The sequence below is a fragment of the Macadamia integrifolia genome, chromosome 12, assembly GCF_013358625.1.
Source record: "Macadamia integrifolia cultivar HAES 741 chromosome 12, SCU_Mint_v3, whole genome shotgun sequence".
NCBI classification, from domain to species: domain Eukaryota; kingdom Viridiplantae; phylum Streptophyta; class Magnoliopsida; order Proteales; family Proteaceae; genus Macadamia; species Macadamia integrifolia.
Window position 1 is genome coordinate 8,034,757 of NC_056568.1, and position 72,089 is coordinate 8,106,845.

The 72,089-nt window shown below is 38.8% G+C and overlaps 3 protein-coding genes across 3 annotated transcripts; 1 reads left to right on the forward strand and 2 right to left on the reverse strand.

The window, feature by feature from the left end:
- The first annotated feature begins 14,274 nt into the window (after nucleotides 1-14,274).
- LOC122057743 (probable UDP-N-acetylglucosamine--peptide N-acetylglucosaminyltransferase SEC) lies at nucleotides 14,275-42,344 on the forward strand. Its single transcript, XM_042619972.1, has 28 exons — nucleotides 14,275-14,679; nucleotides 22,349-22,494; nucleotides 22,762-22,860; nucleotides 22,968-23,018; nucleotides 23,426-23,542; nucleotides 23,638-23,694; nucleotides 24,353-24,472; nucleotides 25,131-25,193; nucleotides 25,295-25,373; nucleotides 35,694-35,803; nucleotides 35,915-35,968; nucleotides 37,418-37,485; nucleotides 37,594-37,696; nucleotides 38,085-38,287; nucleotides 38,393-38,489; nucleotides 38,898-38,969; nucleotides 39,094-39,170; nucleotides 39,254-39,370; nucleotides 39,466-39,550; nucleotides 39,664-39,831; nucleotides 40,067-40,177; nucleotides 40,271-40,357; nucleotides 40,452-40,579; nucleotides 40,673-40,755; nucleotides 41,018-41,123; nucleotides 41,215-41,361; nucleotides 41,453-41,573; nucleotides 41,965-42,344. Exons 1-28 carry the CDS (start codon nucleotides 14,514-14,516, stop codon nucleotides 42,076-42,078), a joined length of 2,949 nt encoding a protein of 982 aa, XP_042475906.1. The 5' UTR covers nucleotides 14,275-14,513; the 3' UTR covers nucleotides 42,079-42,344.
- Nucleotides 42,345-43,393: 1,049 nt separating this feature from the next.
- LOC122057615 (cysteine proteinase inhibitor 4-like) lies at nucleotides 43,394-44,262 on the reverse strand. Its single transcript, XM_042619775.1, has one exon. The coding sequence runs from the start codon at nucleotides 44,042-44,044 to the stop codon at nucleotides 43,619-43,621; it is 426 nt and encodes a 141-aa protein (XP_042475709.1). The 5' UTR covers nucleotides 44,045-44,262; the 3' UTR covers nucleotides 43,394-43,618.
- A 21,546-nt stretch (nucleotides 44,263-65,808) lies between these two features.
- Nucleotides 65,809-69,465, reverse strand: LOC122057995 (probable CCR4-associated factor 1 homolog 11). Its single transcript, XM_042620369.1, has 2 exons — nucleotides 68,989-69,465; nucleotides 65,809-65,934 (listed from the first exon to the last, which is right to left on the reverse strand). Exons 1-2 carry the CDS (start codon nucleotides 69,463-69,465, stop codon nucleotides 65,809-65,811), a joined length of 603 nt encoding a protein of 200 aa, XP_042476303.1.
- Nucleotides 69,466-72,089: the final 2,624 nt, after the last annotated feature.

The window sequence follows — 72,089 nt, forward strand, 5'->3', positions numbered from 1 at the left end:
CTAGGGGAAAAATGGAACAAACTTTCAAACTGCTGCTGGTACTCAAGGATAGTCTTATTCCCTTGAGTCAAGGCCATGAATTCTGTCTCTTTACGGTCTCTGAAGCTACGAGGGTAATGGTTTACCAAAAACAACTCCTTGAACTACTCCCATGTGGGTTCACGATGTGCGGCAAACAATATAGGCTTAGAGGCTTACCACCAAGAGTTGGCTTCATTCTTGAGTTGCAGCCCTGCACAAATAAGCTTCTGTGCCCCAGTGCACTCAACTACCTCAAATATATTTTTCAGCTCTTGGATCTACTAGTCCCGCTCTAGAAGATCACTCCCCACCTTAGAGAATACATATGGGAATTCCTCTTGAAAGATTCCACTACCCTTGTCGTATTATTCGTCGACGAGTAATTGGGTGCATATGCTGGATAGTAAGGGTATGGAGGGGCACCATATATGAAGGAGTGTTGAGCGGCAGGATTGGAGGTGTACCTCCAACTTGCTCATGTGGTGTCGTATCAAGTGGTGCTCCTCCAGTTTGTGGTCTCATACCAGACCCTACAAGTGGGCCTTGTGGAGTAATTATCCGAGGATGCTGACCGGGTTGAGGAAGGTCTAACTGTTGCTGTATAGCAGTCATAAATGTCTGCTGCTGCTAGAGCATTTATTGCTGGAAGGCTTACTGTGACTACTGGACTATGGTTGCAACATCACTCGGAGTGATGACAGGTGGAGGATCCGGAAGTGTGGTCAAAGGTGGGTCCGTTTGTCCCACACCCTGGTCAAGGCTTTCTTGAGATTGTGGAAGTGGGGTTTGCCCCACAGAGCGGGGCCTTCGAGGATTTGGTGGTCGACCAATAGGATGAGGACCAAGTGAGGTACTTCAAGCATTGCTACCGGATCTAGTGTGTACCATCGTGTCCTTGCACCTAGATCATACCTTACACAAAAACATTGGTTAAGTACCTTAGAATTTACATAAGCACATAATTATTTCTCATTCTATGATATAGTCCGTGAAATCAGTTTCACTCTATGGTTCACACACTCTTAAATTGACCTTAAACTTTCAACCTGGCCACATAATCATATGCCAAACCACGGGGTATTATGCTGTATGATGTCTGGCATCCAGCCACAGCTTAGCCCCGAGAGTACTGTGCTAGCACTTCGACAAGTAGGACGGTGGTCCCACTCGATTTTTTTTAAATAATGTGTTATTATTATTATTATCATTATTTTTTTTCTCCCAACCGGCGGGCGGCCACCGAAGGTCGGCCACCAGCAGGCGGCCATCGGCGGGCAGCTCGGGTCGAGGCCCGCCGGTCCAACCCGAGGCGGAACTTAAAGGGGCATTAAGCCTCTTTCGATCCTCATTTCTCCCATCTTCCACTTTAGGCTCAACTCAAGGCGATTTTGGAGGGTTACTTGGCACATCCACTCACGATTTCACTTAACGATTCCACGGATTTTGGAAGATTCAAGTATTTTTCACTCTCAAGTAAGTCTCTTCTCCATTTCTCTTCTTGGAACATATATTTTGGGTCTTGAATCCATCCATACTTCCTAAAACTTGATTATTTTTCATGTTTCTTTTCATAGAATAGTCATTCCATGAGAATATGATGCTTCCTTTATGATTCATCCATAGTTTTGGGCTTTACTATCCAATCTATGAAAGAAAATCCCAAACCGTGCCCTAATTTCTCCAATTTGGGATTTTCTTCTATTTCTTCTCTTTTCTCCCCAACTAACAACTCAAATGGGATTTCTTATCCTTGATTTGCACTTAAATTGTTGGAAAGATCATGAAAACTTGTATATGCTTGCAATTCCATCTCATTTCTATGAAAATCCATCTCTTTTGTGTTAGGTTTCTTGAAAAAAAAAAAATTTGGGGTTTCTATGATTCTCTTCACTTCGTTCCATACTTGTGAACAACTTTGAATCACTTACCATTAATTGTTGGTGCAATGATATTTGATTTACACTTTGAATCCATACTTGTGAACAACTTTGAATCTCTCTCATTCCTTGTACCTCAATGTCATAATAGAATTTTTTGCATATTCTTGGTTGTATAATGATAGGTATTACTATCATTAATATGTAAACTTCAAGTTCTACACTTTTATGGGACTTTCATTCTCTTGGATTGAACTTGCACATTGAAATTGGGGGCTTTCTACCATTTGACACCAATTACCCCACTTGAGGAAATTCTTATGAGGCTTTCCATCACTTCTCACTTGCCATGCTTTATACTCCTTTATTACTCTTCTATTTTGCAACATGCTAGTGGATGTCATGTTTGGGGATTTTCTCCTATTCATTTTTCCATGGGTTAACCACCCCTCTTTTTATAATGATCCACATTATGTATTTAGGTGCATTTACATGTGCCTGCTCACCATCCTATTTACTTCCTTTGTCATGCCGCAATTTTACTTATCACTATTTATTCTCTTTTCTTACTAAGATGTCTTCTCGTAAAGGCAAGGAACCCGCATCATCTTCTAATAGACGTAGAGCCACATCTTCAAAAAGGAAAGGTGTGGGGATTAGTTCCTCAGCCATTCGTACAAGGCAACAAGGACATGCCCCCATAGATCCTCTAGACTATGATGAGGAACTCTTCCGGAGTTTGAGGGCAGAAACGAATTGGCAGACCTTTCTAAAGAAGTCTATGATGATGGAGAAAACCGTGGTAACTTGTGATTTCAATAGGATTCAACTACAAGAGAGGTTTACTGCACTAGGTTGGCAGTCCATCCTTAATATTGACCGCCCATACTATGAACGCCCGGTTCGAAGATTTTATTATAATTTGAAGGTCTCTTACCAATATGGGGAGTACTCAATCACCAGCATGGTGAAGGGGGTGAACATTCGTTTGACTGTGGACAGCCTTGCTAGTATTTTAGATATGTCATCAGTTGGGCATCAATTCTATAGGCCCACACAGAGTAAACCCGTGGGCCCATCCTTAAGTTCGGAGATGCAGGACCACATTTACGAGACCATTAGTGGCAGCAAGGTGCATCCGGATTTCGAGACGACATTCGAAATCCCCAATATACTTGATACCCAAATTGTAAATATCCCCAATATACTTGATACCCAAATTGTAGTATATAGCTAAGTACATGTGGACCCGCAGGCATGATATTTACACAAAAAGAATAATAATTTACATATCAAGTACACAAAAGGGGAGGTCATCAAAATCAAAACACAAAATCCTGTACAGTGTCATTACTGTGGTCCCGCAGCACAACCCTCGCACATGCAATCAGCACAGTGCTCATACTCCTCAGGGACCCACCAATCCTCAATAGGAAACTTGACTGTGGGGCTCGACTCCTGAACATCAGGCGGGCGACCTGTAAAATCATCTAAAAGATGTGTGCACGTGGGATGAGTTCACTAGCTCAGTAAGTGAAAAGAAAGACCACACAAACATTCACATCTATATGCACTATATGCTATGCAATTCATTTTAAATCTTATCTACATAAATAACATTACTAAGTCTTAGGTTATGTGCTACTCACAACCACAGTGCACGTATGCCCCAGGTACGAGTCTCGAACTCCATACCGTAATACGCCCATAGAGTTGTTGGAGAAGGCCCACCGTGAGTACTCAGAAAAGCAAAGCATGCCGACTATCGGCTCTCAACATAAAAGTAAATGACAGAAATGTAAAGGTGCCAACCCCGATAATTTAAAAGCAGTATGGTTGGCCCTCTTGAATACACCACTGAGGTTACCGATTATCCTAATGACCCACCAGGCGTATGTCTAACCGTCATAGTGACCCGACAACTGCGACCACTGCTTCCCCCAAGTGATAACCCAACACCTCAACCCTTGTTGGGAAGGATCGTAGCACAGGGAATGATAATCCTAAACCGCATGCTCCTACATGATAAAGTACGATTGTATAGTGCCACCGTGTCCCATACCACGGGCCACCAATGCACTCGTTTTCAAACCGACTACAGCGTTTAGATTAATAATGCATTATGCACAGTAATCCAACCATTTATCACATAAGCACATCAATCATTTGGCATTTAGAATATAAAGCACAACATACATATCATAATCATTTGTTTAGAATGCACAAGCAATGCGTGTGAATGGCATACGAGGATGACTAATAACACATAATTTACATGATGACATGGCTAGTCTAGATACAATTTAATGATGTAAAAACAAGCTTAAAATAAAGTCAAATGTCCTCTCCCCACTTACTTGTTGGGTACAAAAGCTCACGTTCAGTACAAGTGAGATCGGACGTGAGAAATGTAAATTCTAGTGGAACCTATCATAATTGAATGAGGTTAGCATTTCACCACCTTGGGGTCAAACTAACGATGTTTGATGTTTAAATCATGTTTAAAATCATAAAAGAAGGTTGTCCACCCATTTTGGGCCCATTCGGGTTCAAAAATCCAACTGGTGGGCCAACAGGTGGGCCAGACAGCCCACCTGTCATCGCCCGCCAGTCCAACAGGTTGGCCAAATAGCCCGTTGGTTCAACCAGTGGGCCCCCTCAGGCAGGCGGGTTTGCCAGTCGATCTTCGCCCGCCTGTTGGAACTAAGGTGCTGCCCCAACATGCGAGCCCCTACAGGCGGGCGGCTTCCCCCGCCAGTCTTCGCCCACCTATGGGGGCAAAAATCAGTTTTCACCTTTAAAACATTCTTCAACCTTGGGAAAACCAAATGGGGATGTTCCGATCACATTTTTCACATATCTAAGGTCTTATAAGATGATTCTAACCTAGATCTAAGTTAGATTTAAGGATTGAAAAACAATCTTACCTTCTTTGCTCAAGAATTCTTCCAAAACCCCAAAATCACTTCTAAACTCAAGAAATCACCAATGCTTCTCAAATCTTGTAAACACTTCTTTAAACCTTCAAAATCAACACATAGACCATCTATTAAACCTTAGATTCATCATTTCAAGTGGGATTAACAAGATCTCAAGGAACTCTACCCAAATCAAGGGTTTCACTTGGAGTTTTGTGAAAGTTTAAGAAGTATAGCTTTCGCTCACCTCAAATCGTAGGTCTCGTGTTGGGGATCACTTTTCTGGTGCCGGAATGAGAAGATCAAACCTCGGCGTCGCTTAAAATCGTTTCTTCCTCTTTTTCTTTTCCTTTCTTCTTCTTCATTCTCTTTTCTTCCTTTCTTTTCTCTCTCTTCTTTACTCTTCTCATCAACTCTTTAATGCATTAAATGAGAAAAAGGAAAAAACATAATAAGTACTATTTATACTAGAGAATATCTAGTAGCCACATGGGTGGGTCACACAGGTGGGTGGGTTCGCCACCTATTGGTCAAAACTTAGCCAAACAATTGAGATTTCGATGGAATTCGACTCTGGAATGTATCTCACTCTCGGCACAAGATATATAATACGTATACACTTTAGGATACGGTTACATACCAGCATTACCAGTACATGGCCTTATGATACGTGTATGTACACGACTTGGATACACCCGCCTCCTTTGGCACTAACTTGGACTTGTCTGGCCAACCTATGTTCAAAGTCACCCTTACCATCATGGTCTATAGGGAACCCGCCTTAACCCTCTCTGGTTCAGGTCTTGCATGGTTAAATCGGGTCAACCGTGCAAGAAAACCAGGTTTAAAAAGTAGGGTATGATAGTATTGGTATTAGTGTGGGCCACCCTTTGGTGTTAACCGTACATTTATTTGTCTTATCCCCAAGAAAGAAAAAGGCTACTCTAGTTGAGGATTTTAGATCATTTAGTCTGTGCAATGCGTCTTATAAAGTCATCACTAAATTATCGACCTGTAGACTCAAGTGTGTTCTCCATAAAGTTATTTCCCCTCTTCAATCAGCCTTTGTCCTTGGCAGGAAAATCTCAAATAACATCATCATTGCCCAGGAAATCTTCCACTACCTAAGACATACTAATGGTAAGACTAGGTATGTTGCTATTAAACTTGACATGGACAAAGCTTATAATAAATTGGAATGGGGTTTCTTAAGATGGACTTCTTATTTTCTTGGTTTTGGTGATAAATGGGGGTTCTCATAAGTAACTTATCAGCTCCTCATCATTCTCCATTAAATAAAGGGGTACTGCTTTTGAAAAATTTTTAACCCTCCAGAGGTATCAGACAAGGATGTCCTCTTAGCCCCTTCCTTTTCATTTTGATTACGGAGTGTCTCTCCCATCTCTTGAATGCATACAAAATCCTGAATATGTTCAAAACGTACCAAGGTGGCTTGTAGATCACCTGAAATTTTTCATCTTCTCTTTGCAAATGATACTTCTATTTTCTGTCAAGCCAATGTCGAGAACATCTCTACTATTAAAAGTATCATTGATATCTTTTTTTGACTTTCTATTCAGTTCATTTCAGCAAAAGCGGAATGACATTTAGCTCTAATGTAAATAGACATTGTAAGAATTTTTTTAATCTGGCAGTCATTGAGAGAGGGTGAACCAGTGAGTTCAATTATTTTCCCAGAACTAACGTGCATGTTAACTTAGCAATCTCTGTAGACACTTTACCTGCAAGCACACAGCCATATGCACACTCAACCTCTCATAGGCATTTCCAAATGTGTACAAACATTCTCCATTCCACGCACTTCTTAATAGTACAATACAAAAGAAAATCCAAAAGCACAACACAAGGATTTTTACGAGGTTCGGAAAGACACCTATGTCCTGGAGTAGTGCCTATAAAGACTTTGTACATACTCAATACACTACTTTAACTGTACCTAAAATTATAAGTACTACACCCAGTTTTCCCAACATACAGCTGAGAAGGCATACACAATACTGTTACAATTCATAGCACCCACTGTAAGGAAGCGTGCACCTGCAATGTTTAGTACCTACTAAACACCTTGTACAGAAATAAATCAATGAAGATGGACTTATACATATTGTCCTATAATCAAACTTAGGCTGGCATGCATTCTCAACATCAACAACTATAGCTAGCACTAAGGGTGTTAATGGGTTCGGTTTCATTGTCGACGGTTCAATTCAATTCATTGCAATATTTTTTAGGTAAAAACAAAATTGAATCATTTAATAAATGGTTTCCTATATTAAAACCAAAACCATTTATAAACAGTTTTGCTTTAAACAATTTTTTTATGTTTTTTTCTAACCAAACAACTTCTTTACCTTTAAAATTTTTAGTGAAATAGATGTAAATTGTAACATTGCATTGAATATATTATTGTTATATGCTTTTTTTTAATAGTTGTTTAATGTAAACTTAAATTTTTTTCATTGAAATATATGTAAACTTAACATTGAATAACTTAAACTTACACACACATATATATATATATATATATATATGTGTGTGTGTGTGTGTGTGTGTGTGTGTGTTAATCAGTTTAACGGTTTATTTAAATGGTTACCAACAGTTTAAACTTTAAAACTAAAATCGAATCACGACTTCAATTTTAAAACCAAAACCGAACCATTTAATAAGCAATTTTACGGTTTTGGTTTCAAATTCACATCCTTAGCTAGCATACATACATCATCACAAATAAATTTACAATGTAAATTTAGGGTTAGAGAGTTTCACAACCCTTGTTTGATGTTCTCAGAGTTATCTCAGAGCAAGTCTATGCACACTGAAGTCTTTAACTCCCCTTTTGTGTAGAAAACTTGAATCTTCAAGTTGACACTATAAGCATGACACCTCACACCTTCTCTCCTTTGTCTCATTAAGCTTTAATGCACAAGGAAAACCCTCACTTTCTCTTCTCTCTTTTCTTGGTTTTGGAATGAATAGATTATCAAAGCATCCCATCCCAACTTCTAAAACCACTCTCAATGGAGTGAATGCAACCTCCATTAACCACCCAAACACATTCAATAGCACACACTCAAGGGGAGAAGCTTCCTTTAGCAAAACCGGGGGTTTTGTTTTTTCTTCCAAAACACTATTCTAAGCCTTCTAATGGATAGAGCATGAAAATCTGAAGAAATAGAAACTTGGATGGACCGTTTTGGCCCTGTAGATAAAAAGATATGACAGTTTGAAGTTGGGCCAGTGAAAACACTCCATTTGGAATCTTTTGGGTCGGTGTAGGGCATCTCGTGGCGTGGGGTAGTGACAGCACGGCTCTCAACCATTGGATATGATCTTAAAGAGTACCCTTTTCAAGTCGATTCTTTAGTCACACACAAGCTATAATCAAGACCAAAAGTTAGGCTTATGATTAGGGCCAATCAAGGTCAATCCGGCTTAACATTGACTAAGGGCTAGGATTGAATTTTGTAGTCTTTGACTCAGGGCAGGGCTGGGCTGGGTTGGGTTGGGCCTGAGCCCATTTAAGGGAACTTAGTGTTGGACTAGGGTTTTAAAAATCTCAGCTCAATCCGACACTGTTTCATCCCTAGTTATATGAGATAACGATTACAACATGCCCGCAAGCCTTTGGTGCTATCCGCCCTAATGTATTGGCATACAAAAACGCTTACAAACAAATTGGGCAATTTTTCCCTTTCATATTGTTCCACCAATACTCACTTCGTAGATTTTGATACATATTAGTTTTACCCTGGATGGATGGTGTATCGAAATCGGTGAGCCTCATTCAAAATTTATTGTTCAAATCTGCATGCGTCATTTAGAACACAAAGTCTCCCTCTAAACTAAGTGTCATCATTATGAATTTTAGAATATGGATTCAATCCTTTTGCCACATCCTTGATAACGGTTACGAGTTGAGGATCACTAGGTTGTGGTTCCTTAATTTTCTAAATAAGAGTTGACTGCGTAGCCAAAATAGTCACAATGATATAGGGAGATCCTTCATTTCAAATTTTGGACTCCAATCTTTAATTTCCTCCAATAGCCATCATTCTTTAATCATCAATTGGGTCAAAACTGCAACAGATTTTCTACTCAAAGCATCTCCCACAACATTTTCTTTACCCGGATGATAGAGGAGTGTATAATTATAATCCTTTGACAATTCCATCCATCTCCTTAGCTAGATATTCAATTCTTTCTAAGAGAATAGATATTTCGTACTCCTATAATTTGAATATATTTCAAATTGTTCACCATATAGATAATGTCTCCAAATTTTCAAGGCAAAACTATTGCATCAAACTCAACGTCTTGGGTAGTTTCCACTTTGATTGTTTTGTTTTAGAAAAGACAGAATATAAAAAAGATGTCATGTAATTCCTGATTGCTTAAAGGGAAAAGACTGGGTATGCTTCTAGTTTACCCCGTAAGCTAGCACCCACTCTCTCTCTCTCTCTCTCTCTCTCTCTTACCCCTTTTGATATGACCCCTTAACCCTCATCTGATGCCCCCATTTGTGTTGTCCGCTAGTTTTTTTATATAGTGGTGGCATACCTATCCCTCTCTCTATCTTAAATTATTCAAGATTGATTTGATCTTTAAGAACATGAAATTAGAGCGGAATCTTGACAAAATTCCACTCTATTTATTCCACGGGAATAGAATCAAGTTAATCAAGGATCAGAAGTGTTACCTATTTACCAAATAGGTCCTAAGAATCTTTTCTGTTTTAAGAGCATTAAACCTGAAAGCTTGCAATCCCTATCTTGTTGTTGGTTCCACTTCTTGGTCCCCAAAAGCCTAGCGAGAATTTTCCTATAGCATGCACGGAGTCTCGATGGCATGCACCTATAAATATTTTGATAAAACGTGGGCGATTTTCTAGATCGTCCAAACAACCATTAGGAGACCACAACACACTGTGGTTTCCAAACCTAATTAAAAAAAAAAAAAAAAAAGCAACTATTTATTTATATAATTATTAATTAAAAAATTTATATAAGTATAAAAAACCCTAAAAGGCAGCATGGTCCCTAGGGGTGCATATGGCCGAGTTGGGTTGGGTTTTTTAAACCCTAACCCAACCCGACATAGCCTTGCTAGGGCTTAAAATAATCAATCCTAACCAGCCCTCAAGCAAGTCGGGTTCTTACATTTATGCCAAACGAGACCAACAAGACCTACTTTACTCCAATATATAATATGCATGTGGGGTAGTCTCCTTCAAGCTTCCTTCTCTCTGCTAGTAAGCGCATACATTTTACTATGCTATTGTCAATCATCTGGGTACTTCTTTTAGTCCCATCTCACCATCCCAAGAGAGAGAGAGAGTAAACATAGTAGGTAATTCTTGTTGTAATATTATTTCATTCTGTTCTGTAGAACTTTGGGTCTAATGAAGATTATTTTCATTTTTCACTGTGTGGGAAATACAATTCCTACCTATAGTTTACTAATGGAAGGGTCCCATATATGTGAACAAGACAAAATGCTTCAGGTTCAAAAAATAAAAATCCTCAGAGGCACAACAATTCTCCTTCATATTCCTCACCAAGTTTTAATTAGTAAGCACATTTGACAATGACATAAGGGATCATGTAACTCCAATCCTTTGTTTGGTCATTAGTGTGGTTGTGCCTAGCTTCTTATTCCTACCTAGTAGAAATATATGGAAAATAAGAAATGCACTAGTTACACTGATCAATTGATGCATTCCAGAGGTGTATAGTATACATCATATGAAAATTAATTTTTAAAAAAAATAAAAACTAAGAGAATGAATTCAGAGCTACAACTTGGTTGGACCCAAGGAGTAATCCGTATTTTGAGGTACCATAATTCATCTTCCCCTACAACCCCTTTATTTATTTATTTATTTATTTTTAGGCCTGGGGGTGGGGGGGGAAGGGGTTGGTAATTTAATTGCATTTTCTTCACTCAGGCCGGACTCTCTAAGGTGGGCGTCCTTGAAACAGTTACAAAGAATATTTTATCCTTGAATATACCTGTAACAAACAAAGTATAGGAAAATTGAAATGTTGTAAGTCAGAAATGACAAAGAACGGAGTTTGCACCAAGTTAGTAGGAAATGTTGTCCTTCCTTTGTCAGGATAGCACCCAAGATGATTCTGTCTATCATTTTCTGTTTTCCTCTGTTTTGTAGACTCCTCCCTCTCACCATCCTCCACAATTCTCTCTCTCTCTCTCTCTCTCTCTCTCTCTCCATTCATATTTATTTTGTAAATCTCTCCATAATTATTTTGTAAAGGGGGGCTTTAAAAAAAAACCTTTAATAATTAGGAATCAAATCGTGGGATCATTATTTGGGGATTTTATTATTATGCCATTACAAAAAATAATAATAATCAAACGTGGAGCACAAAGGTGGGAGAGAAAAAATAGGAAGATTTAAGGAGGTAATTATGGAGAGATTTACAAAATTAAATATGGGTGGAGAGAGAGAGAGAGATTTAAGGAGGAGCAAACGATTTGATTCCTAATTATTATTATTATTATTTTTAAACCACCTTCTATTGTGTGTTATTATGTGCCCATGATTTGATTCCTAGTTATTAGGGTTTATTTCCTTTAAAACCTCCCTATCCCCAAATAAATTTTTTCTCCAACGTTTAGGGCTTTTTAGAAATGTTAACATTGAATTTAAATATTTAGTTATAAGGGGTAACCATGGGGTGAGGTGGCAAGTTGAATTAAGGCTTTCATAATAACAATTTTGTTTCCAACATTTGGGGGTTTCTAGGAATGTTAACATAGAATTTAAATATTTAGTTAATATTTAGAGAGAGAGAGAGAGAGAGAGAGAGAGAGAGAGAGAGAGAGAGATAATTATTATTTTTTTACATCTTCCATTTTGAGGGGTTTTTTGGTCATTTGAAAATATTTTTTGGTAGATGTCAATGGTTTTTTGTCTTTTTGAAAAAGTATACCAAAGACAGGAGTACGTACTTTTTAATTGTAATATGATAGTATGATAGTATATTATATATGGGAAAAGGTTGGGTATACCGCCGATATCAAGTATGCTAGCACCCATTGTGTCTATCTCTCTCTTCCCTTTCCTGAAATGACCCTCATATCCTTCCTGAATGATACTCCATCATGTGTTCCTATTGGTGCTATCCGCTAGATTAAACATATTATGTACATCAATGATCATATTATATAACTAGTGTTGGGTTGGGCTCAGCTCAGCCCTCAACTAGGGCCCGACCCAGACCTGATCCAAGGTTAATGTTTTTCAACCCTAACCCATCCTCAGGGTTAGAAATCTTAGCCCAAGCCCTGTGTTGGCTCAGGGCGAGCCAGGGTAAGTTTGGCCATCAACGCAAAATGTGCACCCCTAGTGGCCCCTATGCCAAGACAGAAGGGAGGGCAAAGTGACTCCCTTACCCCAAATAAAAGGTGGAAATCCCACGTTGTTGATACTTTCACTTACTTTTCCATTGATCCCTAAGTTGGTGCAGAAGTTACGCTGCCTTTTGGAGAACCCTCTCCCTTAAAATTTAAGGAAAACTATATGAGTCCACTTTTGGGTTTTCCTTTACAAAACTACCCACCCTATGTTTAAGTTAACAAAAATACACATCACGTTTGGGTTTACAAAACTACCCAATACAATGTTCGTCCTACCTTTCTCCAGTTTTACCGTTACTTCCACCTACACTTCTTCGAGATCACTGTTTCTACAAGCAAGCCATGCACGGAAACCCACTTCCAAATCTGAATGATATAAAGAAGAAGAAGACGACATGCAACCAACTAACTTGCCTCATCCCCTCCCTTTCATATCACTCTCCCACCCCCTCTCTTTTTGCAGTCCTGCCCCCACCCCTCTATGTTCTCAAGCCCCAGCCTATAAGGACTTAGAATCCTGCAATGTTCCTAGCTTCACAACTGTTCCAATTTTAGGTTTCAAGTTTGTGAGGGTTATTGATCAACGACATATCTTGCAATTGTGAGTCAATTGACATGGTGCGACTGAGAAGGTGGATTGAGAAGTGATTGGCAGAGAGATGGGATGTGAGATGTTTTTTGGGTCCAGCAGTTTCCACCCAAAGATGAAGTAAAAAAGAATTATTGATGGATACAAGATCAGAAGATGACAACGCAACTTGCCATCCCACCCCCTTTCCTCCATCCTCATCCCCTTCTACAAACCATGCACCACCCTTCTTCTTCTTTAAGGACCACCAAACTCACCCCACCCTTTTGTGCAAACTCTAGCCCTCCGCTACCCCTGTCTTCCCTCTATCGGTGATCTACGAAAAGCTCCTCCACCTGGGTAGTCATGATCATCAACGTCGATAACCAATGACATTCTTGGACATGGATAAAAATCTCCAGGCCGCACAGAGGTCTGATGATGTTCTTGTTAGGTTTTATGGGCTTAATTGATTCAAGATGATCTATTGGGCCCAAGATTGTTTGGGCCCACTCTAAGTGGGATATTCCTGGCTTAATCTATTATGGGAATTGATCAGGGGTTTAGGGACTTTATTAGAAATAGAAGCTAATGGTCCCCACATTCGTCACTTTTATACACTTTTATTAATTGGAAACATTAACTCCCCTCACAAGAGTTAGTGCATATGAGAGATAATTCCAACGGAAGGGATTCCACAGTTTAGTTCATCATTGTTATTCATGAGGGACTCTTCATCTATCATTTAAGGGACTGTTCTACGCTCAACATGTATGTTTATTGTCTCTTTACTATCTTAATCGTGCTCTACTACTGTGAGAGTTTCATATTCGAGTTCTAGATCCTAAAACTTTTTAACAGTTGTGTGACCAAGGGTAAACCTGTTAAAGATCATTTTCCACGAGAGAAAAAGCTTGTTTGTTGATGACAAAGACTAAGAAGGGCAGAGAGTAGGTTCTACTGCTCAACTGTGATAGGAGAAGGTAGGGGGTGGGGTGGACAAGGTTATCGGAGAAGGTGAATGGTGAGATTCAAGAATAAAATGATCAAGAATGTTTCATGTTGAGAGAGAAACACTATAGTGGATAGTTTTGTAAGCCTAAACAAGAAATGGTAGTTTTGTAATGAGAAACACAATAATCAATAATGTACTAATATTTTAATTTTGCTTAAAATTTATTTGTTACCCTTTTCGGTAGTGGAAGATTCGGGGGAAGTCTCCAAAGATAAAGACGAACGTCTCAGATACGCTTTTTGTCTTCATTGGACGGCTTAGAGTCCTCCTCGCACACGATCCTCTCTCTCTTGATATATAGCAAATCCACCTCCACCTAACTGACGATCACATCACTGATACGGTTACCACGTGTTAAACAAGTTGCCTTTTGCCAGATGTCAAATTATTACACGACCAGTCTTTAAGATGAACGGATGAGATAGATCTCGTGGATCGAAGCTGTTCGACTTAACACTGCTTTGGCCTTTTACCTGCTGACGCCTGACGGAATTGACTAATCACCCTGGACGAGGAGGAATCTGAAAGGAATTGGAAATTTGGAATTGTTATCGGAATCGGAGAGGGAGAAGAAAGATATGAGTTTTCATAGGGAAGTTAGGGTTTTTTGACGATCATCATCAGCTTCTCCAGCCTTCTTCTTAGTGACGGATTGTGTTTGAATCTTTGAATTTCAGTTTCTGCTTGGAATTTCTAATAGATTGGTGTCTGCAAAGATGATGCTTTCGTTGCAGAGCGATCTTCGGTCGCATCAGCATCAGTATCAACAACTGTCAGGGTCCACTGGGATTTCATTCGATGCGGATCGTGATGGTTCGTTTGCTTTGCAGTCGGAACGTTCGTCTAATAAACCTTTGCTGGCGCCGCCGGAGTCTAATGAAGGTGCTTCGTTTTGTTCCTCTGACCTAATACGATTCTGATATGGTTTTTGGTTGTTTCAGAATCTTGTGATTTTAGGGTATTTGATTTCTATTTTGGAGGACGATATGTTGTTTAGATCTTCCATTTTGTTGTTTTGTTGACGGTATTGGAAATCAATGATTGTATTATATTGTATTATGGATGGCATCTTTCTGAGTAAAGAGGTCTTTTTTTTCCGTGTACATTGCAGCTTCACCTTTGGGAATTGATTGGTTTAGTTTTTTCTCGTGTAAGTGCTCATTTGCACTTCTATTTGCTTAATGAAAAAATGTTGGTTATTTTTCTCAACTTGTTGGATACTTTGTCCTAATCATTTCGATGGGTAGAAGTATACATAAAAAGGACAGTTATTTTCTTTTGTTTTAGTATTAGTTAGTGATCCCAGCTTTGTGAGTCCTTCTTCCTTTCGTGATGTACTGTTGGCACTGGTTCTACATATTCTCTGTGGACCGAGGAGAGAGAGGGGGCTCTGCGAGAAGACGATTGTACTATTAGAGAAGCAGAGAGGTCAATCTATTTCCCCCACCGCAGAGTAGGTAGATGGGGAAGTAAAATTAATCCTTATTCATTCATTTTAAATTTTAAGATTGAGATATAAAAACTAAAAGACTGAGAAATAATCTGTCTCTGTCTCTGTCTCTCTCTTGGGTTGCCTGTTAACCTCATACTTGGATGAACTTTTGCTACCTTATGTTTATGCTTCATGGCTTGGAGTTTGTATTGAAGCATGAGGTGGTTAGCTTGCACTACCTGTTGTTCATCTATCAAACCACTTTATTGTCTTGTTACCAAATTTTTTGTTTCACTGCTGTTTGGTTCACGAAGAGTTCATGTCCCCATTGGGTGTAAGCACAAGTGCTTCCTGGAAGAGGTCTTTTGTTTCTGATTCATCGTGTTCAACATACTAGTATTAGGACCATTGCTAGTTTCTTTCATCATGTCTGCATTAGCTAGTGCCATGGGTCTCGGGAATGGGTCTTCTATATTGTGCTTCTTTGAGGTGCACGGGCACATGGTTAGTTTCTTTCGCCATTTTCACATTAGCAAGTGCAGCTTGAGAAGAGGTCCTCTTTGTGTTGGGGTTATGTGGCTTCAACAAAGCCCATCTACAAGATCCCTGTGTTCTTTTATTTGTGTATTTGTTACCAGAATTCTTGGAGTGATGTGACAGTGGTATGCAGCCAGTTTTACCTGATTTTACGTGTACTTGTGGCAGTACTGGCTCTTTTTGACTGCAGAATGCTTCTCGCATTTCCTGCATGCCAACAGCTTGCATGTTGAAATCACCAGAAAATGGTTTTCTGATAGATAAATCATCAGTACAACAACTTTCAAGAAGTTATTAGGGTATTGGTTGTAATTGCTTATTTGAGTGGTATTGATTCTTAATAAGCAGAACTTTTGATGTTCTAGACTTGTTGCAGTTTCAACAAAGCCCATCTACAAGATCCCTGTGTTCTTTTATTTGTGTATTTTTACCCGAATTCTTGGTGTGACATGACAGTGGCAGCCAGGTTTACCTGATTTTACGTATACTTGTGGCGGAGCTGGCTCTTCATGACTGTAGATTGTTTCTCGTGTTTCCTGCATGTCAACAGCTTGAATGTTGAAATCACCAGAAAATGGTTTTCTGATAGATAAATCATCAGTACAACTTTCAAGTAGTTATCAGGGTATTGGTTGTAATTGCTTATTTGAGTGGTATTGATTCTTAATAAGCAGAACTTTTGATGTTTTAGACGTGTTGCTGTTTCAACAGAAAACCGCACACACATTCTGAGGGTGGATAAGAGTCATTCACTAGAACAATGTTGAAACCTGTTAATTTCTTGTACATGGAATAGATGGGCGCTGAAATTTTTATTCATTGGGCCCCTTCAAAAAATATCTGACCTACCATTAAGCAGAAATATTCTGTTAAATAGCAGCAGTCCCAAACACAACCCAAGTAACTAAAACGGAAGTTGCACAGAGAAAAGACAGAAAAATAAGGAAAGTATCAGATAGTAGTACACCTTGGCACAGGATCTGACATTGCAAGCACCAAGTGTTTTTTGTCATGTGACAAGAATTTCTATTATTTAGTCAATTTCCTTAGTATGTGAAGAATACTTAGAAGCAGAAGAACTAATTCGAATTTTAAATGAGTGAATGCAGAATGCTTTTATCTTGGTTCATCCATTAAATAGATATATGGAGATTTAGATCCTATGGAAATGATGTAGATTCCCATCATGGGTCACATTACCACAAGAAGAAGAAGCGGCCATTGAACCAGAATAGGCTGCCATCGAACCAGCCTTTGGGCTGAGATATAGCCACTCCTATAGGTAGCCCTTTATTTTCCCTGTTTTATTAGCTTACACCTTCTAGAAAGTCCCTAATAGCTGCCGTTCTATTTCTTTAAATTATAAGTTAGAGTTAGTCTCTATTTTGAAACAAATCCACTATCTGTTTTACGTCAAGCAATACATGGAGTAACTCTCGATATAGCAGTAAAAGCAAGACGTGTAGGCGGATCGACTCATCAAGTTCCCATTGAAATAGGATCTACACAAGGAAAAGTACTTTCTATTCGTTGGTTATTAGGGGCATCCCCAAAACAAAATCTTTTCTTCTTTGTGCAGTAGAATATTCAGAATGAAATGCAGTAGATACACTTCCTGCTTAAGCCGTTGATCCTCAGCCACTAGCATTCGAGCAAGTTGTTGATCTCGTTGCTTGAGTTGCTTGGGATTTTTGTTTATGAGCGAGCGACTTGTCCGTCCATCCAATGCCAAGGCTTTCTTCAAAAGATCTGTGAACCGTCAGTATCTAGTGATGAACCGACGGTATTAGTTCACAAGGCCAATAAATGATCGTAGCTCGGTCATGGCCCCACTCTTCTATTGCCTTCACCTTCTGCTTGTCCATCCTAATTTGCACGGTTCCCTCCCCCTATCCCAATGCCTTAGGAACATTACTTCTCGCATGGGCGAAATCTCATGCTACTACTTTCTGGTTTTGTGTACTTTCTATCTTTGCATTAGTTTCTAATTTGAGTTAAGCTTCTACTTTGTATTTTCAGACCTCTATAAAGAGAGACTGCTGTAGACACAAGACACTATTGAATTAATGTAATTTGCTGCAACTATTGCTTGCTCCCTCTCCCCTACTGAGATAGCTGTGGGTGAGATGACCAGGCTGAGATATCTAATCCCACCCTTCTTTTTTGTTCTTCTAATTTCTGCTATTGCTTACTGTTAAAGGAGCGTTTGTGAGACAATAATAATCCTATTTGAAGACATAAACAAGGATCGAAGCCTGTGGAAGACCAGCTTAAAATCTCAAGCATTGCAGCTTGTTAGTGTTTTGAGTCAAATCGGCAGGGTCCTTCTCTCTTATTTTGTCAACAACTTTGAAGGCCCTTTGGAGGGTTCAAGGTCACCTCAAGGGGACCTCTCGACCAGGGTTTGAGCCCCTGCTGCCAGTCAAAACTCAATCGCAAGTTCTTTCTGTTTCTGGCCGAAATCCAGTTCTGCCTGGGATTGTTAGTTTCTGTTGGGATTTTGTTGTTGAGTTGTGACCTGCTGTTGTAAGGAGTTTTCTGGGTTATTTCTGGTGCTTTTTGGACAGGTTAGGTGATCCCAACTTCCCTGCTGAGATTATATTTTTTTGGTCCTATTTTTTGGTTCCTGTTAAGACTGATTTCTGCCCAATCTAATGCTCAACCTACGGTGAATGATAATCCTAATGCACTAAGAAGGTTTCCATTCCCCGCTCGAAGGAACGTACCAGCCTGTACGTATGGGGGAGGTGAAGAGTTTGATAAATATGATGGATCCCAATTTCCTCGTGAGGACACACATAAGGTGAAATTGGACTTTAAATAGTATATGGAAAACTTGATCCCCTCTACTTGCATGACTGGCTGAATGCATTAGATGATTATTTTTTATGGTTCCGCATGTCTGAGGAGAGGAAGGCCCCAACTTGCTATCACCAAACTTACAAGTGGTGCTAAGGATTGGTGAAAATCTGAAGAAAGTAGACTTATCCGGAGATGGAGAGAGCCTCGCAATTGGGGGGAACTTAAATTGATATTTAGTGAGACATATCTTCCCCCAACATACCGACGCCGTCTCTATGACATGCTCAACACTCTTTGACAAGGACTATGATTGTCGAGGAATACATTGATAAGTTTAATGATTTTCTCTCACGTACATGTGCTTCTCACGAGGATGAGGAACTGCTTATGTCTCGATTCAAGTTGGGACTACGGCATGATATCTGTGGTGTGGTGGAACTTTCATCTTTGAGTGCATGTAGTGAGAAGTCTTTAGAGGTAGAAGATTTTATCAAATCAGTCCCTAGAAGGTATATAACCAGCACACTGAAACTAAGAGGCCGTTTGCACCAAATAGACCTAGTGGATTCCCTACTCGAGGTCCACAAGTCACATAGGATAAGGGTAAGAGTCTGGTTACGGGAGAGACAACAACTTTGAAGTGCTTCCATTGTGGTGATATCGGACACCATGCCAAAACTTGTCTCACATAGGATAAGGGTAAGAGTCTGGTTACAGGAGAGACAATAGCTTTGAAGTGCTTCCATTGTGGTGGTATCGGACACTATGCCAAAACTTGTCTCAAACGTGGAAGAGCCAATTCCATCATCATCACAATCGAATCCAACCCGGACATGCAAGTAGGTGATGATTGGGCTATGAATGTCGCTATTGAAGGAATAGAAGATGATTATGAGGCTGAATATGCATAAGAAGATGATGATCCATATGCTACTATTAATGTGGTCGAAAAAATTCTGGTGGCTGAAGCAAAGGGAGAGGTTTGGAGGAGATACACCATCTTTTATACGTTGATGCCTAGTGGGCCTCACAAGGCTCAAGTGATTGTGGACAGCGGGAATTGCGTGAATGTGGTGTCTCAAGCTTTTGTGATTGAGGGACAACTCAAGATCGAACCCCACCCACAACCGTACAAGGTATCACTTGTTGACAATAACACCATGGCTATAAATCGGTGATGTTCTGTGCCATTGAAGATCTCAGGGTATGAAGAGAATGTGTGGCGTGATGTCATCCCTATGGTGCTAACTGATGCGTTGCTTGGGAGACCGTAGATATATGACAATAATATCTTGGTTGGTGTTACCAAGAACCAGTGCTTCTTTGATCATAAAGGCAAGCCCCTTATTAAACCCACTCAACATACCTCAAGTGAAAACTAAGTTGAGGGCTGCCCAAGTACGAAGACAACATGTTTCGTGAGCTATTACAAGATTGTTTGAAGACTTGAAGGCCTCCAAGATTGCTGATCAGCGAGACACATACAACCTCTTAATTTTGAGTTACATCATATAGGACCTTCATCTACTCCAAGTTTCAGTTGCATCTAAGCTACGGTTTGTGAGATCTCATATTTCTCCCTATTCAGCCAGATTTTTCAGATCCTGCCTGGATTAGGATCATTTGTGATTCTAGTCTTACATTAAGAACATTTGTACATCAGGCTGCTCTGGATAAGGGATTCAAAACTTCTGTGTCTCTCATCAATTTTCCAATAAATTCTTATCAATATTTTTTAATATGTAGGTGCTTACTATTCAAGTAATATTGCTCCTTTGCCATCAAAGATCCACTGTTTCTATGGATTTCTAATATTGATGATGCAGTACAAGGCTATTGTAGGAGGAAGAGTAACCAGCCTAGCTAGCTACCATGGTTTAGCTAAAACCAGTCCATTTGGGGCCCATATTTTGGTTCACTTAAAACCCATATTCTGTCAAAAATATGAAGATCTAATGAAGATTGTGGGCCCTATGTGACTTGCTTATAGAGGAGATCTCCTAGAAGTTTGTCGCTGGAGTATCATGTTAGATTTGGTGCTATTTTTGTAGTAGGTTTAGTTTCTAAGACATTAGCAATGTAGTAGTTTCTATTTTGGTGTTACTGCTTTCCTTTTTTTGTTTTAGTCATTAGATATCTTAGGAAGGTTCTGTTGTATTTAATTGTAGACTACTTGGGAGCCAATGGTTCTGTTATTTTTTTTGGTAGAAAGCCAATAATTCTACTCTTGAACTACATCCAGGGTTTAAAGTATCCAGACCATATCGTATTGGCCGATATGTATCGGTATTGGTTGGAATCGTATCGATACCTATTTTTCCAAAAAGTGTTTGTATCGACTGATATGGTTAGATATGATCTGACATGGGACCAATGCAATCCGATACATGTTAGATACGCCTTACTTAAACCTGCAAAAACAGAAACCATGAGTGAGATACGAAACTGAGAGCAACCAAAGGACTTGGAAACTTATTTTTCTCTTAGATATGACTTAAATGAAACCATCCAACATGAAAAACGACTGTGATCTTCATCATTTCATCAAGTTTTGGGGACATACAATGTTCAATTCATGGATTGAAATAGATTTGTGTGAAAAAATGGGTAAAGTTGCATATCTCTTTCTTTCTTTCTTTCTTCCTTTTTTTTTTTTTTTTTTTTGAGGGGTGCTCTAGTTTGTTTTTTCTTGGTTTATGCATCACTAGATTAGGTAAAAACGACTCAAATCCTTGCATCAAACTGATATGTTACATACTGCTTAATAAAGTGTTTTATGCTTCAAAATTGTATTTTATATGTATCATAAGCACATCCATGCATTACTTGACCAATTCCATGCATATATTTAGTGTATCTTTCATCTCTCCAATACAACACATATCTTAAAATCACCCCTCTGGTACACCCGATACCAATACATAAATCCTTGACTACATCTACTCAAATTAATACATAAAAGAGAAGGGAGACCTCTCTCACAAATTGGCTAACAGTTTTCAGTCTACTTCAATGAGGCTACAGCTCCTATGGTGAAGTAGTAGCAACTAAGGTGGTAAATCCTTGGGAGGTGGGTGGTAAAGCCTGCCATAGGCCAGTGGAAGGAAGCCTTGGTCATATCTTCTATCCCCTTTCCTTCTGATTTCTTCTTCTATCCTCTCTGTTTTTCTTTCAAATTCAGCAACCATATTTTCTTCCATGTGGTCATTAGTAGGCAATCTCTACCCCTGCTTGTGTCTTCTTATATATATATATATATATATATATTTTCTAGTCACCTTTCTGCAGGATTCTACTATGTCCGCCCACCCCCCGGCGATATCTGTTGCTTTTTCTTATTGTTTCTCCCAATCCAACCATCAGATATGGCTCTAATTTTGACCAATTATTCTCCCCTATAGGCTCTTCCTTTGACCAGAACTGGAGGTCCATCTGACCTCTGGTTTGTGAGTTCTTGTTTCTGTTCAGTTTCTAAATCTTTTCCTCCTTTGGTTTCTAATTTCTGTTGCCTACTGTTCCAGGAGATCCGACCAGTGGTTCAGTTTTATCTTATGAGGATTTAAACAACCTATCTAGAGGACTATTCGATTCTAATCATTGCCCCATCTGAGCGTTAGATCCCGAGTTATTACAACACCATATATTCTGCCCCACTGTGATTCTGTCCTGATGTTTGTTGTCTAGTAATCTGTCCTGCAGTTTATTTGTCTTGATTAGTTGAGTTATTAAATATCTTAAGCAGCCTTACTGACAGATGCAGTTTTTTTTCCTTCATTGTAGTTGATGAAGACATGCTCTTGGCTCTTGCTCATCAGAAATACAAGGCTGGAAACTACAAGCAGGCATTGGAGCACAGCAATGCTGTATATGAGAGAAGCCCACGGCGTACAGATAATCTTCTGCTTCTGGGTGCAATTCACTACCAGGTAATTTCTTCTTTTTTTTTTTTTCTGTTTTATTTTGTTTTAAGGGGTGTTTTTTTTCCTGCGCCATGCTAAATTTTTTGCACTGATATCGCTGCAAAGCTACAATTTTGCAATGCTCTATAGAATTTTGATTTTTCGCTGCTCTATAGATTTTAATTAAGGAACTCCAGTTGTAAATCTTCATTCTATTGCTAAAGTTTAATCAATGGTGTTTAGATAGATTTTGAATGATTTAATAAAGGAACTATGTGTTCTGCTCTTTTCCAGTTGCACGATTTCGATATGTGTATTGCGAAGAACGAAGAAGCTCTTCGAATTGACCCACATTTTGCTGAGTGCTTTGGAAACATGGCAAATGCTTGGAAGGTAAGTACTGGTACAACTATTCGGAGTATCACAGTGTGGGCTTAAATTGTAGCTGTTTGCTTCTGGGCTCTGACAGAGTTTGATGCTCCTCCCTTTGCCCCAAACAGGAGAAAGGAAATATTGATCTTGCAATCCGGTATTATTTGATTGCTATTGAGGTTTGTGTTATTTTCTGGACTTCTTTCGTTAGTATTACTTTTTGAACTTAATAGCTAAAATATGTAAAGTCTAGGCCATGCGGGAGCTGTGAAATTGTTTCAGTTAATTATTATCGAGTAAACTTGGTTCATGAACTACTGTAGGTGCTTTTCAGCCAATGGAGTAGAGAGGAGATTTAGAGCTACCGTGAAATTTAAGCTATTGGTTTCTTAGTCATAATAGTTTGCATACTCTGCTTTAAAACTTGAGACTGATTCATCTGAAGTCATTGCATTTTATTTTAAGCAACTTTTTCTAACTTTTTCTCACTGCAAAATTTTTTGTGTTCATCTTATCATGTTCACGCTTTGTCTATGCTAAGGTATATCTATTTTGATCCTTCGATATCTTTCTTTTTTATACGCAGCTTCGTCCAAATTTTTGTGATGCTTGGTCAAATTTAGCAAGTGCATACATGCGGAAAGGGAGACTCAATGAGGCAGCACAATGTTGTCGCCAGGCTTTGGTCTTAAATCCCAGCTTGGTAGGTTCTAATTCTTCCTTATTCTCCTTGTGTATATTTTGATCCTGTGTGATGGCAAGAGTTAATGCTGATATAGTATTCGCTGATTGGCTTAGGTTGATGCTCATAGCAACCTGGGGAATCTCATGAAGGCAAAAGGTTTAGTGCAGGAAGTAAGTTCCTAGATGTCCCCTGCCCTTTCTTTTTTCCTTTGTCCTCGTTTCCAACATTAAGCGTCAAGTAACCCTTGGAAGAATTTTAGAAACATGGGCTCTGCAACAGGGCTGATTGTTTGTTGTATATACTTTGCAGTTATGGCTCCATTCATGCCTTGGTCATGTAGTGGTTTTTTGGTACAAATCAGTCCTGTTTCTGTGGGACTAATTTCTCTTCCATTAGTACCTGCATTTCCAAATTTTAGTTTCAGAACTTGGAAGGAGATCAGTATTTGTCCCAAACCAACCCCACCACCCCCCCCCACCCCCAAAAAAAAAAAAAAAAAAAAAGGGAAAAAATTTGAAAGAAGGTTCTTCGCTTCTGTAGTTTGCTTTCCTTTGTATCCATTGGTGTAAGTGGTGGCCCTGACAATGACATACTGTGCTTCAAAATTAATTCATATTACCATTTAATCATGTAGTTGGGAAATGATTAGTAGGAAAGCACAAGATAGGGAATAAAGCAAATTTGAATGGCTTGTTGGATCATTTATTTCTTTATTTATTTTTGTTTTGGGGGGGGGGGGGGTGGAGGCAGTGGTATGTGCTAGATTTGTTGGATTAATTTGTTTCGTGGTAACCTTCTTAACAGTTTGAGAGCTTATGTATTTTGCAGGCGTACAATTGCTATCTTGAAGCGCTGCGCATACAACCAAATTTTGCTATTGCATGGTCAAACCTTGCTGGTCTCTTCATGGAGGCTGGTGATCTTAGCAGAGCCGTTCAATATTATAAGGTGCATATTCCTGCTACTTATGTCATCTTTCTTTTACTGTCATGTTGAACTTGGATCACTAGTATAGTAATTTTTATTTAAATGTGGCAGTGAAAGTGCACCATTTTGTTTTCATGTCTACGGTTGGATATGTTGGATATGGATCACATTCTTGTTGATCAAAATCCAGATACTCACTCCCTTCCCCTTTGGGTCATAAAATGTTTATCGGGTGATCAAGATCCTGCCTGAATCCTCCTTGGATCTGGTATTGAGGATCTGTATTCATTATAAGATCCCAATGGATCATAAATATGGGTCAGGTTGTTTGCATTCAGTGCAAGGACTCAACATGTGATGTTATTTATGACTTACAGCTATCTAAACATATTGAAGTTCCAATTTCCACTAAGTTAATGCCAAGGATACTCAACCCAAACCTGACCTGAATTCCATAGTGGATCTTACTTTGAGAGTTTGAACTTGTTAATGTAGATATGATTCAGATCTATGATTTGATTTCGGACTTACCCAATTGCTCTAATCTTCTAGCTGGTGCTTAGGTATGTGATGAATGTGCGCACCTAACCTTGCCATTAACTTGAGTTACATTTTGTTCATTATGGGCTCCCTTTTATCCTTTATTAGATATCTTCATTGATTGATTGTATTCTTTTAGGAAGCTGTTAGGCTGAAGCCAACATTTGCTGATGCCTACTTGAACCTAGGAAATGTTTATAAGGTAAGTTTAGCTTTATCTATTGTGCAATAAGGTTGGGTAGCAGAAAAATTCCAGGACTGGTATCTGGAGAAAAAACAAGCTCTTTCTTTTGCCTTTTCCAGGCTTTGAGAATGCCTCAAGAGGCTATAGTGTGTTATCAGCGGGCTCTTCAGGCACAGCCAGACTATGCGATGGCTTATGGTAAGCATTGCATTCTTTTCATATTCATTTGTTGTGGCTATTTCTTACTTATTATTATTATTTTTTAAATGTGAATTTGATGTTAACAAGCAACAATCCATCAAAAGAATAAGGAAAATTATCTTGTATCACCCCTAATTTGACACCTTATGTCTTATAGCACCTGAGTTTTCTAAAAATATCAAAAGCACCCCTAAAGCCTAATACCGTTAGTTTTGAAGTGGAAAAGACCTTTTGGCCCTGTTATGCCCTAGTAACACCTCTCGTAACCGTCGCAGATATGAGAAAATGCTGCTTTTTTTTTCCTGGTAGAGACGCTAATGGCGTTCTTCAGCTCACTGAAAAACCTCGTCAGGCCCCAATCACCACCATCCCCTCCACCCCAACCACCACCATCCATGGCTGCTTGTCCTTCTCTCCACAACACCTAACCCCAACTCCAACCACAACCACTGTCGTTACTACCCGCCAACATCACCACTGTGACCCCCGCCGCTACCCGTTCCAACCCCTAATCCTTCCTCCAGATGCCTCCCTCCCCCTTTTTGGTCCCACGAAGAAACTGTAGCCCTCATCGATTCCTACTGTGAGAAATGGTACACCCTACGCCATGGAAACCTCAGGGCCTACCATTGGCAAGAAGTCGCCAACGCCGTCGGTCATCGCTGCCGCTTACCCTTCTAAGACCTTCATCCAGTGCTGCTCTATGCTCTCACCCCTCCCTATCTCCCTCTCTTAACTGATGAAGGCATGCACTATTATTTGGAAAGAAAAGCAGGGATTTGAAAATCATCATCTGGGATCGAATTGGTAGAGTGTCAATTCTGCTCTGAACTAGATTGGACTCAGCTGGATCTATACGATTCTGATTTTTGAAACAGTGAGGAAAGGGAATGTGAGAGCATAATTCATTATAGCTTAGGGATTACGAGGACATGGTGGCGATTCATATTCGCTGGCTGAATTTTCTCTCAAATACTGGGTTTTCAGCTCATCATTTCACTCATTGTTCAGAGGTCAGCTTGCCTTTCTTACTTGAATAATTCCCAGTTCTCTCTCTCTTTCTCCTTCTCTGGTAAATCTGGTAATGGGTGATCCAGATGACTTTTACTAACTTCTCCTTCCAAGTGTAAGGTGGGAATTTTTTATTCAGTCCTTCCTGGGCCCAATCCTTCTACAACACCAGCAGCAGCAACAACACGGCTTCAGCTCTGCAAGGTCCCCCATTAATTAACACACAGGGAGAGAAGCCCTAAACCTGCAACTCAATGTTGATCGGTTCAATTTGGGGGGTTTTTACATAGAAGAGTAAAACAGTAAGTTTACCCTTTCTCAAGGGTAAACTTGCCATTTAAAAAATAGGAACCACACCACGTCATCACTTAACGCTTTTCCTCTAACGGAATGGATTTAAGTGTAATTTTGTTTACAAAAGAGGGGATGCACTAGATATTTTAGAAAACTAGGGTGGCATAAGACATTAGGTTTCAAATTAGGGGTGGTTCAAGATAATTTTGCAAAGAATAAATGCAATGGTCCTTGAATGAATTTCTTGGTGAAATTCTTGTGGATGTTCTTTAAACTGAGAATCCTGCCATACTAATTGTGGAAGAAATTATTTTTTATCTGGCTTCTGCTTCTAGCCTGGAATCCAGAAGCAGGGCCTACTCAAATATGCCATTTAACAGTTGCCATCAGACTTCGATGCCTGTTTCTTGAGGCTCCCTCAGTTTGGATTCAATTGCTCTGTTCCGGTTTGACAAGGCTTTAGTTTATATAATTTCTGCTCTTTGGACTTCTACTGTAGTATTATAAAGTTATAAAGGCCGTTACCCAGTGCACAAAGGCTTCCCTCACTTAAGCAGGGCTCTTGGAGGGTGTATAGGTAGACAGTCTTACTCCCTTTATGGAGAGGCTGGTTCCCAGGACTCAAACCTGCACCACTGCATAGGCGGAAAATGCCCTTTGCCATTGCTCCAAGCAACGACCCCTACCTGTAGTATTATAATGTTATAATACTGTAGTATTATAAAGTTATGGCCTTTTTTAATCCTAGGGGACATCTGAACTGTCTCAATAAAGGCATAGAATGGTCTGATATATACCCTACCTACACAGTAATGTAGAAGTAGGTTACACAAGGCAACTGCCCCTAACGTATTACAACTCCAAACCTAAATCAAATAGGACTCTTGAATTAGCTTGAAAAAGTCAGAAGTAACAATAGGGAAACAAGGAAACTAATGCCAGTCCCCAAAGAACAAAGAGCAAACCAGTAGCAAAACCCAATCAACACTCAAGTCCTAAGAGAGAAAAACCATGCGGCTTGGGGTATGGGAGAGTACCTGTGGCTGGACCTGTAGGGCTCTGATGGAGCTCAAATTCAGGTCGATTGTAGACCTCAATATGAAGATCAAAACCTCCAAAGATGAACAGATTCTGCTGGCTGGTGAGAAAGATATGAAGTTTCTTGATTTCAGACCTTGGAAAGAGAAAATAGATAGTATTCTTCAAGAACCACAGCTCGGCTTATGAACTGGCCTTCAGATGAGGATCGATTGATCCTTAGGTAGCCTAGAGGCCCTAGACACACCCTCAAAAGGGCTGGTTGAACAGATCACAGAATAGGGAGATGAGGGAGCTCGATTGATCTTCAAAACTTGGACTTCCTAGCTGGTCGGTTTTGGTTGCAGGCTTTTATAGTTCTGAGTTTTCTTGGGTTGATGATCACAGCAAATAAGGAATAACAACAGGAAATAAAAGTAGAGAAAGAGAAAGATAACCAAGAGAATCGTGGGTAGGAGTGGCTATCTCGCCTGGGTATCTCACCCACAGCTATCTCAGCTGTTTAGAAGCAATTGACTGCAATCTTTGTTTATTCAATTCTGAAATTTTGAGTCCAAGATCTCTTTAAATAGAGGACAGAAACTGCACTATTATCAGTCACATTAGAACTAGGAGTTATACTCCTACTAGGACTAACATTAGAAACCTATACAAATTAGGTAACTAAGTGTTTGCTATCTAATAGCCACTTATGGGCTTTATTACAAGTAAATCGATGGCCACTAATGGGCCTTATTGACAACTTAAATCGATGGGTCCATTGGACCTTTATTTATTAAGGCCCCGTTTGTTTAGAGGGGTTTTTGGGGTGGGATAGTTGTCAATTTGGGGCCCACATGTAGCTGGGGTGAAGAACAGAAAAGTAAAGTTGGGGAAAAGTTAAACTCTTCCACCTCATATGTTGCTTGGTTGATTATGAGGGAAAAAGTAGGGAGAAAGGGCGAACTTCGAGCGTCTCTTCACCGGTAATGTTGCAGAGCAGAGCCAAACGTCGGAGCAGGGCTGAACCCCTTTCTCATTCTTCTCATGCTGGAAGTCTGCCCGGCGGCGGCGGTGGTGGCGGTGGTGGCGGTGGCGGTGGCGGTGGCGCGCCATCTCTCTCTCTCCCTTAGAAAAAACCCTAAATGCAGAATGATTTCACTCAATTTTTTTCTTGATCTTCAGTTGTATTGGAGATTGAAAAAGTTTCCCACGGAAGAAATCCTGAGAAAATGCAGAGATGACGGTTAAAGACTTTGTTCAAGCGCATCGTTCTCTTTTCCGATTGCATATTGGCCATTGTTGCCCTCAACGGCCTTACCTCTTTTCTCGACTGGGCTGCTATTGCTCTAGTTTTGCAAGTTCTGTCTCTTTGTCCTTTCTTTATTTCTGTTCAACTCCGTCACAATAGGAAAGCTCTAAACTCTCATGCAGATTTTCTAGTCCTTGGTTCTCATGCTTGCTTGTGTATGGTGATTAGTGGTTACTCCACTCCAAAAGAAAAAAAGCCCTTTATTTATTGTTAATCCCTCCCTTGTTTCAGCCAGAGATTCTCCGAAGCTTATTTTTGTCAATAATAAGGAGGAGATGGAGACAGAGGAAGAAGCGAAGGACGAGAAGAAGAGAGTAGAGACAGGTTGCTGGTGGGACGATGGAGGTTTGCCAAAGTCCCCATCAAAGTCTCACCAATTTGGTGAGACTTTGATGAGGGCTGGGGTGGGAGAAAATGGTGTCCACCTGGGCCGACAAGACCTGTTACTGTGTTTCCCCAAAATCCCACCCCTGTTAAACAAGCAACTCAATTTTTGTTGGGGTGGAATAGTTTGTGCAACTACCCCACCCCTTAAATCCCACCCCAGCAAAAATCCTTTAAACAAACAGGCCCTAAGGAAATAAGAAATCACTTAATCACTTAAGTGGACTCAAGTGAAATCGATAGCCCTGTTTGGGCTGGGCTTTCTTCTTGCGATAGCTCAGCCCAAAGTGGGGATCTACACCAACTCCCCCTCTTAAAATCATTTGTCTATGATGATTGGATGAAGGACATGTAGTGCTCGTAGAGATCCGTATCGACGTTGAAAATCATTGGCATGGATCCAAGTGCAATCTTTCTGAGGATGGAGCTTGTGCATAGTACCAGGAGGGAAACACTCAGGTAGAATATGAACGATCACCATATCACTAGGTTGAAATTCCCACATAACGAATATGTCGATTAGCATTTGCTTGATATCCATCATTACTAATTGCTATGCAATGGTGAACATTAGCATGTACCTCTGTGATATGCCTAAGGAACTCATCCGCTTCAACACTAACACGAGCATGAGGTGGCAATGGTACTATGTCAATCGGTCGTTGTGGTTGCAGTCCAAGAACAATCTTAAATGGTGTACGACCGGTGCTACGGTTGACGGAACTATTGTATGCAAACTCTGCTATGTCAAGAATGGAAGGCCATGTCTTCTCATAATCACGAACTAGGCAACAGAGCAAATTGCCAAGGCTTCTATTCACTACTTCCGTCTGACCGTCTGTTTGAGGATGGAATGCTGTAGAAAACTATAACTTCATATTATTTTTCAGCCATAGGGTCATCCAGAAATAACTCATGAATTCGACATCCCTATCAGAAACAATCGACTGTGGCAAACCATGCATACACACTATCACTTTAAAGAAGAGCTTGGCTAGGTGACTTGCATCAAGTGTTTTCCTACACCGGATAAAATGTGTCATCTTGGAGAATCGCTCCACTACAACAAATATGTTATCATACCTCTCCCGTGTGGGTGGTAAGCCTAGGACAAAGTCCATGCTTATGTCTAGCCAAGGTGTATGTAGAATGGGCAGCGGTATGTACAAACCCATATTCTTCTCTCCTTTAGCAAGTTGACAAGTACGGCATCGTTGGATAACATGTTGAACATCCTTTAGCAGTTGAGACCAATAGTACAAATCCACCATCATAGAGTATGTCTTGTCTTTGCCAAAGTGTCCACCCATTCATTCTCCATGTAGTTCTCGAGCCAAGTGGTGTCTTAAAGAGTTGTTTGGAATACAAAGACGTGTGCCCTTAAATAGGTATCCATCATGAATGGAATACTTGTCATCTTGACCTCCTTGTAATTTTTTAAACACTTCGAAAAAATCAGCATCAGTAGCATACTCATCTTTGATATGTTCCACCCTTGTGCTTTGTACTGTGAAGATATTCATCATTAGTACTTTCCGACTAAGTGCATCAGCCACTTGATTATCTTTTCTAGCCTTGTATTTGAGAGCAAATACATATTCTTGCAAATAGGAGATCCACTCACTAATGGTCTCTTGGGAATGCAAGTATTTGAGTGCTTCATGATCCGTATAAAGTACTAACTCCTTACCGATCAAGTAGTGTCTCCAATGCTTGATAATTTGAATAACGGCATAGAGTTCCAAATCATATTTTGAGTACCTTCTCTTTGCATCATTCAACTTTTCACTGTAGAAGGCAATCGGATGGCCATCTTGCATAAGCACTCCTCCTATCCTAACATGGGATGCATCAGTAGCCACTTCAAACATGAGATCAAAATTAGGTAGTCTAAGCATTGGTGCTTTTGTGTTCTTTTGTTTGATCAAGTTGAATGCTTTAGTGGCAGTCGGGGTCCATTGGAATGGCACTTTTCCTCCTTTCTTGCACTCAGTGATAGGTACTACAATGGCATTGGAATTTTGTATAGACCGTCTATAGAATGAGACAAGACCGTGGAAACTACAAACCTCTGTCAAAGTCTTAGGTATGGGCCAATCTACCACGCTCTTAACCTTCTCTAGATTAGCTTCTATACCTTGAGGGGACACTAGAAAGCCAAGGAATACAACCTTGGGCAGCATAAAGGAGTACTTCAAGTTGATATAGAGCTTCACTTCCCGCAACACCCTCATCACATGCCTCAAATGTTCAAGGTGCTCATCATGTGCCTTGCTGTAAATTAATATATAATCAAAGTATACCACAAGGAACTTGCCAATAAAGGGGCACAACACATGAGTCATCACTCTCATAAAGGTACTAGGTGCATTGGTAAGGCCAAAGGCATGACCTTCCATTCGAATAACCCCTCCTTTGTCTTGAAGGCTGTCTTCCATTCATCCCCAAGGCAGATCTGAGTTTGATGATAACCACTACGTAGATCACTCTTTGAGAAGATAGTGGTTCTTGTAAACATGTCTAACATATCATCCAAACGGGGAATAGGAAATCTGTTCTTTATCATGATTTTGTTGATGACACGGCTATCTATGCACATATATCATGATCCGTCCTTCTTAGGTGGCAGTGGGGCTGGTACGGCACACGGATTCATGTATTCTACCAGAAATCCCTTTCGCAACAAATCATCCACTTGTCTTTTGAGCTTGGCATGCTTTGTGGGGCTAAGACGATAAGTGGGTAGATTTGGGAGTAAAGATCTAGGCACTAGATCAATAGCTTGTTGTTTGTCCCTCATATGTGGTAGTTTATCTGGTAACTCATCGGGTACTAAATCTGAAAAATCAGCAAGCAAGTCTCTGATGGGTTGAGGATGCCTTACCTCTTTCACCGGTTCAACATCTTTAGTAACTAGAGCCAAGATCAGTACGATTTCTTCACTTGTAGCCAAGAACTCTCTATGGGGCAGCACACTTCTTGTCCAACATGTGTTTCTTGTTGGTGTTGGCTTTGTATGATTGTTTCTTTGGTTCAGTGGTTCCATTGGAAGATGTCTTTTCAATGTTCTTCAAGACATGTTGTCTTCGTACTTGGGCAACCCTCAATTTAGCCTTTACTTGAGGTGTATCGAGTGGATTTAGTGTGAGTGGCTAGCCTTTATGATCAATGAAACATTGGTTTTTGGTACCACCAACTAGAACATTGTTGTCATAGAGCCAAGGTCTTCCAAGTAGCACATCAGTGAGAACCATTGGGATGACATCACACCACACATTTTCCTCAATTGAAACCTTCAGTGGCACAGAACATCGTTAGCCATGGTGGTGTTGTCTAGAAGTGAATAAGTTATACCTTGTATGGTTGTGGATGGGGTTCAGTTTTGAGCTTTCCTTTAATCACAAAAGCTTGAGATACTACATTCACACAACTCCCGTTGTACACAATCACTTGAGCTTTGTGAGGTCCACTAGACATCAAATTGTAGAAGGTATTGTGCCTCCTCCAATCTTCTCATTTTGCTTCAGCCACTAGAATTCTTGCAACCACATTAATGGAAGCATATGGATCGTCATCTTCTTGTGCATATTCAGCTTCATATTCATCTTCTATTCCTTCAATAACGACATTTACAACCCAATCATCATCTTAGGGTTCATAGACTTGCATGTCTGGATTGGACTCGATTGCATTGATGATGGAATTGGTTCTTCCACGTTTAGGACAAAATTTTTCACAGTGTCCAGTTCCACCACAACCGAAACACTTCAAGGCCGCTCTCTTTCCTGCAACCATAGGACTCTTATCCTTATCCTGTGTGACTTGTGGAGCACGGGTAGGAAATCCACTAAGTTTATTTGGTACGAATGGCCTCTTACTTTCAGTGGGTTGGTTGTATCTTCAGGGGCTGATTTGATCAAATCTTTTGCCTCTAGGGATTTTTCAATGCATGCATTCAGTGATGAAAATTCTATCACACCAAGCTTATCATGGATATCATGTCGTAATCCCAATTTGAACCGGGATATAAGCAGTTCTTCATCTTCATGATATGCACTTGTTTGTGAGAGTAAATCATTAAACTTATCAACATATTTCTCTATAATTGGTAACTTGCCGGAGAGAGTTAAGCATGTCATAGAGACGATGTCGGTGTGTTGGGGGCAGATATCTCTCACTGAGTATGAGTTTGAGTTCTTCCCAATTGAGAGGCTCTCTATGTATGCGAGTGAGTTTGCTCTCTTCAGCTTTCCACTAATCGTTAGCACCACCTGTCAGCTTAGTGATAGTTAGTTGAGCCTTTCTTTCCTCAGAGATACGGTACCATCAGAAGTAGTCAACAAAAGAGTTCAGCCAATCATGGAAGTAGAGGGGATCATGTTTTCCATTATACTCATTCAATTCCAATTTTACCTTATATGTGTCATCATGGTGAAATTGGTTGCCCTCATATTCATCAAACTCTTCACCTCGAGCTAGTATGTTTCTTCGAGTTTGGAAAGTGAACCTTCTAGGTACAGTAGGATTGTTGTTGACTCTGGGCTGCGTATTAGACTGAGTAGCAGTAGTCTCTTTCAGTTCTGCAATTTTTTGGTCCACAGTATCCATCCTTGTGTTCAGTAGTTGGAGGGATTTCATCACATCCTCCTGTGAGTATTGTTTGGAGTTCTCTTCAGCCATAGGTCTGATACCACTTAATGTAGAAGTAGGTTAAACAAGGCAACTGCCCCCAATGTATTACAACTCCAAACCCAAATCAAATAGGACTCTTGAACTAGCTTGACAAAGTCAGAAGTAACAATAGGGAAACAAGGGAACTAAGGCCAGAAATAATCCCCAAAGAACAAAGAGCAAGCCGGTAGCAAACCAATGAAGACTCAAATCCTAAGAGAGAGAAAAACCATGTGGCTAGGGGTATGGGAGAGTCCCTGTGGCTGGACCTGTAGGGCTCTGATGGAGCTCAAATTCAGGTCAATTGTAGACCGCAATATGAAGATCAAAACCTCCAAAGATGAACAGATTCTGCCGGCTGGTGAGAAAGATATGAAGTTTCTTGATTTCAGACCTTGGAGAGAGAAAATAGAGAGTATTCTTCAAGAACCACAGCTCGGCTTATGGACTGGCCTTCAGATGAGGATCGATTGATCCTTAGGTAGCCTAGACACACCCTCAAAAGGGCTGGTTGAACAGATCACATAATAGGGAGATGAGGGAGATCGATTGATCTTCAAAACTTGGACTTCCTAGCTGGTCGGTTTTGGTTCTGCAGGCTTTTATAGATCTGAGTTTTCTTGGGTTGATGATCACAGCAAATAAGGAACAATAATAGGAAATAGAAGTGGAGAAAGAAAAAGATAACCAAGAGAATCGTGGGTGGGAGTGGCTATCTCGGCCCGGGCATCTCACCCACAGCTATTTCGGCTGTTTAGAAGCAATTGGCTGCAATATTTGTTTATTCAATTCTGAAATTCTGAGTACAAGAGCTCCTCTTTAAATATAGGGCAGAAACTACACTATTGGCAGTCACATTAGAACTAGGAGTTGTACTCCTACTAGGACTAACATTAGAAACCTATACAAATTAGGTAACTAAGTGTTTACTAACTAATAGCCACTTATGGGCTTTATTACAAATAAATCGATGGCCACTAATGGGCCTTATTGACAACTTAAATCGATGGGCCCATTGGACCCTTATTTACTGAGGAAATAAGAAATAACTTAATCACTAAAGTGGACTTAAGTGAAATCGATAGCCCTATTTGAGCTGGGCTTTCTTCCTGCGATAGCTCAGCTCAAAGTGGGGATCTACATCACACAGTGGTGGCTGTACATGGTTCAGATCTGTTCAAGTCTGGTTGTAGTTGGATTCAAAGTATCAATATGGCACATTTTCTTCCCCTCTAGTGTTGGATGTAAAGACAGAAGTCTAGTCTAAAGCCAGTCAGAGGGGCCTCATTTGGGACTTTGGATAGAAATAGATGTGTATAAATCTTCCGATATAACATAACTAGAATAGACCTTTGGACAGGATCCAAATTGCATTCTCGGGTGGCAGCAGCCAGACTGGCAAGTGCCGGTATGGCTGAGGGGCATTTCTCTTCTGCAGCTGTCTATTATGGTGAATGATTTGCTTATAGAGTCTGAACTGCTGCATGACTTTCGGCTGGGTTATCTCAACCCAATAGAAGCATGCTTTTTGTGGAGACAAGTAAAGCTTCATAAATTTGTGCTTTGAACAATTCTCCTGATAATAATCCATTGGAATATTAATTTTATATCGGGACATGTTGGTGCAGGGAATCTGGCTAGTGTGTATTATGAGCAAGGTCAGCTTGATTTGGCAATTCTTCATTACAAGCAAGCACTTACTTTTGATTCAGGATTTTTGGAGGCATACAACAATTTGGTGAGTCTTCCCTTTTCCTTTCTATGGAGGTTAATGTAGCTAGTAATCTGTTTTCATTTTGAGAAGCATGTCTTTACTAACAAGATATGGTGGGACTTCTCAATGCTGAAGGGTAATGCACTGAAAGATGCTGGAAGAGTTGATGAAGCAAGCAGTTGCTATCGTGTAAGTCTCAGTTCCTTGTTTCATTCGTCATATATGCTAAATAGTGGAGTGCAGGGGGTTTCATGTGATATCCTTATACTTGGCATTGATGTATACCATCACTGCTTGTAAGTAAATAATGTGAGGCACCACTAAACTTGATAGATGTAATATGGATGTTTACAGTCTGCGCTGGAGGTTTAGAATCACCTATTATACATAGGAAGAGATAACCAGAAACAATATTACCAATAAAAACATAATATATATCAAACAAACAAACACATCCATCCAATAGTAGATGAATATATAAAGAAGAATTGTCTGCAGCAATACCATCAATAGCATACCCAATACTGGACAGAAATTGCAGTCCAAGAAGTCAAAGTTAGCCCTTTTAATGGAGCTCCAATTCTGGTCTGATATAATAGGCCAATAGTAGATAAAGATTCCACAATAACACAATGATCTAATGACCGGATAAGAACCAGCAGTCAAATAATCAAATTCTGAACTCAAACCTAGATATGGCGATATTTCAATCAATAGCAGATATCTGATGGGCACCATACCTTGGTTGAAGAACTCTAGTAGATAGTCCTCGACTGCCCTAAAAACTTAAAGAAATTTGATGGACAGATTCCCTGTTATTGGGAATATCGATCTGTCCAAAAAGCCCTAAAAATCAGGGCTGCTGCTAGGTGTATTGGAACAGCATAAAAATTCAAAAATCAATTCCACGTAGAGGAGAACTCCAAGGAATCACTGTTGCAAGTAATATGCTTCATTTGCTTAATAATTTTGATGTAGATAAAAATAAACCAGCAATGCTCATGGAGGAAACCCTAGTTTCTCTTCATGTCGTTACCAACTAGGCTTCCTTAGAATACACATGGCAGTATTTTTTGCTGTAAACCGCAAAGGGAAAACCCTAGAGGACTTTCAAAACAGAGAATAAGGTAGTAGGGCTGATTAGATGGGCTCTGATACCACATGACGAGGACCAAGAAATCAGTACCTACAATAGCAAAGAGGAAGAAAAAGAGTGAGCCTAGGCCCATGTACCTGCAACTTAATAAAAGTGAAATTACAAGGACAGAAACATTTTAACAACGAAACCCAAACCATAAGAAAGTAAGAGAGGACTGAGGAGAGAAGAGAGAGAACTTGATGGGAGAAGGAACCCTAGACCTCACAGCAGGATACAGAATAGCCTACCATGAGCCTATGCCCATGTACTTATTAACTTAAAAAAAATGAAATTGCAATTAAAGGAGAGAACAACATAATTACAACGAAAGCCAAACCATTAAAAGGAATTAATTTTCCCAGTATAATTGTTCCTTTTTATTTTATTTTATTTTTTTTACATTTTGAATAATGGTTCTTAATTTCTTATTATGACTGTTTTGAATTATGGTTCTTATTACTTCTAACCCAAATCATCCTCTTTTTTTCCTCCACTTGTAGGCATGCCTCGCCCTCCAACCAAACCACCCACAGGCTCTTACAAACCTTGGAAACATATATATGGAATTGTATGTTCTCTTTACATGTCTTTATGACGTTCAATGATTAACTTTAATCGTTCATCTTATCCTTTAGTTTGAGTTTTCTTACAAGGAAGAAGTTTTTTGTGCATGTAGGAATATGATGAATGCTGCGGCTACATGTTACAAGGCAACACTGGCTGTAACTACTGGATTGTCTGCTCCTTTTAGCAATTTGGCGATAATATATAAGCAACAGGTATTTTGACTTTCATAATAATTCCATAAGAATAGACTGTCTACAAAAAGATATTGGCATGGAACCAAAAAACAGGGCATACCCAGTGCACAAGGCTCCCACCATTGAGAGGTCTGGGGATGATCATAATATAGGCAGCCTTACCCACACTTTTCGGAGAGGCTGTTTTCTGACTTGAACCCTCAATAGAGCATCTATGCTGAGGCCCATTCTCTAAAAAAACTTCCTTGTTTGCTATCAATACCTAGTCAAATTCCTAATTTAAATTTCAACATATTATTCCCCTGCTCTGAAAATAGAAAATCTAGTTTGTTAATGTCTCTTTTATTTGGTAAAATTTTTTTGGGCGTGCCTCCGATTAAAAAAATACCTAATTAATTTTCAACAGGGAAATCACCTGGATGCTATCTCTTGCTACAATGAAGTTCTTCGCATAGATCCTCTGGCAGCAGATGGGCTTGTCAATCGGGGTAACACATACAAGGAGATTGGTAGGGTTAGTGAAGCGATTCAGGACTATATACGAGCTGTTAACATTCGACCAACTATGTCTGAAGCCCATGCAAATCTAGCTTCAGCTTACAAGGACAGGTACCTTTAACTGTTTATTTTTAAGTAAAGTTGAGACTATCTACTTGAAGCATTTCATGCAAAAATTTCAGTTCTTTCTTGTGTTCGAATTTTGATGGTTTTCAGTGGACATGTGGAGCTAGCTGTAAAGAGTTACAAGCAAGCATTAATTCTTCGCCCGGACTTTCCAGAAGCAACTTGTAACCTTCTTCACACCTTACAGGTATGATTGGAATACAATGTGCATTATGTTTTTTAAATCAATATTGAAATCTTGATGCCCTCTCAATCTTTCTGTCATTTTACCCCCTTCTCTTATTTCCTTTTGTTTCTGCTGTTCCTTGCAACAATTTTTTAGGGTTTGTTATGAAATTCATACATAGGAAGATATAGTATAAGAAACATAAACTTGTATGATTAACATTGTTTTTCCTTTTCTGAGGTATTGTGCCTTCATTTATACTGAAAAACTTGGAACCTTCTAGCTTCTCCATGTAGATATTTGTGATCTAAATTTATAGATATAGTTTGGTATGTTCCATTTGGCTTGCAAAATCAAATTTCAAGAACATAGTTTTATACCAAAATTTGTTTAGCAGCATCTGATGTGACTTAATGCTCTGTTTTTCAGTGTGTTTGCGATTGGGAGGATCGGGATAACAAGTTCATTGAAATTGAAGGGATTATTAGAAGACAGATAAAGGTTGATACTCTTTACTTTGTTTCTTCCTTTGTCCAGTTTTGGACTGGAGGAAGCTTTATTTCTGGTGTTTCATATATATATATATGTTTTTTTTTTTTTTTTTTTTCGTATTGTGTGTGTGCAGATGTCAGTTCTTCCTAGTGTTCAGCCATTTCATGCAATTGCGTATCCCGTTGATCCGATTCTTGCATTGGAGATTAGGTAAGCTTCTTCTTTTTGCAATATGATATGCTAGTAGGTGTTACTTCGAGGCTATTTACTCATGGATTTGCTTCATCTTGCAGTCGTAAATATGCAGCGCACTGCTCTCTCATTGCTTCCCGTTATGCTCTTCCTCCCTTTCCGTATCCCCCTCCCATGCCTATAAAGACTGAGGGTAGAAATGGACGTCTAAGAGTTGGGTAAGTTCTGTTACCCATGTAATTTTGGTCGGAATCTGGTGTTTTTATTTTTATTTTATCACGTGTATGACTGGAACTTGGTCTGTTCTTTATAGTTATGTGAGCAGTGATTTTGGTAACCACCCACTGTCACATCTTATGGGGTCAGTGTTTGGGATGCACAATAGAGAGAATATTGAGGTTTGGAATTGTGGGCTCCTTGTCATATGCAATTCAGAAGTTTGCCATGTTTTCTTTAGAATCTCTATTTCTCCATTTCACTAGGTCGCTGCATCCACATTTTGAGTCTGCAGGTGTTCTGTTATGCATTGAGTCAGAATGATGGCACTGAATGGAGGCAGCGTATCCAATCTGAAGCTGAGCACTTTGTTGATGTGTCTTCCATGTCATCTGATATGATTGCCAGATTGATTAATGAGGATAAAATACATATCCTAGTTAACCTGAACGGTTATACAAAGGTATCTCATTCTAGCTTCTTCGATTTTGGTTCCTTTTCTTTATATGTTTATTCTATTGGATTATTGTTCCCTTGGTAGCTCAGATGGACATTAATAATGAGGTTCCCACTGACTTTGACCAAATGCAGATTCCTTATACTTAATTTTGCAAGATATGGATCCTTCATTGTTTTCCAACATTCTTTTAGTTAGAACTTGGCCTCAAAGTTTATGACCCATCTCATTCATTCTCCAGGGGGCTAGGAATGAAATTTTTGCCATGCAGCCTGCACCCATTCAGGTTTCATACATGGGTTTCCCTGGAACAACTGGAGCAACTTATATAGATTATTTGGTCACAGATGAGGTAAGAATTTATTTTATTCTTCTTTTTCTGTTCTTTACTTACTGCCCTTTGGTTGGTGATTTTGTCGAGCTTATTATATACTTCCCTCTGCAGTTCGTTTCACCTACTCGCTTTTCTCACATTTACTCTGAGAAGCTTGTGCATCTCCCTCATTGTTACTTCGTAAATGATTATAAGCAAGTAAGTATCTGATCCTTTGAAATCATTGTTTGCTTCTAATGATGTTGTTTAGTATGTATGGTGACAGAAGTGCTTATCACTTTTGAGTTGTCAGAAAAATCGTGATGTGTTGGATCCAGTTTGCCGGCACAAGCGATCAGATTATGGCTTACCTGAAGACAAATTCATATATGCATGCTTCAATCAGCTATACAAGATGGACCCTGAAATCTTCAATGCATGGTAACCTCGTTATGGACCATATCCTTGTGTGGTTGATGATGATTGTGCACATTTCAGCATGTTGCTGATGGTTTGTCTGTCCCATCTGTATAGGTGCAATATTCTGAAGCGTGTTCCCCACAGTGCACTCTGGCTTCTCAGATTCCCAGCGGCTGGCGAGATGAGACTTCGTGCATGTATGTTAATTAACTTTCTTAGTCTTATATTAGTTAGGGCTATTGTTAACTCCTTTAGCTAGTATTTTACCAAGAATTGCTTTTAGCAGTGGCTTTCACCCGCATATGCTGCATAATATTTGTCTAGCTGCAGTCGCTTGTGGTATTACCTGAACCATATGGTTTGGAGTTGAAGATAGCTGTTATATTATGATAAGTGATAATTGATGCTGTTGCTTAATGGATGTGAATCATCCCATTGATTGGTGCTGGCATGTGACAGATGCTGCTGCCCAGGGAGTGCGACATGATCAGATTATTTTTACAGATATTGCTATGAAAAATGAGCACATTAGACGTAGTGCATTGGCAGATCTCTTCCTTGACACGTGAGCAGCTCTCTTAAATCTCATGAGTTATTATTTTGATCAGTTTCTTTCTGACTTGGGGCAATTATTATTGGACTGCTGTTCTGTTTAGGCCCTTGTGCAATGCCCACACCACTGGAACGGATGTACTTTGGGCTGGTTTGCCAGTGATTACATTGCCCTTGGAGAAAATGGCGACTAGAGTAGCTGGTTCACTATGTCTGGCCACTGGAGTTGGGGAGGAGATGATTGTTAACAGGTACTTAAATTTACTGTAATATGTCATATGGTTACTGCATACTGATTAGAAACTTACATATGTGCTGACTTGCCCTTTGTTTTTCATGAAGTATGAAAGAGTATGAAGACAAGGCAGTATCATTTGCTGGGAATCGGCCAAAGCTCCAGGCTCTTGCTAACAAACTCAAGGCAGCCCGCTTGACTTGTCCCTTATTTGACACGGAACGATGGGTAAGTTAATCAGGAATAATTTGGCTATTGGTAACTTTGACTGACTGATTCCTGGTGTCATATTCATGTTATGATTTCTGGTGTCATATTCATGTTATGATTTAGTCCTTTGATTAATATATGTTAAAGGAATAGGTCCCCTCTCTGTTCTTCTTGGTTTGTCGATATTACATGGACATAGTTGTCAAGGTGTCTAGGCAATACTAGGCATTGGAGGAGGGAAAAGATCAGGGTGACCAACTAGGTGTCAAGCCATTGCTCAGGCGGCAAAGGACACCTAGGCGGTGCCTTGTCAACTATGATGAGGGACTTTTCGTCTAGTACTATGACATATAATTGTACTTGAGGCCTAATGCTGTATACTGATTGATATCTTGACCAAATGTTTCAGGTGAGGAATCTGGAGAGGGCTTACTTAAAAATGTGGAACCTGTATTGCTCAGGCAAACATCCCCAACCCTTCAAAGTTACGGAGAATGATGCGGAGTTCCCCTTTGACAGATAGACGAATTGGGAAGATGGGACTGTAGATAACGCAAGAGATATATATACTAGTTAATTTGCAAGAGATTTATATACTAGTTAATTTAATATTTAGAATGTATGTTGGTTGATTATCCAAATGATGCAGCTGAGATGTGTTATACATGGAGGTGTGGATGGATAGAATTTCACCGGTTTATGCCCCCAAGCAGTTTCAGATTGTAAGGATTGGGAAGCCACGTTTGGCAAATGGAATGTTGGAGGAAAAGAAAAAATATTCTAGCTCTACATGTGCACTAATCTATTGTGTTATGAATTCTTTGGCATCTGCATTTCTGAAGTGTTTATATGTTTCACAGATTGACAACAGCTATCTTAATCAAGGGTTTAAAAACCTGGAATTGAGATTTGTATTGGTCCTGGGATTGAATCATCTTGGATCAGTTCAGATCAGCCCTAGCGTCTACTGTTTTTCCTTGCAGAATCTGCCCAAGCCAGAATCAGGGGAATTATCCGCTTGAAAATTAAGATGGGAAAGATGGGAAATAGTGTTGCTCAAAGGTTGGTGTAATAATTATGGGAAGAACACCACCTGCTGGTGAGGCCAATAAGGGGTGTGTAGGGGCATCAATAGGGATGGGTATTTTGTATTTTACAGTGGCCCCTGCATCAATGGTGAGGCCAATGAAGGGCGTGCAAGTCCATCAGTAGCCTGTTGATGGGTATTTTTTATTTCACAGTGGCCTCTCCATCAATGGTGAGGCCAATGAGGGGTGTGCATTGTATCAATGGGGATGGGTATTTTGTATTTTGCAGGTCAGGCATGTCATTCTGCCCTTTCGGGTGGCACACAGGCCATATTTTTAGGAATTTTTCTTTTTCTTGTAGGACAATAGGGATGGGTATTTTGTATTTTGCAGGTCAGGCATGTCATTTTGCCCTTTCGGGTGGCACAGGCCATATTTTTAGGCATTTTTCTTGTTCTTGTTGGACAAGTGTTTTCTGTCCAAAACGACCCCTGCCCGTGTCTAGTGGCTGCTCTCAAAACAGAAAATTGATCCTTGTATCATATATAATATGATTTTTGGTGAGAGGAACACTGGTTGACACAGGCACACAGCTGCTGCGGTGGCAACAAAGTTAAGAGAGATTTTTCAGTGAGGAAATTTTGTTTTGTCTTGTTTATCTTCCTTTTAATAAATTTTGTTATTGAGATAAATTAAGGTTCTACCCAAATTAAACAATAATAAAAACGGAAAATAATAAAATTAAGGGTCTAGAATTGCAATGAATTGCGGAGAGTACAGAGCCATCATCATCATCGGAGACGAATTGTATGGATTTTGATCATATCAATATTTAGATAAGCCGTTGAAGTCCATTGGGGGGGGGGTGTTCAGATCATCAAATCAGCTCCAGTCTTCCTTATTTTACGGTAAAACATATGAACCCAACCCTGAACATACAAAAAAGTACAACAACTGAAACAAAACTAATTGTAAGGACACAAGAAAAGTAAAGAGAAACCCTAGAAAGCACAAAGGAAGACGATGCTTTTCGAGTCAGTAAATTTTAATGGAAGGGGTGAAGGTAATAAGTTGTTTGGATCGAACCCATGGCTTTATAACGACGATGGCATCATAAGTCTTTAAGGTTCCATCATGAGAAGCACAGATGGTGAGGTAATATTTGAAACCTGATACCACCTGGGTTTGCGCTTTCACTACTTCCTTGAAATCCAGAATGCCATCATCAGCTATTCCTCCGTCTTGGTAATGGTGTTGGTTTTTGTTGTATTTCTCCACAGAGAACCTTCCCAGATCCTGAATCTCTTTGTTGTTCTTCACATCTTTAACGTCTCTCCTTCCTCCCACCATACCCCCATACCCATTGATATTGACAACCCTGAAAGAAGAGCAACAGAGGAAGAACGCCAATAACAGAGAAAACCCTAGATAAGATCTGTACATCACACCACCTGATGCCATTATAGTAATCTTATTAAGATTTCAGAGAGAGAGAGATTGAGAGATGAGGGAAGAAGAGAAGACGGTGGGGATTTTATAGAGGGAGACGGTTGGGTTGGGGCAGGGGAGGAGAGAAGAGAGGGTGGTGTGGGCTTAGAGCTCTGTGGATTACACGCAAATCGAGGGGGAGGGGCGATGTGAGAGGAAACGACTCACGAACGGTGTGCCGCGTCCGTTTGAAGTGAAGAACTGACCTGCACGTAAACGTCATCAGGTGGATATGGTAATTTTCTTTCTTTCTTTTTTGGAGTTTTCCTTGTCTGTGGATGAGAACAACTGGAACACGAAGCCAGTGAATGTTTTAGATTTCCGATTTGAACCTTCTGTGATTGGTATTTGTGCTGAATACGAAGCCTCTCTGCCACGTGCTGAAAGAGTTGGCTTCCACATCACAAAAAAAATAAAAGGGTGGGGGATGGGGAGTGGGACCGGGAGTGGGTTGATTCAGAAATGATCTGGTGAGGAAGTCAGAGGCAGAGAGCCTCCGTGGTACCATATGTACATCCTGTGGTAGTGTGTGGTAAGGTTGAGGGGATACCTCTTATTGGGAAGTGTGGTGTCATTTCCTCCATTAAAGAAGTCTATTTTGGATGGAATTTGATGTTTATGGAGAAAAATATCGCTGTTCCTGTCACAATACTTTGTTGGCAGCATGGACAGGTGGACAGGTGTTTCTAAACCAACACCGGGCTCTGCCATGTAAGTATTTCCACATGGGTTTATTTTTTATTTTTGACCTACTTGTGAATTCTCCCATCCTCAAAAAATATTTTTTTGGTAAAACATTCTCAATTTTTGAAACATCTAAGATTATTAGACAAGGGAGAAGGTCATGAAAGCAAGTGACATAGAGCGAACATAGTTTGAGGTATTGGTATCAGTATCATATTATTTGTATTGACTAATCTGTATTAATATTGTTAGCCTTCGATCTTGATATTGTACCAATATTGTATCAATAAAAAAAGTACAAATTAGGGGTAAAACAATTGGGAGACTCGATCTTTTTAGAACATCAAGGGTTAACTTGTTCGATACGGGCCAATTCAAGCCAATATATATTGGTACCATATTGATTTTGAAAGTGATCAGTACCCTATCCAATACCATGCACTTAAACTGTAGAATAAAAATAAAACAAATTCTAGAATAACTTCAATGACGTTTCTCATGTAGTGGAATGGATCTGATTACCATATGCATGAATCCACATGAACTCTAATGATGTCGACAAGTTCGCTAGGCTGTGGAAAGGCGATCCTTCACAACAATCCACCCTCCAAATCCATAGAAGACGATGGCGGTCCTTAAAGTCACACTCAATTGAGAGAGAGAGAGAGAGAGAGAGAGCAACTCTTAATGTGGTCATAACTCTCTATATATAGAGATTTGGCTAGTTAGAGTTTTAAATCCTAGTGTGTTAAAGCAACCCTATACTGGGTGCTTCATATGGGAATCTGGTCAATAGCCATTTTCTAATAATATATCCCACTCCCACACAAGGTGGAATAACTCAATTGTTTATCTAAGAAGTTTTCTACTATAGATGTCTCATTATAGGAAATGGAGCGTGCAACCTAACGAGATAGTATGTAAGGAGGAGTGCTATATTAAGCTTTTATCTAACAAACATAACACATTATTCACAAATAAAGATAGTATGTAAGGAGGAGTGCTATATTAAGCTTTCATCTAACAAACATAACACATTATTCAAAAATAATCTAAGGTACCCTAAACAATCCAATCACTCCAGATCCAACACTCTCGATTCCTCACGATGAGTAGTGTTGACCCCTGAACATGTAATGCATTAATGACTACGTCAAAACACAAATATTAAAGTTTCTTGGGTATTGAGCCACAAAATATGGTTGTAATTCTGAATAGTTTTTCTGAGCCAACATTTCAATTCGACTATTCGTAACTGCTTTCCCAATTTTATGCCTTTGAACCGCATAATTCATGATCCCAAAGAGCAAGCTAAAGTAGCATCATTGGACGCCATTTTCATGACATGGTCTCAGGTAGAGGATATCTGTAGGATCAACTCAGTTTGATCCAAGTGGCTCACCCAGTGACGAAGTAGGGTTCCATTCAGTCACTCTCACAAACGGTCGTATAAAACAACATACAATATGAAATGTATACTATGGTGCTTCTCCTACTAAGCTGGGTATGTCACTCAAAGAAAAAAAAAAAAAACACCATATGAGTCTGGGTTCAGTTGCACTATCAAGCATTTAACTTGAGTTATTCACCCCAATTGCCCTCACGGCACTTGCCTAAAGTCTCACACTCAGCTATAAGCAGGCTACAATGAGATATGGGATCTTCATGTTCGACCATAGAAATGTCTCATCTTAGCTTTAAGTAAGGTGACACTTAGCTTAAAAGCTGGTTGTTTGTCTCGCTCTCTATCTCTAAGAGCCATGTGAATTTGGCTTATTTTTCATGCTGTATCCAAGCGCCAACATGAATCACCCATGTGATTAGGTCGATTCAAATTTGGTTACATATTTACAAAATAGACGTGTATACATGCAAATCACCCAAAAGAAGTATATATAAATATAAATCAAGGAGTGATACATATAATATCTAAATAAATGTCTATAATCAAAATACAAGTCATTCGCGATGAAGGCCCAGATTTCTAGTAAGGAAACATCCCGAGTAATAAGCTTAATAAAAGGATCAACAACATGCTGCTCATGGAGATATGCTTAAATACAACTTCTCCTTATTCAACCATGTCTCGAATGTAATGATATTTGATGTATATATGCTTGGCTTTCCTTAGAGAATGGTAAGGCTGTTTAATTATCACAATGTACTCATATCACATTTCTTGAATGAGTGGTAATACTAAGGCATTGTAGGAACACCCTCCGTCAAACAACCCCTTAAACCGTTGCCTCTTAGTCTCATATCCAAACCATTATAAGTAATGCTGAGATAAGTGGTCCCACGAAAGGTATCAAAAAATCCGCTTCACTGCTTATTAGTGGCCTGATCCTGGATTACTCTGGTAATGATTAAACATGCAAATTACAAAACATATATCGGGGCGCGGGAATATCATTGTATATATCAGACTGTCTATCACTACAACATAGAGCACTCTGGACATTTGATTCTTCTCCTTATCACTCTTAGGGCACTGGTCAAGGTTCAAAGCACACACTTTATCCATGAAAGCGTCAATGAGCTTGGGGTTGTGCATATCGAATCGTTCCAAGATCTTCTTTATGTAAGTATCATAAGACAAACCAAGAAAATTTCTAGAACAATTCCTCACAACCTTGAAGCATCACACAAAGCTAGCTTCGCCCATGTCCTTCATCTCAAAAGTAGAGGACAACCACTCTTTAGTAACGAAAATCATCTTCAAGTTATTCCATCTAACAAAATGTCATCCATATACGAAGACAAAATAAAGAAGCCTCACTTGGATCATTTGATGTATATACAGTAGTCATTTTAAATCATTTCAAAAACTCATCGAGTAATGTCATGATAAAATCTAAAATACCACTTCCTAGACAATTGTTTGAGGCCCTATTAAAATGTTTGAGATGTCAGACTTTGCGCTCTTGTCCTTTGACATCAAAATCCACCGGTTGATCCACAAAGACCTCATTGTCTAGTTTTCCATTGAGAAATGCAGTTTTAACATTCATCTGAAAAAGTTTTAAATTTAGTTTTACAAAAATGGCTAGGATGAGGCAAGTATGAACAAATCTCACCATAGGGGAGGATGTCTCATCATAATATACACCATCTCCTTGGAAATAGCTCTTGGACACAAGGTGTACTTTATACTTGTCAATTGAACTATCTATAATATGTTTGATTTTTAAAATCCATTTGTTCCCAATGGTCATATGCCTAGGAGGTAGGTTAACTAACTCCTATACTTGGTTCTTACTCATAGATTCAATTGATCTTTCGTAATAGCTTGCACATTTTCTTTACAGGTGAGGAGAGTGCATCCCGCAAAAGGCAGACTCGTCCTTATCATTCGAAACGTAGATTAGAGCTTTCCTTTTAACATGACAATAGGGAATGTGTCCATGAGTGCTCCGACATATGAGAAAATCTTGATTGTTTCATGGTAAACTCCCACTAGGCTAGTTAGTCTCACTCTTTCTAGCGATTACAAGATGAGTCAATTCTCCACCCTCGCTGAGAGTAGCTGAGATTCTTACCTCATCCTCTAACTTAAAGAGGCCGAGATCCCTACTCGTGTCACTATTGTTGAGGAATTCTGTCTCAATAAATTCGACATCACGAGCTCAATCTCAATCATTCCTCCATCAGGGTATTCACCGTAGATAATGTAGCCCCTCGAGTTATTGGAATATCTTATAAAGATGTAGTTTCTGGCTCTAAGGCCTAGCTTCCCAAACTTATAGGAGGCATTGTGAACATAACCTGTTGAACTCAAGTTAGCTTTGCACTCTACCATAACTCATAGGGTGTAGAAGGAATTGAATGTGAAGGCACCCAATTGAGGATAAATCTTATAGCCAAAAGAGCATCCCTAGAAGGATATTTAGGAGGTTACCCTGCGCCATCATCGAACTAACCTCTAAAGATCACATTCCTCATTCTCATTATGCAATTTACTGCTGAGTATGAGGAATGGTCAACTTCCTGCAAATGCCGCTCTCCTAACGTAATCCGTTAAATTGGTCATATAGTTATCCACGTTCCTAGTTAGTGCGCAGAGTTTTTAACTCTTGCTTATTTGATTCTCAACCACTACTAGGAAGCGTTTGCGTCAATTTAATGCCTTATAGTGGCGAGTGATTAGATACACTTACCCGTATCACAAACAACATCAATGAATGTGAGAAAATAAGATGTGTCATGTTATGCCTTAATGTTCATAGGTCCGCATATGTCTAAGTGGACATTCTGAAGGGGTTGGGTAGCTCTTGACTACCTTTCCCAAAGGTTCCCGATGGGCTTTACTTGCTAGACAAGGCTCACACGTATGGAGGTTGACTTTAATGAGTGAGTCTAGAAGGCTCTCTCTAGCTGACATATACATCTTATATCACCCTATGTGTCCTAGTCTAGTATGCTAAGTAATAGATTTGAAATTGTCAAATATATTAACCACATAAAAAGAAGAAATAAAAGAATCAATTAAATTTAAATTTAAAAAATCCATCATAAAGGATCCCATGTTGTTTGAGATTTAAAAGTCACCACAAGCATATGGATCAGTGTAGAAAACGGGTCGAACACAAGGAGAGCAGTCACTTTACTTTTAGCTTCTTTTAGTAATGCGAAAGTGTAACGATTGATTATGGTGATCTACTTCTAACTACCATCCTAATACAAAAACATCTAAAAGCGTCCTAACCAACACATCTAAGGAAATTGGAATTGAAATTACAATAAAAATTGAATGACCTAACCATTCACATCTAACCATACCATTCATCATCTAGGAATTTAAATACTCAAACAACGCAATTAAAAAGAAAATAACTGAAAGTAAAATTGCTGAAATAAACAGTGCTGAAAAGAAAATAAATAAAATAAAAAGGAAAAAAAGCTAGAGAGAGCCACACAAGTAGGTATCTCTACTTAACCCGAGGGATGCACCATAAACAACATGAGCTTCCCTACTTGATCAGAGAGTACTCTTACAAGGACTTTTCTACTTAGCTTTAGGGGAAGGGATGCAATATAGGTAACCAAAATAAAAGGATGGTTCCATAGCTAGAGAGGGGCAAAGCCAATGCATAATCTAGCTATGAACCTTGGGGGAAAGGGAGAATTTAAAACCTAATTTAAGAATGAAAGGGTAGTAAGAAGAGGGAATGAGAGGGCGGGGGTGAGAAGACTACTGTAGAAGCTTATTTACTTGAACTTCAATACTTGAACTTGAAAACTTGATTGAGATTTGAAATACTATCAGTATTAAAAACTAGATCTAGAATAAACAAAATCTAAAATTGCTAGTACTAGAGAAGACAAATCTGAAGAGAAAAATTGAATTTGAAAGACATACTCCACAGCTTGTTCTTGTCACCTAGAACTAAGCCTAAAACTAGAAATTAAGATTATTAAACCTTTGAATAACTTGAATAACATGAACCATAAAAATAAAAATAAAACATTGCATTCATTAAGTAAAAACCAATTACAAAAGTGTTTAAAGTAAGAAAAACTAAGAAGAACTAGAACTAGAACTAGAAGGAGAGCACAACTAAAAATTAGAGAAAAAGAAAGCAAGAGAGGGACCACCCTTTAGGGTTTGGTGGACTCCCTTTTATAGGGAATAGGAGAGAGAGGAAGACGTCCAAGGGTGGATCCCCTTGGACTATTTTGATGATGTGGAGGGGAAGAGAGCGGAAAGAAAATAGGAAGTAGGGGATTTTTCTTATTTCTTAACTTTTTTTCCTATATATATTTTTTCTTCTCTTTTGTACGCTAGAAGAAAGAGTGAATCGTAGGAGATGAGATCTCCCACGATTTGGATTTCCTTTTTCTACTTTTTTTCTTCCTTCTTTTTCTCTCTTTTCAAACTTGTGCACAACTCTCATTGACCGACCTCTATTTTTTGCTTAAATCGATTGGGATGAGTAGGAGAGAGAAAATCTTCCAAAAAATCTCCAAAAAATGGTAGCGAAGAGATTCAAACTTGAGAACTCCTAATGAGGAAGGGATTTTGCATACCATAACTCACCAACTATAATGAATCTTCAATCACTTAAGGGTGTTAGCATTTGGAATATTTCTTGTACCTCTGGGACAACTGCAAACGGGTTGGTTCTGCTTCTCGGTTCAGTTCTGATTCATTATTCTTTTTCTGGCCTGAAAAACATAATCACTTGTACGGGTGGTGAAATGGATGTGTACTATTAATTGAACACTTCCATTTTGCTCTGAATTTCGTTCTCTTCGCAACCATGGAAAGAAACAGGACCTCTTTATGTGTAAAATTGGAGATATGACGCACGATAATTCTTAAGGCCTTGAAAACATAAAACATGCAAAAAGAGAGTAAAACCCAAGGTAGCTCCATTCTAAATATGTAAAATGCATGTTTTACTACCCTAGATTTCACATATAAATGTGCTCATCATAATTTCTCCACACTTAGACTTTGCTAGTCCTCGAGCAAAAGAAAAAAAAAAGAATAAAAATAAAAAACCTAACTCACTTTCGTAGGAATCACGGTTGTACTTAGCATGTTCAACAAGCCTTTAAACCCCTAGGTCACCCCTCGTGGACTAGTTGTGTCTCGTGAGTGTTTGCAATGAATATACATCCAAAATTCAGAAGAAAACGAAATCTCAACCTTGGCTAAAGGTAAGGGCCATATTGATCAAGAGCAAAGATAATTCTTTTTACACTTGATCTAGGGACCCCACACTTCAATTTTTATTATCCCATATCGATTTCAGGCACAAGCATATTTCTTAATTCGGAACTCACCTTGTCTCTTTCAAAACATTCTTATCTTAAGGCAAGACCATTTATGAAGTAATAGGGAGCCAATGACTAAGGTGTTTGAGTGTTTTTGACCTAATATGTTACCAAGACATTGATGACATTTGCACATATTTTCCTGCTATGTGGTTTTTTTTTTTTCATATTAACTCTATCCTACTCCACTATTGTTAGCTTAAATGACATGGTAGAGCAAACACCAGACACCCAAGTTACTATGTAGCATCACTTTTTGCATATGCCCACATAGACAGTGATGCTAGAGTTCTTTCAGAAGTTTCCTCTCTAAGAATTTCGATCAAGATGCCACGCTTCTTGAGGCACAATGCCCTGTCTAGTTCTAAGGAAATCAACTCTTACTTTTCATTTATATCACTTTTCATACTTCATTTAAAATTATGTATTTGTCAACACATACCAAATTAAAAAGAACGTCTCAACTCCAAATCAAGAGTACAAGGAACCCACAGACTTATATATGGTTCAACACCGTAAAACAAGGGTTTTTTATTTTTCAAAAGAGAGTCTCATCTCAAGACATAGGATTGTTTCTTTTTTCTCAACAAGGTTTTTATGTGTTCAAGATGGGTACCTCAATAAAAAATTCTTACATTCATATATCAAGCAACCAGATGGTATGATCACTAACTAAAAGCCAAAGTAGAGTTTCATCCTTAGCAAGCTAAAAAAAAAATAACAACAAACAAAGGAAAAAAATAAAAAACAAAAAACAAAAAGAAGTTGAACCCCTCCCCCACACTTAAGTCATGCAATGTCTTCAATGCATGGAAAGAATTAAAAGCAAAGACAATGCAAGGGGGTTATACCTGGTTAAAAGTTATTCAACAGTGTCAAGAGGTTCATGGAGATCCATGGCCTCTTCACTAGTAGCAGTAGGAAACTCGAGAAACAGTTTTAAATGCTGACTATTAACTTTTGAAATTACCCCTCTTCCTGGATTCAGAATCTCCACAGCCCCATGGGGATATACATTATGGACAATAAACGGGCCATCCCATTGAGATCTAAGTTTACCTGGGAAAAAATGCAATGGAGAGTTGTATAATAACACCTAATCACCAATTGCAAAAGATTTGCGCAAAATGTGCTTATCGTAAAAAGCTTTGGTCTTCTCCTTATAAATCTTAGAACTTTCATATACATCATTCCTAAGTTCCTCAAACTCAGATAGTTAGAGCCTCCGATGAATACTTGCATCAGACAAATCAAAGTTGAGCTTCTTGATGGCCCAAAAGGCCTTATGCTCCAACACAATTGGCAAGTGACAGGATTTCTCGTACACCAAACGGTAGGGAGATTGACTAAGGTCGATCTTGAATGCAGTTCGATGGGCCCACAAGGCATCAATGAGCCTAAGAGACCAATCCTTACTGTTGGGATTAACAATTTTCTCCAAGATTTATTTAATCTACCTATTAGACACCTCCACTTGACCACTAATTTGGAGCTGATAAGGGGTAGATAACTTATGGGTGATCCCATACTTTTTCATCAAGGCCTCAGAAGGCCGATTATAAAAATGAGTACCCCTATCACTAATTATAGCACGTGGTGTACCAAAGCGGGAAAAAATGTTTTCTTTGAGAAACTGGACCACCACTTTATGATCATTAGATTTACAAGGTATGACCTCTATCCATTTAGAAACATAATTAACTGTCAAAAGTATGTATAAATTTTTAAAGGAGTTAAGGAATGGTCCCATGAAATCGATGCCCCACACATCAAAGATCTCAACTACTAGAATAGGGTTGAGGGGCATCATGTTCCTCTTGTTGATACGACCAAAAGACTGACAGGTTAGATAAGCCTTGCAAAAATCAATAGCATCTCTAAAAGGAGTGGGCCAATAAAATCCGCATTAGAGAACCTTTGCGGCAGTCTTCTTAGGTCCAAAGTGTCCACCACATATATAATCATGGTAAAAAGATAAAATTGAGTGCTACTCATGATCAGTCACACAACATATGATAATTTGGTCAGGATAAACTTTGAAAAGATAGGGATCATCCCAAAAGAAATTCTTAACTTGTGAAATAAATCGATACCTATCGTGGGTGGACCAGTAATTTGTAGTCACACATGAAACAAAAAAGTTGATAATGTCAGCAAACCATGGTTCACTGGACACTGCAAATAACTGCTCATTTGGAAAGTTCACGTTAACTGAAGAATCGACAGTCAAAGAATTGGGAAGTCGGGCTAAATGGTCTGCAACAAGGTTTTCAACGCCTTTCTTATCCTTAATTTTCAAATCAAACTCTTGCAAAAGTAAAACCCACCTAATGAGATGGGCTTTGGTATCCTTCTTCTTAACTAGGTATCTAAGAGCAGCATGATCAGTATACACCACCACATGTGACCTAGCTAAGTAAGATCGAAACATTTTTAGTGCAAACACAATAATTAAGAATCTTTTCAGTGGTCGTGTAGTTGAGTTGTGCATCATTTGGGGTCCTACTAGCATAGTAAATGATAGTGGGCATCTTATTAATCCTTTGACCCAAAACCGCCCCTATGACAAAAGCTGAAGCATCACACATTAGTTCAAAAGGTTCAGTCCAAACAAGTGGTTGAACAATGGGTGCATTGGTCAACTCTTTCTTAAAGAGCTTGAAGGATTCTAGGCACTCTTTAGAAAACTCAAAAGTTTGATCTTTGACAAGTAGTGTAGTGAGAGGGTGGGCTAACTTACTAAAGTCCTTGATGAACCTTCTATAGGAGCCAGCACAACCTAGAAAAGATCGGACATCCTTAACAGATTGGGGAGGTGGTAAATTATCAATTAAATCTACTTTGGCTCTATCTACTTTAATTCCCTTCTTGGATACTAGATAACCTAAAACAGTACCAGATTTAACTATAAAATGACATTTCTCCTAATTCAAAACCAAATTCTTGGATATGCACCTTTTTAAAACTAGGGAAAGATAGTGAAGACACTCAGAATAGGAATTTCCATGAATTGAAAAGTCATCCATAAATACTTCTAAGAATTTTTTTACTCTGTCAGAAAAGATGCTTATCATATATCGTTAGAACCTAGCAGGGGCATTGCAAAGCCCAAAGGGCATACGCCTGTAAGTAAATGTTCCATATAGGCATGTAAAAGTGGTCTTATATTGGTCATTTAAAGCAATTGGGATCTTGTTATAACCAGAATATCCATCAAGAAAATAATACTATTTATGTCCAACTAACCTCTCTAACATCAAGCCAATGAATAGCAATGGGAAGTGATCCTTCCAGGTTGTCGCATTAAGTTTTCTGTAGTCTATACACACTCTCCACCTTGATTGGACACGAGTTGAAATCAGTTCATTATTGGCATTGGGAACAACAGCAACACCAGACTTCTTGGACACTACATGAACTGGGCTTACCCATTGGCTATTAGAAATAATATAAATTATTCTATGATCTAAGTACTTTAGAATCTCTTTCTTAATGGCTTCCATCATCACTGAGTTAGCTATTCTTTGAGGTTTCGTGGATGGTTTGGAATCCTCCATAAGATGTATATGATGTTGCACAATAGAAAGACTTATACCCTTAATATCAGCCATGGTCCAACCTAGGGCTTCTTTATTGTCTTTTAACACCCTAAGAAATTCCTCTTCCTGGCTAGAAGTCAAATCTGAAGAAATTATTACTGGAAGAGTCTGGTCAAGCCCTAAGAAAGCATACCTCAAATTAGATGGTAACTCCTTAAGATCTAGCTTAGGGGGCTCAACTATTAAAAGTTTGGGAATGGAATTGGAAAGGGGTCCTAAGGACTCCACAGGTGTGTAAAGACTCAAGACTTCAGAAAAAAAAAGTTTTACTATAATCTTCCAACTCATCTACACACTCTTGGAATTCTAAATCAAAATCAATATCAAAGTTGGTAGTTAAATCATCAAAAAAAATCTAGAAAATCTTCAAACATATTGATCTTTTCTTCCATATGTGGTTGCTTGCCTATTCTAAACAAGTTAAACTCAACAGTTTGGTTGTCAAAAGATAACCTTAGGAAACCATTCTAGCAATTAATTAATGCATTACTGGTAGTCAGGAATGATCTTCCTAAAATTATAGGGATCTCATCCTTTGTTGAGAAGGGCTTGATATCTAACACAATAAAATGAACAGAGAAAATAAATTCTTCCACCTTCAGTAATACATCCTCAACCATCCCTTTAGGAAACTTAACAGACCTATCTGCCAACTGAAGAGTAGTTCCAGTGGCTTTCAATTCTCCTAATTCTAGTTGTTTATACACATGATAAGACAAAAGATTCACACTTGAGCAAGGTCAAGTAAGGCATACTCAATGTAGCTGTTACCTATGACACAAGCTATGGTAGGGCTCCTTGGATCCTTATACTTGGTGGCCATAAGCTGAGTAATTATGGAACTAATGTTACATGCCAAGAATGTCTTTTTGGACACACTAGTGATACATTTGTGAGTACACAAATCTTTTAGGACCTTTGCATAGGCGAGGGTCTGGGATATGACATCTAAAAGAGGGATGTTTACTTCTACCTTCTTGAAAGACTTCTAAAATTTTATCTATAGAAGTAGTATTCTTTTTGTTTACCAAGCGATTAGGAAATGAAACAAGGGGAACATAAGAACTGTTAGGGATTTGATTTTTTTTTTTTTAAAGAAAAATCATGTGTGGTTTCCTCAACCAAATTATCTTTAGTTTCAAAAGAATCTTTATGTTCATCAGACGAATTTGGAACAAGAGGCATACTTGTGTCCCCAACTGAAGGGGAGTTAACATGAGTAATAGATGGAAAAGATTTAGGAACACTCTGTTGGTACTCTCTACCACTCCTAGGGGCATAAATTAACAACATTACATTGGTTGGAGGGCCTTTGTTGGGTCTGACCTTGTACTACATTCAATGGTGCATTTGTTGGTGCTTGTGAACTAACAGGATGATGATGCTTAGGATTAGGCTCTGGTTGACTGGGCAAAGTTCCCTTCTCCCTCTCACATAAAATTGAGACAACTTGGGTAGTTTTCTCATAAGATTTTGATGGCTTGTTATGAGGAGAGTCATATTCTTTTCCAAATCACTTGCTCTACTTGCCTCTCTAGTGTTGGTAAACCCAAGAGGTTGCTGATAAAATGATAGGAGAGGGGGCCTAGGAAAACTAGACTGAGGTCCTACATTTGGCCTAGGAAAAGTATTTGGAGCAAAAGATTGTTGTGCAAATGGAGGCCTTTGAGGTTCAATTGATCTTGACTATGAAAATTGGAAGGCCCTACTTGATTGCTCTGATTCTAGGAGAAATTTGGGTGATTTCTTAATCCTGGATTGTAAGTGTTACTATATAGGTTATTCTGAGCATTGGACGTGCCCCCAAAGGTGTTGGGGCATTCTTTTATGATATGTCCAGGGGCCTGGCACCAAGCACACATATTAACTAAATTGATTGATGATGGCTCTCTAGGAACAATAGCCTCAATCCTTTTGATAATGCTATATAAGTGGGCTTCATTTGCTACTAACCCATTCACAAAATATCATTTCTCTCCTACGGATCTTTCACTCTCTTGGGTTGATTCCCACTCACGGGTTTTATCAGCTAAGTCAAGTAAGAATTCTCATTTATTTCCTTCATCTGTAAAGGATGTGAATCCATCTGGGCACATAGACTCTATCATTTGTTTAATTGGATAATTAATACCCTTATGAACTATTTGACATAAATACCTAAGTCTAGGCCGTGGTGAGGACATTCTTGAATCTCTCCATAAGTTTAGAAAAAGACTCACTAGGCTTTTGCCTAAACTGAAGGATACCACTTCTAAGCTTATTGGTCTTGTGAGTTGGGAAACTTCTTACGGAAGACAACTGTGAATTTCTCTCATGTGGTTATGGAATTTGTATGTAACCCATACAACCACTTCTTAGCTTAGTCTTTTAATGCAAAAGTGATGAACCTAAGCTTAACAACATCATCAGAAAGCTATTGGATCTTAATTAGAACACATACCTCTTCAAATTCCCTTAGAAATAGGTATGCATTCTCAGAGATCAGCCCATAGAAAGGGGGTAATATAGTGATGTACTGAGATTTGAGCTTAAAATTATTACCCTGGGCTTGTGGTAGAACCATATAGGAAGGTTGGGTTGCTCTAGCATAGTAGAATCTATCTTTCAGACGTTTAGGTGGAGGATTTTGCTGTTTGTCCCCCATATTGAAAGGTACTAAAGAGAGTAAATGTAAGGAGTCACTACTTGCTGGATCTCTTCTTTCTAACTTATTCGCACTATTATGTACCCACTCAGCACTCATGCAACAGAACACAATCCACAACTAGAATAAGACAAACCACAAACACAAAAGAATGAAAGAAAATTTGATTTTTTTTGGTGTAAGCTTACCTGTCGGGATCTGGGGTTGCTCAGTTCAATTTCTGAGGTACTGCTATAAGACGAAACCTATCTTTATCATACTGTGAGGCTTGGCAACTTCCACCGATACAACTATTATTGCAAGTTGTTCTTCTTAATAATTCAATAAAAGAAAAATAAAAACAAAACAAAGCAAAAAAAACACTCCGATTTATCAAAAGAAAGCGAAAAATAATATGGAACTGTCTCCCCGGCAACGACGCTAAAAACTTGTATGAGATTTAAAAGTAACCGCAAGTGTATGGATTAGTGTAGCTAATGGGTCAAACATAAGGAGAGCTTCTACTTTATTTTTAGCTTCTTTTAGTAATGCGAAAGTGTAACAATTGATTATGGTGATCTACTTCTAACTACCATCCTAACACAAATACATCTAAAAGCGTCCTAACCAACACATCTCAAGAAATTAGAATTAAAATTGCAATAAAAATTTAACGACCTAACCATTCACATCTAACCCAAACCATTCATCATCTAGGAATTTAAATACTCAAACCACACAATTAAAAAGAAAATAACTGAAAGTAAAAGTGCTGAAATAAACAGTGCTGAAAAACAAACAAATAAAATAAAAGGGGAAAAAGCTAGAGAGAGGCACATAAGTAGGTATCTTTATTTAGCCCGAGGAATGCACCATAAACAATATTAGCTTCCCTACTTGATCAGAGAATACTCTTACAAGTGCTTTTCTACTTGGCTTTATGGGAAGGGATGCAATATAGATAACCAAAATAAAATGATGGTTCTATAGCTAGAGAGGGGCAAAGCCAACGCATAATCTAGTCATGAACCTTAGGGGAAACGGAGAGCAATAATGTAAAACTGAAAATTTAAAATCTAATTTAAGAATGAAAGGATAGTAAGAAGAGGGAATGAGAGGGGGGGTGAGAAGACTACTGTAGAAGCCTACTTACTTGAACTTCAATACTTGAATTTGAAACCTTGATTGAGATTTGAAATATTACCAGTACTAAAAACTAGATCTAGAATAAACCAAATCTGAAATTACTAGTACTAGAGAAGACAAATCTGAAGAGAAAAACTGAACTTGAAAGACATGCTCCACATCTTGTTCTTGTCACCTAGAACTAAGCCTAGAACTAGAAATTAAGATTATTAAACCTTTGAATAACTTGAATAACATGTAAAAATAAAAATAAAACATTGCATTCATTAAGTAAAAACCAATTACAAAAGTGTTTAAAGTAAGAAAAACTAAGAAGAACTAGAACTAGAACTAGAAGGAGAGCACAACTAAAAATTAGAGAAAAAGAGAGCAAGAGAGGGACCACCCTTTAGGGTTTGGTGGACTCCCTTTTATAGGGAATAGAAGAGAGGAAGACGTCCAAGGGTGGATCCCCTTGGACATTTTGATGAGGTGGAGGGGAAGAGAGAGGAGAGAAAATAGGAAGTAGGGGATTTTTTTTTTATTTCTTTCCTTTTTTCTATATTTTTTTTCTTCTCTTTTGTGCGCAATCTCTTGGCTGAATTTGTGTGATGAGGTGGAGGAAAGAGAAGAGAGAGAGAATTGTAGGAGAGGAGATCTCCCATGATTTTGATTTCCTAATGAGTAGGAGAGAGAAAATCTTCTAAAAAAACTCAAAAAAGGTAGCCAAGAGGTTTGAACTTGAGATCTTCTAATGAGGAAGGGATTCTGCACCCCACAACTCACCAACTGCGCTAGGTAATTGTTGTTACAAAAAATGAATCTTCAATCACTTAAGGGTGTGGTCCATCGATCCTTGTTGGCATTTGAAATATTCCTTGTATCCCTGGGACAACTACAGACGAGCTGGTTCTGCATCTCGGTTCATTTCTGATCCATTATTCTTTTTCTAGTCTAAAAAGAATAATCTCTTATACGGGTGACTAAACGGATGTGAACTTTTAATTGAACACATCCATCTTGCTCAAAATTTCTTCTTCTTCGCAACCATGAAAAGAAACATGACCTCTTTATGTGTAAAATTAGAGATACGAAGTCTGATAGTTCTTAAGGCCTTGAAAATATAAAACCTGCAAAAAAAGAGTAAAATCTAAGGTAGCTCCATTCTAAATATGTAAAATACATATTTACTATCATAGATTTCACACATAAATGTGCTCATCACATGTCCAATAAGAATACCACTCAAATAAAATCCAAAGCACAACTGTCAATATGAAAAGAGTATCCTAAAGGCAACAATGCTTTAACAGAGAGTTGATTATGCTGAATGTCTAGTGTGTAGAGCACACCATCGATAAGTAAGGTGTGCCAAAACACATCATGAGCTATTAAATACTAACTCCTTGAACCTCCTCATTAGTGTTGTTCCCTATGAACACATTTTGGGGTATGATTAGGATTTTTTGATAATCTACATACCTTGCTAGATCTCTCACTGTGTGCTTTGATGCTCTTGTGTCCAAAATTTAGTCTGAATATGCATGGTAAACCAAAGAAGTAGTATACAAAAAGACCCGAGTGTTTCACTCTTCTTATTAAAGAAAAATAAGACTATAGAAGAATTCCACCACATGGTCGATGCTCTTGTATCCAAAATTTAGTCTTAATATGCATGGTAAACCAAAGAAGTAGTATACACAAAGACCCGAGTGTTTCACTCTTCTTATTAAAGAAAAATAAGACTATAGAAGAATTCCGCCACATGGTCTCCACTGAAACGGATGATGATACTTATTCAAAGGCACTTAAAGTTGTTGATGCGAATAAGTTGTTGGAAGCTATGCGCTCTGAAATTAATTCAATGCACTCAAACCAAGTCTAGACTCTTGTAGATCCACCACAAGGCGTCAAACCCATTGGTTGTAAGTGGATCTACAAGAGGAAGAGAGGCGCAGATGAGAATGTTGAAAGATTAAAAGCAAGAATGGTAGCTAAAGGTTATACCCAACAGGAGGGGATAGATTATGAAAAACCTTTCTCCAGTAGTGATGATGAAATCAATTAGGATTTTGTTAGCAATGACAACATACTTTGATTATGAAATCTGGCAGATGGATGTGCAAACTGCATTTTTTAATGGATTTCTTAATGAAGAAATCTACATGCATCAGTCAGAGGGGTTCACATCAAATGTTGATGAGAACAAAGTGTGTAAATTGTAGAGATCCATTTGTGGTCTCAAACAGGCTTCTGGAAGTTGGAACATCCGTTTCGATCAAACCATCAAAATGTTTGGCTTTGAACAAAACATGGATGAACCATGCATTTACAAGAAATTCAGTGGGAGAGCAGGTTGTTTCCTATTATTATATGTGGATGACATATTACTTATAGGAAATGATGTGGGTATGCTTTCAATGGTGAAGAAGTGATTGTCCATTGCATTCTATATGAAAGACTTAGGGGAAGCCAATTACACCTTGGGGTTAAGCTTGTGAAGGATCACAAGAGAAGATTGTTACACTTGTTAAAATCCACATATATAAACAAAGTCTTAACCAGATTTAACATGAAGAACTCCAAAAGAGGAAATATTCCTTTTCGACATGGAGTAAGCCTCTCCAAATCCCAATGCCCTCAATATCGAAAGGATACTGAGGAGATGAAGAGAATTCCCTATGCTTGGGCAGTGGGAAGTCTCATGTACACTATGTTGTGTACTAGGCCAAACATTTATTATTATATAGGGATTGTGAGCCGGTATCAGTCCAACCCTGGACGTGAGCATTGGACTATTGTCAAGAATATCCTCAAGTATTTAAGAAATACTAAGGATCACTTCTTAGTTTATGGGTTAGATCAGTTATCAGTTATGGGGTACACGGATTCCGATTTTTAAACTGACAAAGATGATAGAAAATCCATGTCAGGGATGATTTTCATGATAGGTTGTGGAGGTGTTATTTAGAGGAATACAAAACAAAAGTCTATAACTGATTCTACCACTAAGGCTGAATACATAGCAACTAGTGAAGCAGCCAAAGAAGTAGTTTGGTTGAAGAAATTCTTGAGTGATCTCAAAGTCTGAAAGCTTGCTGAAGATCCCATTTCATTGTATTGTGACAACAAAAGGGGCAATAGCTTAAGCAAAGGAGCCTAGGATGCATCAGAGGAACAAGCATGTGCAACGAAAATATCACCTGATAAGGGAGATCATTGGTCAAGGTGATGCAGCTGTTATGAAGGTTGACTCAGTAGACAATGTGTCAGATCCCATGACTAAAGGCTTGGCACCTAATGTGTTTTTGAAACATGTAGAGTCTATGTGTGTAAAGCATATGAGAGATTGACTTTGATGTACAAGTGGGAGATTGTTGGATATGTATGTTCATCAAACCCGGTTCATTAATAAGATTGTTTAATTTCATTTATGCATGTCATTTATTTATTGAGCTTGTAAGTTGTTCCATGGGTTTTCACCCAAAATTATTCTCAGCTAGGGATAGGACAGGACATTCTGTTCACATGGTCGTTGCATTGTATGTCACTAGGGATGTGATTCTGGTATATAAATATAAGTACATATACTTTGTGTATAAAAAAAAATCTGGTAAGAATCTCGCATCTCTTATTGCCAGTTGTGTGAGGACGAGATTCGATCCTATCACTTGACCTTTGACCTGAGAGATCTTATTTGTTGCAGTGTTGTATTACGTGTTTTGATAAACCAATGGTTGACATCTAACAGACTATATATTGGTATGTTGGACACGTGGTCCCACATTATTAATGAAAGAGATCATCAACATAGAATCCACTACCCTTAATTAGGGAATATCGAGGAGAGAGATGTCTGTACTTGATCAGACAAAAATCTGGTACCAATGTCGTTTTATTAAATTATTTATAAAATTATTTTTAATATAAAAAATAATATTTTATTTATTAAACTTTTATTTGAATATTTTTTTTGACGCTCGATCATGTTCATAGAATCTCTGAAACAGATATGTACAATGAGTTGGGGTTAGGCCGTATTAAACTAAAAGCCCTGTAACTCATTATGTGATATTGGAAAAGTGGAAGGTCTTATGTACAAATTAAAAAGTTAATATTGCATGATAAGATTTAAGAATATTAAATAGTTAATTATCTTTTTATTTATGGCAGTGGATAAAATATAATTTGATTATATTATCATCCATAATTAGAAAGATAGCAATCTCTTTTAGATTCTACATTTTCCCACTTTAGAAGCAAAGTAGTTGTCTAATTTTGAAAACTATTCTCTAGCACCAAGATTTGGCTTTCTTTGTTTAGGAAACAAAGATTTGACCAAAAGAGAAAACCTTAAAAGGGGTTTTATTATATAAGGGACAAGGGAGAGAGATAATTAGTTTTTTTGGAACCTCCTCTCTTCTCTCCCATGTTTTCTCTCTCCCTTCTCTCCTTTGTGTGTGAGTGTGTGTAAAAGAGAAAATTTTAATGGTGGATTGCTCTTCTCCAATTGAACTTGGATCATAGTTTCAAAGTGTTGAGATCGATCTCTACAGTTTCTCAGTGTGGAAGAATTATTATGTGGAGAAGGAACTTCGATTGCGGTTCTAAGGTAAACCGTTTCATTCCCATATAGTTAATTTTTGTACAGTAATTTCGAACGCAAGAGATCCCAATTTGATCCCTTTCGATATGCAATTGGGTTTTTGCCAACAAAGGGGGACCCCGGTTGATGAATCCGTACTCATCTTACGCTTGAACCAACAATTTCTTGAACACCAGGTGATTCAAGTAAGTCGCATGGGATGGCGAGAGAGAGAGAGAGAGAGAGAGAGAGAGAGAGAGAGAGAGAGAGAGAGAGAGAGAGAGAGAGAGAGAGGTAACTGAGAGCGTGAGAGCGTGAATTCAAACCTCTCTTAGATTGGGATGGGTGAATGGTCAATTCGATCCAATTTAAGAGCTCCCTAAACCGGTTTTGATGGTAGCATCCTCTCTCTCCAAATCTGGACCGTCCACCTCAGTGTTACCACTTGTCGCCTTCTACAGGTAGAATAACACAAGAATAACAAGATGAAGAATAATAGAGGATTTAAATCCCACGTAGCCACCAAATACGTGATAGATAATGTCTGGACAACCTAGACGCAAGGTAATTAGCACAGTAGAGTTTTGAGCTCTATTAAAAAGAGGAAAATGTACTGAAAAGAAAGGAAGTGCTAATTAAGTTGGAGAACATGTGTGGCCAGTGCACTTGTTGCCCAATCTAGAGAGGCAAGAAGACATTAAGAGTGCTATAACTGGATAGTAGTCGGAGAAGATTGAGATACGTCCATAGAATTCCGTCATGGATGGCTTCGATCTCAATAATTAATGCTGAAAGCCCGAGGTACCATTTGCATTTTGCTGCAATGAAGTTGCCCTCGGATCCCAGATAATCGGGCTTCTCCCTCCATGTTGTGTAGATGAGTTTCATGCCCCATCATTGATGATAGAGTAGTGGTCCAATTGTATAGTAGTGACTAAGAGTGCGTTGTGAACACGAGTGGACAACCACTCATGTTCACAACTATATAACCTCTATCCGTATGCAACTCCCACACATATAAGAGTTGATCAATTTGGATTAGAATCGGCACTGGTTGTTTAGAGCGATGGATTGGTACTATATTTCTAGCGTTAGGGTATAATCTGGTTGATTCTAGCCGATTTTGATTTGAATCAATTTAGAATCGATCGAGATTGATCTGAATCCCAATGCTGTACTTTAAAATCTTAATGATAGAATGATGGGATGCATTAGTCTCATTTTGTATTATGAAGTAGTATAAGGCAAAGCCTGAATTGATATGGCAATAGTTCTGGTTTGTCCTAGGGAATGTGGTAAATATAATAAATTCATTAACAAGTTTTTTTTTTTTAGGTAAAAATATTTAACAAGTGAAGAGAGGGTTTTTGGGGTAAATATTTATGTCATTTTTCTGTCAATAACACAGGGAGGGGAGTGGTATTTTTCAAAGTACATGGGGGAAAAATAGTATTAAGGTCAAGTACAGGGGAGAAGAGTATAATTTCCTTTCAAAACAAACCAATTACTTCAGTTTTTTGTGCATTTAGTTCATGATCAGACTTATGTGATACAATGAATCAATTACTGATTCCTAAAATCGAGTTAGTTTAGGTCATGGTTCTAAAACTTAGATTGAATAGTTAGTATCAACTGGATTGAATTGGTATCAGCCTTGACCGATCTTCGATCCCTGATCCCGATCGATCCACTAGTAAGGCATAAGTGTAAAATAGTAATAAAAATTGATTTTTTTATTGAAAAACTGAAAAGACTGTCCTGATACGATCTGATCCAAGGCAATTCAGATTGATGCGGATCAATATCATCTTTGACCGATCCCAAGCCTGATGCCAAGTTTTAAAACCTTGGTTTGGATTAATAGGGTTGAGATGAGCCAAACAGCTAGCATTTATTTTTTATATTTTATTTTTCTAATGGAAGAAAACGAAAACAAACTTAAGATAGTATCTCTTACATCATCCACAACAGAAACTCAAATTTTATCATCTCTGGCCTTTATAGCCATAACTTTAACAAACTTAACGACAGTATCTCATCCACAAAGTTTGGTGGGGCCCACAGAGAATCATTATTTCATGAAGTTTAGAAAAAAAACCCAACAGGATCTAAGTAGTATTTGTTCTGACAGAGCATGTCTGAGATCCCTTTTAGCATACATCCATAGTTCTTAAAGAACAAAAGGGAGTCTTCGTGTGCTATTCTCCAAAAGCACAGTTCCCCCAACCACATTGATGCTCCCAAGTCCCAACTAGGATTCTCCACAGCAACAGCAACAACATTATTATAGTGATCGGGTTTAAGTGGATGATGATCTTCTTCCTCTGCATCTGCTTCTGCATCATGACCCCATCTGAGCATGGAACTGGCTGATCAAGTGGAAGACAGAATCCCCAATGAGCATAGACTTCTCCTCTACTTCATCTTCTCCTTCATCATCAGAACGGAGCGCTTCTCGCTTTAAAATCTGAAAGCAGTTCCGGATCAATATCACAAATGTTCCAGTCAATTTCGTCGATGAAAATGTCTGCCTCAAGAAGAGAACTATGGGAGGGGAAGCGTGTGTATATTAAAGCACAAAGGAGGAGAAGTGTATGCTTATTGGAGATCATGTCTTCAATTTCGCTTTGCCTCAGGGAGAGCTTCGGCGTGTCAATGTGTATCTTTTTTTTTTTTTTTTGATGAAAATGTCAATGTGTATCTTGGTGAAAAAAGAATACACGAAAAAAGAAGAGTTGTAAATGTAAGAATTCAGGTGTAATTTATGGAACTATTATATATACTGATACTTGTTAACATTCTTTGCCATTTGATTCATTGTAACATTCAAGAATTCAGGTGTTATTTATTGCAAACGAAAAAGCTGAATTTTTCTCTAAAAAAAGAAAAAGAAATTCTCTTGGGGATGATCTAGGACGTGGCAACTTCAATGGGCCTTTGAGGTTGGAAAATAATCTCTTGGGGATGATCTGTGCTTCACCCTTGTCACATGTGGAGGGGATAAATAATACAATAAATGGAAAGGGATAAAGGTCAAAGGTTGATGGGTTTTTTGGTTTTGACTTTATTGAGAAATGGGATTGCATGTTGTCATTGTTGGGAACTAGGAATATAATAAATCGGTTCGGCCTAGTTGAGAACTCACTAATGGTTCATAGTTTCAAAATATGGTTTAGCTGCATTATAAGGTGAGGGCTTGTGGAATTATTTTATCAATTTATATGGCTGCAGGTTTCAAGTTTATTCAAGCATTATGGAGTTAATACTTCAGCAGCTTATGAACAATGATGTCATTAAGTACTATAGAGTTTATAATTTCAGCAATTGTAAGAAGTTCTAGTATGTGGACAGAAGTATGAGTTCTTAAGTTTTGATGGAATTGGGCTCTTGTACATGTGGATAGTAGCCCTATATATAGCATTATTATATGATATACATAGCGGTTCAACAAAGTAGAGTTCAATCATGACTATTATTGAAAGGTAATTTTGGCCACAAGTTGTAAAAGTGATGGGTAAGCACTATTAGCAATCCGATAGGAGTAGAACTCCTTTCACACAGGTGTACATCACCTACTCTTGTTGCTGTGGTGTTATTGTTTCAGCAAGGAGGTTATGCAATCTGATTTTAAGAAAGATTCATTGATGTTATGTGTCAGTATCTCATTGGACATCGAGAAAGTATTTAATTGAAGTGGGACGTTTGTTTCATGTACGTGAGCTACTGCTGCTCAATATATTAGCAGAATTTGAAATAGAGAGTGAGTTTCAAAAGGTGAGGATCCCTCGTTAGTTGTGGACTGCTTCTATCAGAGAGTCCTGCGGTTCTCAATCTTATTTTTTGACATGGCATCCTTGAGTCAGTTTCTATTGAATACTATATCAGATTAGAGGGGTTGTGAGTCTTGTCTAGCTCTGTAAAATCGAAACAGAAAACCCTTGGTAGCCATTCTAGAGAGAAATAGAGAAAGAAGGGAGAAGTAAGTTTGATGGCTATCACACTTTGCCTTTATTAAGCGTGCAATGGAGACTTGATTGTGAACAAGAAAGAAAGGTTATTGCTTTGCTGAATGTTGATGATTTGAACATGTTCTTCTATACGTTAAACAAGCAACCATCAATGGGATTACACAGGCTGAGGTAATCCATATCTGAAATCCCTATTTTGGTATTCTAGAGTCTGTTGATTGGTGAGAGACTCTAGATAAATGATGTATTGGGTTGGGATTTTATTGATTTAAAATTGTGAATCTAGCATGTTGGGGCTTGTCTAGGGTGTGGGGTTGTTGCCCTTGTCTGAGTTGCATCTCAGATTGAAGCAGAGATAGGTTCCTAGACCATTGTAGCAGTTGAAAAAGTTGAATATTGGGAAAATACGAAACCCTATATGGGTATTCCTCCATGGAGTAGGCACTCTGGCTGAACCATGTATATCTGGTGTTATTGTCTCGTATTTATTTTTTTACATATATTTGAAGTGCGTGTTGTGCAGAGTGATGGGACATTGTCTGGTAGACCCAGCCACATTGTGGTGTGACGTGGACGTGTTATTTGCGTGATTGATAATTACGGGATTACCTCGGCCAATCTAGAACTACGCAGTGGAACCTTTTGTTGGGTTACAAATAAAGAAATTTTTGGAACCACTAATTCAACCCCCTCTCAGTGTCAGCCTGGGAACATCAGATTCCTCGGTGATCAAATTTATCTTTGCCTATCTATCATTTGGAACCGAATTGGCCAAAATTGAGCCTAAAATCTTAGAATTTTTCCTTCAAATCTAAATCCAGCAATCTAATGCCAAAAACTCTAAAATTAATAGCTCTTGAACCGTTAGATCGAAATCAATCATGATCGATTTCAATTCATATTGGCAGATTTGGCCATTCCGATCTGATTTAAAAAGGAAACTAACTATAAATCCAACGGCATTGGGAAAGCAACAAAGAAGCTATTAGGGAAGCAATTAGTAAATTGGAAAAAAAATTCTCAGTTTCTTCACTAATCAAATCAATATTACGATGGTAAAATTCTTAGATTACATTTGCATGGTGGATACTCTATTGACAGTGTGGAACTTGAATAGTGGGAACTAATGCATGACAAGGAGGCCACCTAAGTGGACTACTGACTATCTCAAAAGAGGGTTGTTCATGGTAATATCCATTTAGAACTACAGTGATGAAATGGGGATGGGGTGGCACAAGTGGGACCCACTTTTTCTTTCTAAAGTTAATACCATAGAGATAACCTTCATAAGCTCCTTCAATCAGTTGATAAACATTTTTTATCTTTGAATAAACATTGCTCGTGATCAAGCTGTCAAAACCCCCTTGATGAGTTTCCCCGACCTGTTTCACCTCGAGTATCTTGGCTAGACGTGTGAGACCCAACTCTCCTCCTAACAACCCATGACAAAACTTGGCCATAAATTTCAGATCATAAAGTCAAGGAAAGATGGCCCCAACCATAGTCATGAACTCTTGAAGCGATCCTGGCATCGGTTTATTTGCATTCAATACCTTAATGAAGTAAGCAATATCATAAACCCCATGAAACGTGAGCCATTGAATCCTATGTCCTTCACACCTTATGATGTTTCTGAACCGAGCAGAAAATGCTTTAATATCAAATCCTTCCCTCTTGTTCTTCTCCAAATCAATTCCATTCTGAAGTAGTAACTCAACGGATGTAGCCAAGTGAAGGTCGATAACGGGATCAAAATCATTAAAATTAAATTGCCAAACACCACCAGAGTGAGGGAGATTACCCTCTGCATCAGTGAATGTGAGACCGAACTGTATTGGTTTCAAGCTATCGACATTGAACTTGATGTCTTCATACCGATCAGTTTCGGATGCATTTCTCAGTGTGTTGCGAAGAAAACCAGGAAATTCAGGATCAAAGGCAACTCGGTTGTAAATGTGTACTATGCTTTCTATGGAAAGCATCTCTTCCTCAAAATTTGAACGCCAGACATTGCGTATCAGTAGCTCCATTGATGTGTTCAAACAGAATAACAAAATCAGAAAAATAAACTCACTTTGGGCGAAGATGATCGAGAGGAGAAAAGTTTTAAAGAACCAGAAGAAGAACTTGGTTTGGGCGAAGACGATCAAACGGAGAACACTAGATTTTGGCACGTTCAGGTCTCGCTAGAGAGAGAGAGAGAGAGAGAGAGAGAGAGAGAAGGATTTCTGAAATGGTAACTAGTTTGTATAATACGAAAGGAGAGAGAATGATGTTCTTTTTTTTTTAGTTAGAGAAAAGCAAAGTAGCATCGGTTCTTCTTCTTATAACAAATTCCATATCTGGGTCGGTGGCAACTGATAAAGTCATAAAACCATTAGCACCTGTTTTTCTACAACTATTCAGTCCTACTATGACTTGATCCCTATTATTGTTTCTAATTACGTTTTTACCATCATAAGTGTTTAAATCGGAATTGGAAACGTGGGATCGGTCTCCACCAATACCTATCCGAAACCAAAAAAAAAAAAAGATTCTTCCCTTGGAATGGTTAGGTTGGCGTTTCACGCATAAAGGGAGATTGAGAGAAAATAGGGATTCACGCTACTAGCAAGTTAGGACAAGAGAATTACTAGTGGATAATTGGTCTAATAGAGGAGACGATGACCTATAACTCAATTCAGTAGTATATTAGGATTCAATTCGGAGACTGCTTCTTTCATAGTGTGTAAACTACTCATAGAATGAATGCTAGTCTAGCCTAGTGATGGTAGTTTCGATTTAAAGAGTCGCGTCAAGGAGAGGAGGTTGTAGGATCGAATCATATTGTATGCATGTTTGTGTGGGTGAGTGTGTAGGAATAGGTGGCCATTGGGCGCTACTAACACCCAGTATCCTTAACCACAAACATCTCAAAGCCTCTTTTCAAATCATCATCCCCACCTTGACGTCCATCAACTTCACAGAATCGTCAAAGTTAAGCATCAAATTGATGATTGATCACACTTTGAGCCTCCTTTGGTGACATGAATTCTCCTATGGAGGCAAGGTAGGATCCGAGTTCAAAGCCTTCGATCTTCCCATTACCATTAGTGTCCAATTGAGGAAATATTTGTTGGAGTTCATCCTTTGTTGATTGTTGTTTGGAATGATGATAAAGGCGATGGTCGAAGTTGCAATTAGAGAAGAGGATAGAAGAAAGGCTGGGTCGTGTGTTAATTTGTTGCTTGTTGCTGTGATGGAAAGGAAAGAGAATGCAAAGAAAACTTCCCAACCAATGACCATGGTATGTGCCCCAGTTTACCTATTTTGGGAGAGTAATGTAAGATGAGAAATGGGTTGAAATTGGTTGGCTTGATTAGGAGGTAGCCAATCCTCAGTCTCCGTAGAGAAAATTTTAGGGTTTCAAAGATGCCCTTCATTCCCTTCATAATCATACTTAAGAGTTACAGAGAATGTGGTTATCTACTATGAAGATCCATGTTCCCCCACTCCTTACACGCATGAAATAATAAACTTCCATGCACTAACTGTCCCACTCACATATGATAATAACTTACTACTAACTTACTAACTACTTCTACTAACCCTTCTCACATGCGATAACAACAATTTCATAACCAACCCTAACTACCTCCACTACCACAACTTACATGGACATGTAACAAATCCTCCCTGCTGAAATTCGGCTTGTCCTCAAGGCGAAAAAGAAGGAAATTGTTGGAGTAGGTCCTCATGATTTTCCCAAGTGGCGTCCACTGGAGAGAGTCCTTGCCAGTGAACTAACACCTGTGTGATCCCTTTGTGAACTTTGGTATCCAAGATCGCCTGTGGTTCAACAAGCATATTCCCTTCTGTTCCCACAATTTTTGGTAGATTCCTTTGAACTAAAATATGCTTTCTAATCTTTTTCTTCAGTAAGGAGACGTGAAAGACTGGATGGATGCGTGAGTCATCTGCAAGCTGCAATTTGTAGGCGACCTTCCCTATTCAATGGATGACTTGGAATGGACCATAATATCTGGGTGCTAATTTCTGGTACTTCATTAAATGTATAGAGTGTTGATGATAAGGTTGTGACTTGAGGTACACCCAATCACCAACATCAAATTCCCACTCCTTATGCTTCTTGTCATAAACCTGCTTCATCCGGTTCTGTGTTTCTAAAAGAATAACCTTCAAGGCCTTAAGCTTCTGGTCCCTAGCCATTAGTTGCTGGTCAACGGCTTCCACCTTGGCAGTACCTGGGAGATAAGTAAGTAGGGTGGGTGGTGGCCGCCCATACACAATCTCGAATGGAGTTGTCTTGATGGAAGAACGCCGACTGGTATTGTAGTAGTATTCTGCCCAGGAAATCCAGTTACTCCACTCTTTAGGGTTTTCACTGGAGAAACAACGCAGGTACATCTCAAGGGTACGATTCACCACTTCAGTTTGACCATCTGTTTGTGGATGGTAAGCTGAACTCATATTAAAACTGGTACCGTTGAGATGGAATAATTCCTCCCAGAATTTTCTTGTAAATGTGGGGTCATGATCACATACAATAGTACGTGGCATCCCATGAAGTTTAAATACTTGTTCAAAAAATAGTCGTGCAATTCCAACAGTAGTGAACGGATGAGATAAGGGAAAGAAGTGTGCATACTTGAAT

What these genes read in the sequence shown, in the direction of transcription:
- LOC122057743 (XM_042619972.1), top strand. Translation starts at nt 14,514, where the DNA reads ATGATGCTTTCGTTGCAGAGCGATCTTCGGTCGCATCAGCATCAGTAT. An exon ending in CAAAAGGTTTAGTGCAGGAA is followed by an intron (nt 23,695 to 24,352) that starts GTAAGTTCCTAG and finishes TGTATTTTGCAG; the next exon opens with GCGTACAATTGCTATCTTGA. An exon ending in GCAGATCTCTTCCTTGACAC is followed by an intron (nt 41,124 to 41,214) that starts GTGAGCAGCTCT and finishes TGTTCTGTTTAG; the next exon opens with GCCCTTGTGCAATGCCCACA.
- LOC122057615 (XM_042619775.1), bottom strand. Translation starts at nt 44,044, where the DNA reads ATGGCATCAGGTGGTGTGATGTACAGATCTTATCTAGGGTTTTCTCTG.
- LOC122057995 (XM_042620369.1), bottom strand. Translation starts at nt 69,465, where the DNA reads ATGGAGCTACTGATACGCAATGTCTGGCGTTCAAATTTTGAGGAAGAG. An exon ending in ATATTGCTTACTTCATTAAG is followed by an intron (nt 65,935 to 68,988) that starts GTATTGAATGCA and finishes AACTGCTTTCAG; the next exon opens with ATTTTAAAGCGAGAAGCGCT.